This window comes from Gymnogyps californianus, chromosome 4, assembly GCF_018139145.2.
Source record: "Gymnogyps californianus isolate 813 chromosome 4, ASM1813914v2, whole genome shotgun sequence".
NCBI lineage: Eukaryota > Metazoa > Chordata > Aves > Accipitriformes > Cathartidae > Gymnogyps > Gymnogyps californianus.
This window is the reverse complement of record NC_059474.1, coordinates 60,872,836-60,944,924: the sequence shown is the minus strand read 5'-3', so window position 1 is coordinate 60,944,924 and position 72,089 is coordinate 60,872,836. Positions and strand designations below refer to the sequence as shown.

The 72,089-nt window shown below is 42.6% G+C and overlaps 1 protein-coding gene across 3 annotated transcripts; it reads right to left on the bottom strand.

Annotated features, from left to right (window-relative positions):
• Positions 1–38,348: 38,348 nt before the first annotated feature.
• On the bottom strand, positions 38,349–70,966 carry CENPC (centromere protein C). 3 transcript variants are annotated; one of them, XM_050895855.1, is made up of 20 exons: positions 70,934–70,966; positions 69,136–69,182; positions 67,882–67,943; positions 67,456–67,553; positions 66,278–66,368; positions 65,955–66,174; positions 61,665–61,868; positions 60,445–60,824; positions 58,926–59,775; positions 58,264–58,302; positions 56,946–57,019; positions 55,960–56,028; positions 54,617–54,721; positions 53,705–53,803; positions 50,924–51,019; positions 50,454–50,608; positions 49,258–49,348; positions 48,032–48,104; positions 42,791–42,844; positions 38,532–38,596 (listed from the first exon to the last, which is right to left on the bottom strand). In XM_050895855.1, exons 1-19 carry the CDS (start codon positions 70,946–70,948, stop codon positions 42,832–42,834), a joined length of 2,781 nt encoding a protein of 926 aa, XP_050751812.1. In that variant the 5' UTR covers positions 70,949–70,966; the 3' UTR covers positions 38,532–38,596; positions 42,791–42,831. The 3 variants fall into 3 exon arrangements, with proteins under 3 accessions (XP_050751811.1, XP_050751813.1, XP_050751812.1); XM_050895854.1 differs by lacking the exon at positions 42,791–42,844 and having other exon boundaries at positions 38,349–38,596; XM_050895856.1 differs by lacking the exons at positions 42,791–42,844; positions 61,665–61,868 and having other exon boundaries at positions 38,349–38,596.
• Positions 70,967–72,089: the final 1,123 nt, after the last annotated feature.

Below are 72,089 nucleotides of genomic sequence, written 5' to 3'. Positions count from 1 at the left end.
AGCAGCCATAATCATCTTCTATCTTGCTAAGTCCCTGAGTAGGCAGTTTGCTACCTGCTGTTGGGAGATAAGATAGATGCCTACATAGCTGTAAGAAACATCCTATTTTCTAGATACACACAATCCATTTCAAAGGCAATAAATGCCCAACAGTGTGCTATTCCACCCTTTCCCATAACCTTTCTTTCTCTGCAACCTGATTATCACAGAGACTCTGCCTTCCTCCCGGCAGCAGCCCTGTTTATACACTTGCCCGTCATTTCTCCAAGTGTGGGCATGCAGTAGGAGATATGGAAGTGCCTGTCTGCACTTGGAGAAATCACGCACCAACATATTAATGTATCCCTCGCAGGGGTGCCCATCATGATTAATCAGCAGAGGCAAGAAAGCGTAAAGCAGGAGAGTCTCCAGTGCACAAAAAGCAACCTTAGCACAAAAGAGTGCCTCCCTGCCTCAGTGCACCTACACTTACACCACCACAAGCCAAAAGTCTCTAAACATATCAGATTTCCTTCAGTGCAGTCTTGCGCCTCTCCCTACCTTGGCTGTCATCTGGCTTTGGGAGATCAGAGCTGCTGAAATCAAAACATTTATAACCAACCTATAGCACAACTCCCACCAACAGCCAGTCAGCCCAGTGTCATCCTTCCACTACTCATAAACAGCCCCAATGAGAGCAAAAATAAAAGCTAACAAATGGTAAACTTTTATAAATACTTTTGATCATTACTCACTGGCCTCATAAATCTCTCACACATTAGACAGTCAGACTAACAGGACACAGAAATTTTGCTCTTAGTGCCATAAATCTTTCTCATGCTCTTTCTATGGTTGTAATAATAGAAATTTATTGTTGCTTTCGTTTCCTCCCATATTCTGTGTAATTAATCTCGATGTGTTGCTGTGTACATTTAGAGACAGTACATTTTGTGCCTGCCCATTTGTATTTTTTTCAACAGCAAGTCCCATCTGAGTTAATATATTGTGTTATATTATATATAACCACTGACCATAACTCAGATAGAACACAACACATTTTAATTTTGTTGCCCCATTATTTTTGCAGTAAGTCAATACAATATGAGGTGAAGCGTGCCTTGCTCAGCACTTATTGATCTGTCTGTTTGCTCATTGCTTACATCAAAACGCCACTTGTCAGCTCTGACTCTGTTATGATTATCTTATCATGCAGGAAGCGACAGCCTCAAAGACTAACCGCTAGTCAACATCCAAGGTCAGGTGATACCGAGAACCAGCCCAAAAGGTTTTCAGGAAGGCAGAGATGAGTACCTAACACTTCAGGACCAAGTCTCCTTTTTATTAAGGGCACTTCTACATTGCAATCAGGAAAAGCAACTATGGCAGATAGAGGAATGCTTCAACCAGCTCTTGCAGCAGTGAGGCTCAACATAGGGATGGTGGTAGAGTCACAGCACTCCAAAACAAGAGGAACCCTATGGACCACAAATGACAGCCAAGCTGTCTTAATTTTTTGGTAGAAAAAGGAGTTTAGAGTATACCAAAAGCTTGTCCATCTTGCTATAAGGAACGCTGACCTTATGGGAGATTCCAGTCGAGGAGAGATGTTATGCATTGGTTTAGACTTTTTACCTCCTCAACAAGTGCCTTGCACACTGCAAAACCATAACCCTGCTTGTTGTCGAGGACATTTAGCCAGTTGTGTGTCAATGCGGCATATCAATATCACTTTGGACCAAGACCAAATGTCCAACATGTCACCTCTCTGCATATTCAATGCACCAAGATCGTGTATGGTGTTCATCCATCTTGCCCTGACCTCATATGATGCCACTTAAGCAACAAAAATCACTGTACCATCTTTCCTCCATGTTTCTAAATGATAGACACACCCTCCCTCCCCTGCAGACCGCTGCTCTTAAGATGTTAAAGAGCTTTGAAAAATACATTTGGAAAGGCAGCTCTGCTCTTTCAGAGCATGCAGTAGGGCAGTGCCTGAATAAATAAATATGATTAGTGAACCCCTGCTTAAAGGATCAATCACTTTGCCTTTGTAAAGAAGAGTTGTGGAGAGACAGATGCCATCAGCACATTCCTGATGCATTTTGGAGTTTGTCGGCGTGGGGGAAGGTAGGGCTGTGAGTGACAGCAGAGCCTCTTTGGGGTTTGGGTCATGCTGTCTTAAAAATCCAGACAGGAAAGGATCAAGATTTATGGCTGGATTACCGATTGACAGAAATACTCTACCCGCCTACCCGGAAAATGGCAAAGGCCCACTAGCAACCTCCAGTGTACAGTTGTCCTACTACATGGGGGTCACAGTTTTAAGCGAGCAGGTTTCTGGTGCTTGGGCATGTACATAGGGGTGAGCCCTCAGTGCTCTGGAGGAACCTTGTCTCTCGAGGCTTTAAAGCCTCTGCAGAGAGAGGAACTTACAAGGTGGTTCAGAGCAAGAAAGAAACCCAAGTATCCCCTGACCCAGAGGCACTCTAGGGTGCTGTGCAATGGTAGTGTGCAGGAAAGCTGAAAACCCCTCCACAGTACATGGGCATTACCCATTACCAAATTATCATTTGTCTCGATCCCATGCTTTGGAGGCACTAGGTGAGATCAAGTGATGATGTCAAGCACCATAAGCACTGAAGGAGGCTCCCAAGGAGCACAACATAGGACTCGCAAACCCTTGCGCACTCCACCAAGCACCCACTCTTTTTTGCCATCTCTCCTCTCTGGAACAACAGCTAGAGGATTTTCTGGGATAACAGCAAAGGTTGGCACTGGACCCCCAAGCTACGTGACGGCTTGGGGGACACAAGGAGAGCTCAATCACCATTTCAGCCTCCATGCACCAGGTCAGGGAGCTATCTGGAGCACATAATTTCTTCTGCTTCTTTCAGCGTAAGGCTGAAAAATAGGTTTGGACTAACTCATTTACGGCTGTACAACGCCAGCACCCAGGAACTCAACAGTCCACGTAAATACAGATCCAAATTATTTCTTGTAACACGCTCATAAAGAGGAACTGAAGAGCATTTCCATGCTCTGCATGGTTTCCATTACCGGTGATTTTTTTTTTTAATGTAATCCAATACATTACAGCTAAATCTGATGAGGAAACAGCTCACTAGAGTCCCCAAAGGATTGTTTTCATGTGTTCCCTGATTTATGACTGTTTGATTTCACTTTCATGTGCTGGATTTCTAATTGCAACCTACCCATATCCAAGTTTCAGCCCATATGCCACGCACTGCTAGTTACAGACCAAGGGGGACTCATACCCCTTCTCTCACCTGCTCTGCGGCCTGATCCTGCCCTTATAGCAAAGCCCACTTGTGGTCTATAGAACCCTATGCTTTATGCTTTGATGCATACAGTTTTCCTACCATGTCTCTCCCTGAAACTTCGCAGCTTCAGTTTTTGAGTTTCTCATTTTCCAGAGTCCTTTTTCTCTGTCAGATGGTCTCTGGCTTCAAGGCTCATGAGAGTCACCTTACAGGTACAAGCAGCATTTCCTACCGCAGTTTGCAGAAAGCATGGGCGGCATCCTTTAAAACTACTTCTCTTTTGTTATCCAGAAAGAGTCTCTTCTCCACCAAAACCACGAGGCAGTGAGCTGCTCCCATTGCCTGGTGTTCCCATTGCCTGGTGTTTCCATCCCCTGGGACAATGGAAGGGAAAGGTGCTAATGATATGATATCCATTTTGCAGCTGGAGTATGCTTCTAGAGGGAGATAATCTAATTGGTACCTTATTACTGGAGCACTTTAACAGCAAAATCAGTGACAGGAATATGCGTGCTGAAGCACTCGGTCATTTCGGGAGAGTTGATATGAGCTGTGGCGGCTGGGCTCATCGCCATGAACTCTGAGAAAATTAGACAGAAGTGAGCTAAGAAAGAGAAATTCCTGAACTAAGCTGAACTCTGTTTGGATCCCAGAAAAGACCAATTAATTTCCTCTCTTATTCCTCATCTTTTGGGATGTTTTGCTTCCAAAACCTGCAGCTCAGGACCTCTGATCCCAACACTTCTCAAAATCCTGGGGAGCTGGCATGGTTTGGGGAGCCTCCACTAAAACAGAACTTGCGTGTAAATCAGTGCAAGGCACTGCCAGGGTGCACCAGCCACTGAGGGTCTGCTGACATCCTTTGTGGCTTTATCCCTTGGCCTCATCTGTGCGATGGGGCACCTCCAGCCTCCTGGCACTGCTGACACCGAGGTGGTCAGAAATCACAGCTCAGCTGACAGAGTGCAGCTGAGTCTTCATTTGAATACTCACAAGGGGAAAAAAAGCTCTTTTATTCAGTTCATTCCTCCTATTATTCTTCTTTGCACATGCTGCGTTTGTTTTTGTCATTAGGTTTCCAGTGTCCCTAATAAGATATTAATGAGATGCTAATTCAACATGCAAATTACAGGAGACTGGCATGGAAAGGTAGCTATATTTAGAGCCAGGGCAGGATTTTAATGGCTGTCTTCACCCATCTTGTGCCTTTTGTCAATTGCTTCCTTATTCCGCTGAGCAGCCTCGCATCCCTGAAGTGTCTAGGTGACCTCGGAGGTTAGGAGAAATGACAAAAATTCTGGACTATGTTACCATAGTAGTAAAGAAAAAAACCCCACTATGTTCCAAAGACACTGTCAAAAGGAAGCCCTCTTCTTTAAAAAAAAAACCAAACAAACCTTGGACCCTTGCCCATTCAGGAGCAATAGCAAGGGGAGGGGATGACCTGAGAAATGAGATGCTCGTTGCCACACTGCAGAGTTCAGGAGTGATGCCAGGATCAAGATGTGCCCCCATTACACAACCTGGTCTGGAGAGGCAAAGAGAGAGGAGAGGGGTGCATATATATCCTGTGGTCCAGCACAGGCAGCACAACCTGTCCCACGGCCTGACACACAGACAGGGGCTCTGCTCCTCCATCCGTATTCACAGTGAGGCTGTGTCTGCCTTGAGTTCATTGCAAGCATACCAATAGTTTGCTCTCTTAAAACAAATGCTGTTGGAAATGTTACCCTAAGAAAGCAAGCAAGCTGAGTGCTCAGGTATTGAGGGATGCTAAATACTGAGGATGGGACCCTCCATTCCCACCACCTTCGCATTCCCATGACATGCATCTCTCCCCACAGCCAGTGCAAAAGAGCACCTTCTTGCATCGAACTTGAGGGCCAGCTCTGCGAGTCACACCAGAGCTCAAGGCTTCTATTTTGTCACCTGGAAACTGAAAATAAGGATGCAGCCTTCTATTTATAAATGTTGTAGCACCACTGACTACAAATAGAGATTTTTAACCACAGTGCCTTTAAAGGTGCTCAAGCCCGAGAGAAGACCTAGGTACTGAAAGCAACGTGTCCTTTTTTGCCAGAAGCTGTTATCGAGTACCCTGCCCTGGAGGTTGTCATGACAGGCTTGAATCATGAGAAGCTTGATAACCATGTCCCATTGCATTTTTAGGGTCAGCTTTCAGAGTGCTGGGACACCCTGCCCTGAAGCAACAGAATTATGTTTCCCATCACATCAAGGGCCAAGCCCTTCAAACTGCCAACTTTGGGATGCTTTTGAGAAGAAATAGATTTTTTTATTTATTTATTCTTATTACTGAAAGGTGCCAGCAGCAAGCTCACTATCTCATTTGCTGTCACCATGTTTTCATGTGCACATCAGATGCCCCCAACTTCATTACAGTGCACCCCCAACCTCTGCCGACAGTCATTCCCACAGTTACTCACAGTGAGGCATTTTTGTGACTTGCAAAAGCCTGAAACATCCTTTTTCAGTCTGTAAGGAGACACGTACCTAAAGGGACTGGTTTACAAAGTAACCGAGTCCCCTAAACCGGACTCTCAGGTTGTGGAAAGCAGTTGCGGCCCTTGAACCACGTGTTTGCTTGGGCAGGCATTGTCTCATTCAGTGTTTGCAGACTGCCTCGACTTATCAGGCTTCTGGCCCACAAACAGCATTTTTAGTATTACTCTATTTTTAGATATTACCCTGAATTTCTGGCCAGACCTTTACTTGCAGACAGATGGCCCCGTGGCTCTGATGCTTCTTACATGTTTCGATCATTTGCATCAGCTGAGAAACTGGCTCCTATTTTATGGATTTATTTTTTTTCCTCTGAATCACAGTCTCTAGACTAAAATGCTACCAAAGTCTCTGCAGATTTCTCCCTCCCCCAGTGCTTTCAGCTGTTTTTATTGCTGTGAGGCACCAGACAGTTTTGTTAATAATGGTAAATCCTTTTAGCCTCTGGTTAGCGCAGGTTGTGCTGTGATTGACAAGGTAATAAAAGTGTTAATGAGAGAAACTGGCACAGCCAGAGATCAATAGTTGCCAATAAGAAAAACAATTCTGATACTTAATTTTGTAGAATTCCCCCAAAGCGGTTGAAAATACATCACAATCGGTCTATTTTATTGTTTAATAGATGTTCTCTCCCTGGTGCTCTCAGATAGAGATCAAATTAAGTAGAGATTGGGCGAAATGGCAAAGAAGGAAAGAGGATCCTTGTTCCTCCCAAGTTTGCAGGACTGTTGGGACATGGAGCTCTGGGGCGAAGCCATTTCTGAAATAAATGTGTTTGGGGCTACCTTTCCCAGCCAGATGATTTCCCCAAATCGCTCCTTCTTTGTGCACATTTTTCCTGCAGTATAAATATAGGGGGGAAGAAAACACACAAGGCCAGCAGTAGTGCCAGTGGTCACATCTAGGTTATGGCCATAAGATCAAGTATAAGCAAAAATTCTGTGTCAACTGTGCTGCCCCAAAGGGCAAAGCTACAGAGACGCTGAAGGAGCTAGGGAAAATGCCCTTTCAAAAAAACAATTTTAAGATTAGTGCCAATCTGGGTTTCTGAGAGCTAATCAGAGTGGTAAAAGCAGATGAAGCGCATACAACTTGTAGCACCGATTAACATCAGTTGCTTGCTAAAAGACTCCTGTACACGGCACAACCCTGTGTGGCCCTAAACACCCTGTAATACCCTAAATCTCCTCTCACAAATCTGTCTGAGGCCAGATGTATATAAAAGCCTAATCTCATTTCAAGGGCAGCTGTTAAACGTAGGAGAACGTGTGCTGGTAGTAGGAAGGACTGCCAAACTGGGAATGCAATGAGAGGAGGGAAACAATTTCAAGAGGGGCACAGAAAGGCTGTAAGTCAAATGGAAGAGAGACTGCTATGCATTCATGAAAATATGGAGAAGGGGAGAAGGACCAATGCTTTACAACACAAAAATGACTGCGAATACTTTTTCCAGAGGCTGGTTGGATTATGCATGGATGGTAAGACTATTTGGACACCTAACAGACGACAGCTTGTGCAGTCCCCCTGGTTGTGCACAGGGTGCCCTAGCAAAGTCAAAGTGAAACATTAAAGGAGGCCTCTCCGTGTGGGCTGTGCTTATGGAGGACACTGCTGTGAAACCCTTTCCCAAGCAGGACAAAGGAATCTCCAGCTCCAGTTTTGACAGCAATAATTTTTGATACATTATTATCTGACAGAAAATTTCCATTTCTACCCCTGCATTATGAGAGGTTCAAGGCATTTTGTTGAACTAGGGAACACAGAGGGACAGCAGAGGATACTGGTACAGGGCTGACTTTGGGCTCTAAGCCCAGCAGTCACCAAAATTGGTGGCAAAACTTCACCTGACTTGAGAAACATCAGAGCTTGGGCAATGATGAAGGCTTTTAGACACCCCTCCACCCATTATTTTTATGCCTAGGAATAATACACAGGCTCTAATGTAGACTCTTCTAGTATCACACCTCACAGGTATCTGTGGGCTTTAGGGCAGGCCCGGGAAGGCTGGGGAATGCAGATACTCTCACTTTACATCAGGAAAGTTCTGCACAGTGATAAAGCCAGGCTAATTTTTCAGCTACCCAAGTATGCAGATAGCAGCATACCAGAGGGCTGCTTTTCTCTGAAAGCTTTGGCGTGAGCTCAGAGGTCCTGTGAGCTCGCTCTCAGTTGGCAGGAGAGGAGTTGTGCCTGAATTTTCCAGCATGGGCCCTTCAGCTTGCAACTAAAGCTATATGGAGCCGATCTGCAGGTCCAGTCGGGCACGTAAGGTCTCCAAATGCAGGCTCTGCCAAGGCAACTACTGATTTCTGCTGAGCAAATACAACTACTGAAGGGCCAAAAAAGGGTAGCTGTTCTTCCTTCCAAATCTGTTCTTCCTTCCCCCTCCCATCCCACAGCATAAGTAAGCAAATATTCCTGCCTGTAAAAAGAAGAGAATAATTGGAATCAAAGAGCATGAAGGGAGAGATCAGCATGAAAGGATACCCAGATGACACCAAGGGGTTTGGCTTATCCCTTTGGCTTTATCTCCCTTTTCTCCTCCTGTCTGTATTAATGTGGTTCTAAAATCTTGTATTGTCTGACTGCATTATTATTAATGGCACCTGGTACCCCAGAGGTCAGGGTGGCACTGCAGCTTGCCATTCACTTTAATTATCGACGCACATCATCAGCTTGAGAAATAAGAAGAGATAAGGTGAGGATTATTGAATCCCATCTTATACTGTGTGTTATCGTACACTCTACATCCAGATAGGTTCCTATCAGCCTTTCTCAGCTCACTGCGGGAGGGGAGGGGGAAGCAAGAAGGTCTCCCCTTTACATTTTAATTTTGCCCACATCTTTACACATTTGGCCAAAACAAATTCTGACCATCACATTAATGGCTATATCTGTCCAGGGGCTCAGCTTGTAGCCACAATATTTAGATATTTAACTCTTTAGATAGCCAAATATTGAGGTATTTAGCTCTTTAGAAACCCAAATATTTAGATGTGTCTGCAGGAGCTGTTGTTGTACTTCAGGACTTTCACTGAGACAGGTCATGTTACAAGTACATGGCTTAGTCTCGTTTGGTAGGACCAGATCAGACTAAAGAGAACTTAAAGATATAGATAAAATTCACCATTCTCTGATAAAACTCACCATTCACTGTCATTTTACCCAGTCTCAACACTGAACTAAGCAAGCTGAAGCAAAACAGGGGAAGCGATGGATTTTCCAATCAATGAAAAAGATTAATAAGATCTCAAGTGCAGTAAATATTTTCCCAGCAGAGTCCTCCCAACCCGAAGAGCAAGCTCTTATGTGGCATATTCAAAGAGAGAGAGGGAATTGCTGGGTGGAAAAAAATGAACAGATTCCTTGCATCTGCAGAGAGTCCCCTCCACATAGTGGGCATTGCCACTAAAATAATATTAACGTATTATTTATGGAAATGTATGCAAAAGCTAAACAAGAGAAGCTATCCATATGCGCTAAGCACCCATGCTAATTTTGAAAGGCAGCTCAGAAAAAACGGCAGCATTTTATCTGTCCTGTCATTTACAAGCCACATAACTCAGCTTTTGAGTTCCAACAGATTGCACGCTCCCACATGTAACTCGTCGTGTTTGTTGGTGATAAAACAAGATAGGAGAAAGAGGGGTTTGAATAAAGCTTTCTGTGGGGAACACTGCCCAAGCCACTATACAGCTTTACAACATTTTTATGTAAGGTACACATACCTTGTTAGCATTTCTTTTAATACTTCCAATTACAATCAAGAGGCAGATAGGCCCGCTACATGAGTTAAAGAAAAGGTCTTTGACAACTCCCTTTCTGTACTGAAGCAATGAAATATATATACGCACGGCTCCAAACACATTGCTCCCTTTCAAAGCATGACGATTACCTCTTACAGACGCAATGACAAGAGGCACCTTTGGCAATCCCGCGGTCCCCTTCTCCTGAGAACTGGCAGAATGAGGGGGAAGAAAAGCCCAGAAGCCTTTTTTAGCCTCCTTATTTTTCTTTGTCACATCATTAAGGGTTCAATGAATCTCCAATTAAATTTCCCTGACTGCTGTCACCATTTTGATTGATAGGTGTCCTTGGATCAACCTCAGTAGGGCATGTTGTTGCACCAAGCCCCCCTTTCCCCTCGCCATCCATTATCAGCCCCTTGTCACCATTACCTTCACATGTCAGTTCATTTACCACAGAAACGGTGTCACCAACTAATAGGGGCAATAGAAAAACATTTGTTACAAATAAGGAAAAACTCTAATAAATCAGGTTATGCTTCTGTCTGAAACTCATGGAGAAACAGTGTTTCTCCAGCATGCTTGTTCACAAGTCGCCCTCTAAAATATTTTTTCCTGTCCTTATATAAAACCTTAAACAAAACACACACACACAAAAAATACACTTATTCTTAGAAGGAACAAACAAACAGGGCAGAGCCATGTGCAGATAAAACAGCTTTTACAGCTTTAGATTTTCTTCACTTTGAACCAAAAAAAAAATCTGAATACTTGAGTTAACTTCAAGTCCCTGATACACTAACAATATTTAAGCTGCAGAAGCTGAGAGTCCTTGCTACTGACACTATCTGGAGATTTTCTGCCAAAATGGTTTTTCATCAGAAAGCAAATACTTTGTCAAAATTAAAGCCATTTGTATGAAAGGGTCATTTGTGATGAATTTCTGATTGCAAAAAAGAAATCAGGAAGAAGGGAGCAAGATATTTTAAGCCTCTTGAAATGTCATATTTTTGAATTTCATCTGTTTTGAAACTTGAATTTATAATAAAAAATGATTGTTAAAAAATGAAATGTCCAAAGCACAATGTAAAATTTTAAATTGATTTAATTTGATTTAGAAGAAACATAAAAGTTTCCTTTTGACTTTTGCAGTCTCGGGACAGAATTTGGCTCTGTTTGGGAACTTCTCTGAAACGCAGAAAATCTACATGGGGTGGGAAAACTGTTCTGTGTTTGGCACCAGCGCAAGGAGCAGCGCATACAGACTTCAGGTGACATACGTACCATCCCAGTGACCTGGCTAGGACAACAACTGGGTTTTTGCTCCCTGTTTGCTCAGCATCTTGTGGAGTAGGAATCTGTCTGTGACAGACGTGCCTGTCCCTGCAGTGATTTATCATATAAAAAGGTCTTTATACATTACACACCAAGGACTGTATCCCCAAGGACTGACACACAACCATTGCTGCAATCCCTCTTCTCTTTTTTTCCTCTGATCACCATTAAAGCATGGAAACACCCCTAGATGCCTGCCAACTGACAACCCAGCAGGGAAGATCTGCCCTTCAAGAATAAACAAGAAAAACCAGAACAGCCTTGGCTAAATTATTTGCAAATGAAACCTAACTGCAAGTGTGCTGCAACACACCATCATCCCCATCCCAGCAACAGCTCCTGATAAGGGACAAGGTCAGCACATAAACCATTAGAGCTGTTCGAGCTCTGAAGCCGTTAGGGCTCGGGGAGCCACAGCTGCCATTCATATGAATGAGTTTCATCCTTTGCTAGAGGTTTTTCCACCACAGTAAGGGGTAGAGGTATCATTGTAACATATTGGACAATTTTACTCAAGCTCCAATCCAGTCCTTACCTCTAGTTCCTACGAGCTCCATCTATTCCAAGGGAGACAGCCAACCTCACAATGGGGGAAGACTAGCTTTTTCCTTAGGGGATGTTTGGAAGACCATTTAAGCAATTAAAAAGCTTCGCTGCTATTGAAATCAAGAGGATTAATGCTCTTAAACCCCAGGGATCCTTGGTTATCAATCCACCAGCACACACTTTTTCCTATCTGCTTATAACTGGTATTAGCTGATGCGTCCAGGAGCAGCAGGACAGTGGGTTCACACGGGGCAGCGGCTGCTTGGTGAGTAGAGGATGCAGGTTTGCAAAGGCCACTCCGGAGCACCACAACACTCTGCAATTTGCACTGATTTATTATGCAATTAGCGGTGGGTGCAGCTCTGTTCACTGTCTAAAAGAAACAACACTGGCAAAGCTCAGTGCTTAAAGCTGACTTCGTACTCAGGCACCTAAATAACCACCCTGGTTTTCTTCACTAATTTAATAAGAATTTTGTCTGAAAATGAAGGTAACTTCTACAGATTCTCAGTGCTGAAAATCTTGATCAAAGACCACAAAACTAGGAACCATGATTTTAAATGGATGACTTTCACGTAGCCTTTCTGTACTGGATGCTACATAGACACAGAGCAGAGACTTAGCTTACTGTAAAGCCACAGTGCAAATGCTTACTATGAAATGAAGATGCATAGACACATCAGAGATGAGGGATTCCTGTGTGAAATCAAGTCATATTGTAGCTATAAAAAACAGACGCACAGGGGGAAGATTTTCAACATGTATGCATGGACCATGATAAACACTAGGCATGCGAGGGCTGGGTGGATCACGTATGGCTCTTTCCCATACCCAGACCACACCATCAGGTGGCAAAATATGGGGTGAACATCACCTTGCAAAAGGCAATGCGATTTCAACTGCCTGATTTTCTCTGCAACTTGCTTTTGTTCAGTTGAAATCCTCTGTTTGCAGCAAAACTCTCAACTCCTGGGCCCCTCACAACATGGATCAGAAAAATGACAGTCACCCACTGTGTTTCTATTGAATATTTGTTCCAGTGGCTGCTGCTGGATATAGGGAGTCAGGGCAAGACAATTACTGGGGTTTTTTTCAGATGGCTATTCCGAGGTCTCCGAGCATGCCCCAGCTCCCATAGCCTATTGAATGTGCCCTCAAGGCAGCTTCCCTTCCCTCTGCCATTCACAGCAGTACACCTGTTTTAATTCTTCTATGCACTATTGAAAGTCTCTAACTGAGCAAATAATTTTGTGGGGTAGAATCGTTCCCCTTCAACTAAAAAAACTTCTCCCAGCCCTTATAGAAACATGGGTAAAACACAGGCACAGAGAAAGGAAAAACTGAAGTTACTCCTGGAGGAGAGTGTCCAGAGATGAACGAGAGCCCTTCACTGTCAAGGATGGGACATGGTGCTGCTCTTCCTATCACAGGGAAAAACTCTGCTGCCATAATGTGTCTTTTTCCAGTATTTGTACATTTCTTTCTTTCCTTGCTAGCAAACTGACAAGATTAAGATACAGAAATACAAACCAGACATCAGAGAAATAAAACTGAAATAAAACCTGACTCCACGTAGCTTTTAGTGATACTGTTTGTAGGAGATGCCTGAATTGCAGTTATAAAACTAGTAAAAGGAGCTGAAGGGATAGCCCTCCCCAGCACTGCAGGCCTTGAATAAATCCCAGGTTGTCCTTGGGCATCAGGTGCTGCACACCTTTTTTTTTTTTTTTCCCTTAAACCACCAGTTTGAACACATGAAGAAGAGTTTACTTAAAAACAAACCGACAAATAATTAAGTTGTCTTTTAAAAAAAAATAATTTTTTTTTTAAAAATCAGTGATAACTCACGGTCTGAAGTCCGACTTTGGCAAGAAAGATCAATGAACGCTTCCCTCCTCTAAAGCCAGGCTGCCGCCTCAGGTGAACTGGCTCCCCAGCCTCCACATGATGGCTGTGCACGGGTCTCAGGGACAAGGAACCTGAAACAAGGCGTCTTGAAGGAGAAGCTTGGCTCCCGGAGGACATCTTTGGCCAAAACTATCTGGAAAAGCGCTGCATTTGCGCTGCCCTCGCACCGCCATGTGTGTGGCGAGGTGTTGGTGACAGGCGCCCATGTGAGGAGAGGCGCTGCCCGCCAAGTTCCAGATGGTTCCGCAGCAGCCCCACAGCCGGGCACTGCACAGCCCCTTGGCAGTGCCTCTGGGAAAAATGCATTCAAGAAAGGGCAAAAAGCCGCAACCAGCGAGGAGTGAGGGAAAAAAGTGTGAAAAACAGCCCTGCAAACACCGAGGTGAGAGAAAAAGGAGGAAGGGGAGGAGGTGCTCCAGGCACCAGAGCAGAGATCCCCCTGCAGCCTGTGGAGGAGAGGCCCCATGCCTGAGCTGAGGGGTATTTCCTGAAGGTGTGACTTATTTAAATTAATAATCATTACATTAATCATTTTTGAGAGATGGGAAACAATCAAAAGATTATTCCTGACGACTAAGCAAGCCTAAGTGCCATGAAAATGAGCTGTTCAGCATCATCACTACCAAAAATGAACTCACTTTGGATGTGAAATATGTCTGATGAACATGGTTAAAAAAAAAAAAGGAGGATTAATTTATCAAAGTGAATAAAATAAGAATTTTCTGACTGTCCAGCAGCTGTTTAATGGGGTATCTGCTATCAACTGGTAATTAAGAAGTGTAAAGGGGAGCAAATCCAGAGAGAGAACAGGAGTTGCTAAGTTCAGCGTAGCTCGGCTTTCCTGGACATCAGTCAGCTCAGCACAGCTCAAATCATGAAGACAAACCATCAGGAACTACACAAAAATAATTAGCAATAGATTGCAAAGGACTTCTGAAAGTATTTTACAGTATTAGATTGAAAGGAAATTTTGCATTTTCTCCTCATACGCATCCCAAACTAAAGCTCAGCTAGGAAGAAATTTAAGGGTCAGAAAGTTACAAACAGTGAGCAGGGAACTTTTTACTCAGCTACGCCTGCAGCTGGGCTGGAAACTTTTAGTCTGAGTCCTAACACACGTTTCAGAGAGAGGCATACAGTTTTGCTATGAAGACTGTGATGGGTTGACCCTGGCTGGATGCCAGGTGCCCACCAAAGCTGCTCTGTCACTCCCCCTCCTCAACCGGACAGGGGAGAGAAAATAAAATGAAAGGCTCGTGGGTCGAGATAAGGACAGGGAGATCACTCACCAATTACCGTCACGGGCAAAACAGACTCGACTTGGGGAAAAATTAATTTAATTTATTACTAGTCAAATCGAGCAGAATAATGAGAAATAAAACCAAATCTTAAAACACCTTCCCCCCACCCCTCCCTTCTTCCTGGGCTTAACTTTACTCCCGATTTTCTCTACCTCCTCCCCCGCAGTGGCACAGGGGGATGGGGAAGGGGGGTTTTGAGTCAGTTCATCACACATTGTCTCTGCCGCTCCTTCCTCCTCAGGGGAGGACTCCTCACACTCTTCCCCTGCTCCAGCGTGGGGTCCCTTCCACGGGAGATAGTCCTCCACGAACTCCTCCAATGTGAGTCCTTCCCACGGGCTGCAGTTCTTCACGAACTGCTCCAGCATGGGTCCCATCCATGGGGTGCAGTCCTTCAGGAACAGACTGCTCCAGCGTGGGTCCCCCACGGGGTCACAAGTCCTGCCAGCAAACCTGCTCTAGCGTGGGCTCCTCTCTCCACGGGTCCACAGGTCCTGCCAGGGGCCTGCTCCAGCGCGGGCTTCTCACAGTGTCACGGCGTCCTTCGGGCACATCCACCTGCTCCAGCGTGGTGGGGTCCTCCACGGGCTGCAGGTGGATATCTGCTCCACCGTTAACCTCCACGGGCTGCAGGGGGACAGCCTGCCTCACCATGGTCTTCACCACGGGCTGCAGGGGAATCTCCGCTCTGGCGCCTGGAGCACCTCCTCCCCCTCCTTCTTCACTGACCTTGGTGTCTGCGGAGTTGGTCCTCCCTCATATTCTCACTCCGCTCTCTCTGGCTGCAATTGCTACTCCCCTGTAACTTCTTTTGCCTTTCTTAAATATGTTATCACAGAGGCACTACCACTGTTGCTGATTGGCTTGGCCTTGGCCAGCGGTGGGTCTGTCTTGGAACCCGCTGGCATTAACTTTATCAGACATAGGGGAAGCTTCTAGCAGCTTCTCAGAGAAGCCACCCCTGTAGCCCCACCACCACCAAAACCTTACCACGCAAAACCAATACAAGACTTAAGGCAAAAGGACACACACCACATCTCTCAGTGAGCTGTTTCAACAGTTAATTCCCTCATTGTTAAAATCTGCCCTTTGTTTTGTAGCCTTCAGCTTTCAGCCTTCAAATCTCATCGCACCCTTGTGTGCTCGACTGAAGAGCTCTTTAGCTAAAGAAAACATGGCTACATTCAGTCTTTGATCAAATCACTTTTCAGTTTGCTCTTTGTCAAGCTGAATGGGCAGAGCTTCTGGGCAGCTCCCACATCTTTCATTTTGAAGGGCAATCACGGAAAATGCAAGGTGTTATTCCAGGAGCAGCTTCACAGGGGCTCAATACAGACCTTATCCTCTTGGCCCTACCTCTTTTAGAAGACCGCCATTTTTACACAGCAGTATCTTTTTCAGGACAAATAATCACACTAAAAGCAAGAAGCTAGGCATTCCCCCAGATTGGCACAAGATGCCAGCTATTCCCCAGCTCTGCATCTTGCATCCTGCGAATTCAGGGCAGCTCGCGCACTGACCAGAAGGGGATTAACACAGACCAAAAAACATTACCCGGTTACCCCTGCATCTGTCCCGGTGCATGAAAAGAAGAAAAATTATCAAAGACGGGGAAAAAGAAAGAACAGCACGTCAATGTGGGGAAAACAAAGCCACCATATCAACCACTAAAAAAAAACCAAGTAAAAAAGTTTGTCCCCAGGTGTTTGCCTTGCTGCAGGTTTCCATAATCAAGGATTGGTTAGCACTGTTTTTACAGGTGCTGAGAAAAGCAAGAGTTGGGGAAGGCTGCTAAAGTGCCTTTCAGTGACAGAGCAAGCAAGGGCTCGGGCTGGGTGTGCTGAGCACATCCACGTTGCTCCCTGCCTCCTGCACTGGTAGGCAAATAGATAGCAGCACTAGGAAGAAAAGACCAAACAATTAAAAATATTCAAATACACAACACAAAGAACTCCACTCACTTTAAAGCACTGCTTCATTTAGTGTCTGGGGTTTTTTTTCCCTTAATCTTAACCCGCTAACTCACTAATATTTTGCTTCAAAAATAACTAAAATAAAGAGTTCCCTCCTAGCTGTGGATATAAAGGGAGGCACAGACTGGAACTGTTTGATGTCCATTTCACTGCAATAAGTGGGTAAAAATGCAGATAAAAGTAAATGATGCATAATTATTATCACCATTAACACCATCTGTCATCACCCATGTGTGCTGGTGGGTACATTATTTATATTTTTTAATATATATACATATATATATATACATGCACACAAACCTGGATATAACCACCCCCAAACGGCGGATTCTTCAGGACAGAGTGTCTCTCTTTGCTCCGCAAACTGCAGCACCACAGTCCCAACCCTCTTTGAGCTGCTGGCTGCCCTTGTAACATACCTACCAGCACTCAGGGGAGACAACAGATGCAAAGCAACCCGCGGCTCGCAGCCCCTCCGGTCATCCGAGGGGGCAGAAGGGCTCCATAAGGCGACATCAGGCCCAAAGACTTCTCTTTATAAGGGCAAAAATAATGGTTTAAATATATGACATCCAGCTCCTCTAGGGAAAGGCCTCCTGTTTTATTCTACTCCCATGATGTCCCACAGCTGTGCCTTTGAACTAGACCTTTTTTCCATTGTGAAAGAGTTGTGACATTTTCTTTATTTAGCACTTGAGGTTTTATTTAAAAATACGAACCACCGAATTGTAAATCTTAACCAGGAACAAGAACCATCTGTGCATACTTATAAAGTACTCTGGCTGGAGATACATTAATGATGGAATATGGCACACATGCAAATTGCTGTTTGGGATATATTTTTAAAATGCTCTTTTTCTACAGAGGAGGCAAATGACTAATTGCTTCTGTTGCTTAGGTGCTTGAAGTGGAAAACGGGCATTTCTGCTGTTCTGCCTCCATTCCTAGGTGCTAAGCCCACACAGGTACAATAAAGATAAAGCAATCCACAAACGGTCGAGACCTTGGCACAAAATCCCTCCTTCCCCCTTTGCCCCCAGGCTAGATAATATCTGGACTAATTGCTGCCTGCATGTGTATGTCAAACTGTCCCAGATGTTTTATGATTTACTGTTGCAAAATGAAAATCGATCTAAAAACATGTGAATGAATCCAAGGTTAATCACACTTCTGCTACTGACTCCAGCTTCCCCACCGCACACCTTCAAACATAGGGGTTCTGCCCACATTTTGTCCTCATCCAAAACCAAATTTAGGTGCCTAAAGAGTTACCTAGTTGGAATTTAAGCCACCAAAGTCTAACCATGATCCTGAAAAACCATCACGCAGCTGTTGCCTACGCACAGCTCACCTAAACTCATCAGGCACCATGCTGGATTGCCAGCAAGTTTCCAGGTGCTCCAGTCCTGCTCTGCATGCTGGAAAATTGAAGCCAAGCCACTGGGTTTCTGCTCACATGCAATCCTAATAACAGCCTCAAAACAAGGAGTGCCTCACCCATTTCCCTTGGGCTTGCTCCAAGGCCTCCCATCTCCTGGGATTTCATGCCAAATGCAGTGGGAGCTGTTGCTCAGAGGGCAAGATGTGGTTATCGTCCTTGTCCTGTTGCGGTGGATCTGAACTCCTTCACTGAGCAATCCCAACACCAGGGAAGAGCATCGCTGACCCTCCTTCCAAACATTATAGCCATGCTGGAAGAAATTAAAGATGCCTTTGGCCAGGCAGGTAACCGGAAAGATCTTGTGTTCCTCCTTCTATTCCATAAATAAGCATATGCATTGAAAAATAATGCATGGTTGGACTGACCCTTTCCAGCTCATTGGCTGCAGAAAAGTAATTTGAAAATGACTTTAATACATATTTACCCAATGGACCAGAATGATTCACTTTGGCACATGAATATGCCTTATTAAAAGCTGCTTACACACAGGTTACTCAATCCAGCCCTTTTTTTCACCTATCCGAGGCACATATGAAATACTATGTTCATTACATGTAAGTCTGGGGCACCCAAGTTATTTCTCCTATCTCCTGCTAGAGAAAAGGAGGTGCCTTAAAAAGAGCATAATAAAAATAGTTACAATTAGTGTTGCAGATGCTATGAACTGGCCGAAGAAAGTCCATCTGTAACTGAAACCGAGGGATGAGTCAGCCTGGGGTGGCAAGACTTTAGCAGGGCCTGTTGTGATAGGACAAGGGGTAATGGTTTTAAACTAAAAGAGGGTAGATTCAGACTAGATATAAGGAAGACATTTTTTATGATGAGGGTGGTGAAACACTGGGACAGGTTGCCCAGAGAGGTGGTAGATGCCCCATCCCCGGAAACATTCCAGGTCAGGCTGGACAGGGCTCTGAGCAAGATGAAGATGTCCCTGCTCATTGCAGGGGGGTTGGACTAGATGACCTTTAAAGGTCCCTTCCCACCCAAATGATTCTATGATTCTTCCCACCCTCTGTATAAAGCTTCCCACAGAGGGTGCAGCCCCCCAGGGTGCAGAGACCCTTCTGCAACATGTTCGGAAAAGGCTCATTTTTCAGCAGGATAAGAAAACCTTTCCATTATCCTCATCCTCTGCGACAGGTCAGCACACCCGCTACGTGAGCCTGCATCGCTTTACGTGTTGGGGCCAAGTAGCGCCCGAGCAGCCTCGGGGAGAAGTGCCTTAATTGCCGGTAACGCAATAGCTCCACTTAGCACCCGCAAAGCAATTCAAAAATGGAATCAAACACTTTCTGGTTACACATTTAGGGAGCAGCCAGCTGTGTTGGCATGTTACTCCATTACTTAACCACTGGGTCATATATCTGTGACTACAGATGGCTTTTACATCCGCGCCTCTTAAGCAGCATCTGATACCATCACCGAACCCTGGCCCAAAGGGAGGGATGCATCCATTCTGACCAGAAAGACTTTTTTTTTTAAATTAAACACCCTCTCAGCCAAGGCATCAAAAGGTTTTTCTGCAGCCCAATTAGACCCATGGAAGCAGCCTTCCTCATCTCCAGCATGGGAAGCACTACCTGGCTGCAATTCAGCTGCAGCTCTGCCTTGTGAAGGGCAAAAATTGGCAAAGAAAATGACCTTTCCCCATTGATCTGTCACCAGCAGCCCAGGACACCCACACTGCTTCCCATGGAGTACTTCTAGCAATGTTTCTTAATGATATTTTTCCTCCAGCTCCCCTTCACCTGGGTCTTTTCTTCCAGGCATCTCCAAGGCACCCGCAGCCTCCAGCGGTGCCTGCAGAAACATCATCATGCAAGTACTTGCACCGTAAATCTGCTGGCCTTAACGCTGACATGGCTACAGCAGCTCAGCTGTTGGCTGCACAGGGAAGGTAATGCAGAAGATCAGCAAAAAGCGCTTTAGGCTACCTGAGACAACGTACCAGCAAAGTCAGTGACAGTTCAAAATATAAAAGCAGAATGGTCTTACAATCAGATCCATAGGGCATCAGCTTATCAAGTATCAATATGAAAGTATTCACGTTATGGATCCTGCTGTAGGCCAGGCACTCCATAGCACAGAGAAGAAATAGTACAGACCACAAACTCATGGCCTTGGCTTGCTGTACTTATGCAGGCTTCAACAAATGCCTCAGTGGACACTTGCAGTCTCTCATCCCTATCCTCAACCAGAAGCTAAACATCCAAATGTCTCGACTTTATCAGAACTACTCACTTGCTTAAATATTTTGATGCCTATGGTTATATAGTGAGAGATTGTTTTGTTCAAGGAAAACAATGATGGGTGAAAATTGTTTAAACCTCCTCAGGACGTATTTCCTTATTTGCATGCCTCCCACACAAGGGAAGCCACATATGGCAGCAAATCTTTTCCAAAATCTATTCTAATTGTAGAACAATCCTCCAAATTATTCCATGTTATTAAGGACCCATGATGTATAAAATGTGAGCAGTACCATACGACACACTTCAGGTTAACCAAAACAGCTTGTTTAACTCAAAATGAAACTTTTCATTCCATGTTTGAGGACAGGCTTTTCACCTTGCTGAAAGAATTTGCTCCCAAAATTAAAAACTGGGGCATTTCTTCTTAATTTCCCAATTTTCAACTTGTTTCCATACACTTCTTGAAAATATCTGTCCTTCTTTCTTTCACCCAAAACTGCTTCCAAAGCTCAGCACACACTTGCAAATAGAACATCAGCCCAAATCCCACTTTTATAGCAAATATTGCCCTCACCCCAGCAATTCTGCTACAGAAATGACACAGAAGCGAGGAGGGCGGGCTTTGCTTTCTTCCCATATAAATATTTCACTGGCTCAGACCCGATTTGCCTGGACAGTCAAGCCTTCTCTTTTCATTGATTACTCTGCTAACTTCTTACTAGTGCTGAAGATCACCTCCGTATCTTTAGAAAGAAAGTTGGAATAAACTTGGAAATGAAGAATTATTTAGTGGAGAGAAAAAGGAGCAAGGCTTCAATGCCTGGAGCAAAATTGGTTTGAAATCTTCATTCTAAAGCAGGATGGGTAAGGGGGAAGTTCCTGTTTTTTTTTTTTTAAGTTCCCTACCAAACATTTTTTTTCCTATGGTTTCTCGAAGCTATGAAGTGGGCTACCTCTCACTTCAGTAACAGGGCAACAAAAAAAAAGGAAAGGCTAAAGAGGATGCAGGGGAAAGAAAAAACCAGGCCATTTCAGAAAGCCCTCAAAAGAGAGGCAAAGAACAAATATTAATCTTCTCGTCCAACGAGAGCAGGAGGGGAGGATTAGTGTAACGAAGAGGACAGAGAAGAAGGATTTCTTTTTGCAGCCAAAGGGTACAATTACACATCTCTTAGGGGTTTACCTGGCAGGACTGCCCACAGAGTGACTTAATTGACAGAAAAAGCCAGGTTTTCAAAGAAACTCAGCTGCCAGCCCCTCCTATTAGCACCAGTAGCAGGGCCCTCCTTTTGAGTGTACAGCTACTGGATTTAGACGCTGCCTCCAGTCCTCTCTGAAATGAGTCCTAATAAAACACAGATGATGCTAACTGGCTGGAGTTTTCAAGCCTGCTACTCAGTTTGATCAAGGGTACTTATTTCTATTTCAGGATTTCCCAATGTTGTAGCTGAACCAGTTCAGAGTAAAGAATCAGGCAATAATGAAAATTACTCCATTTAGAAGTTAACATTTCTTACAGTTTACCATGATTAGAGATGTATTTAACCTGCCACCAGTGCTGGGGAGTACAGCATCATAGCAAGAAAAGCTGGTTGTTTTAAAACCTTTTGTCTTGAAAACGCATTCTCAAATCCATCAGTTGGAACAATGTTTCTTGCTAAAGAAGGAAAAAAACCCACACCCCAGAAATGAAAGACATGGAATGTAAACTATGGCAAAAAAACCATTCAGGTTAACATTTTGAACCCTGGCATTAGAAAATACAAAGTTATAGTTGCCATAGCGACTACAAATCAATTACTTTACACACAGCTATTACAATATTAAAGTAAACACGTCCGCAGTCAAAACTACTCTGAAACCTCATGGGGACTAAGTTAAAATTGTTGTGGAGCTCAGAGCACAGTGGTAATGTAAATGCATTATTACATGATTTTTTTCTTTAATTTTTTTTTGCTTTGCATTTCAATGTGTTTAAGCCCCTCAGCACTGCAGTGCAGTTGGATGGGGGGAAGTGGGATTTCTCCTCCCTAAAACCTGTCCGATTTGGCCTTACACAGGCCTGAATAGCTACAGGGGACCCCGGCAGTGGAGACTCTGATGGGCAAGGCCAGATCTGCGAGAAGACATCAAGTTTCATCAGGTCCTGCCACTCATCATGAGTCTCTCTACACCGCCTTTAAGGCTTAAGTATCTACACAAGGATGACGAGCACCTCCAAAAAGTCAGCTGCAAGGGTGAGCATGGCTCCCTCTTGCAGTGTGCCTGTTATGGGATGCCATTTACCCAAGCCCCAAATCCACAGGAATATCCACTAAAGCTAACACATTTTCATGCGCGTCCTAATGGCTCTTAGAAGCTGATTTCTACCCATGTTAAGAGTATCACTGTGGTTGCATACTGTGTTACAGCTCTAGCTGCTTTTTCTCTTAATAAGTGTCCTTTGGGGGACAGCAATGATGACAAAAATTCACATTTCTGAGCCAGGTGCACCCCATTCGGTCCAAATGTGGCACTTTGGACTTCCCTGGGGCCAGAGGGGGGTGAGCTCAGACCCATCCATGTAACCTAATCATTTGCGATGACATTCAGAAAGTCTGAAAGCTTATTGATTTGTTTTATAATCATATTGTACTTCCTTAAGAGCTGAACAAGTGCCTGATTTAAATGATTGGCTTGATTTTTTTTTTTCCCCTCCAGTTCATTTTAGCAAACGGTGATAGCACTTACTTATTGCCATTAACAGACATGGAATTTACATTTGGGCTTTCAGGTCTTCTACCCTGATAGAGGCAAATGTCAAAGCAAATGGGGACGATGCCTGAGAACCCACCTGACCTGCTTTTTTCTTAATTTTTAAACTGTTTTAATTTTTTTTTCTTTAATTTTTCTGCCTGCTAGAAGGCAACAGTGCTGTTTGTTTCTGCCCTCCCCCATTTTGCATTACCCTGTGTCTGCACAGGAATAAGCCAGGATGATGAGCATCAGCTACCATTTTGATTTAAAAGCTTATCCAATAAGCTAATGCTATTCTCCCAGTGTAGTTCAACTAGCCATCATTTTCCAAACACCAGGCAAAGTGCTGGGCCATGAACTGACACCCAAAATTATCAGACAGGAAAATATAGTTAAAAAAAAAGCATATGCCATGTGCCACAAAATTGTCTCTGTAAAGCTCCAGGTAGAAACTTATTTTCCCCATTTAATTAAAATGTTTAAAGTATGCTCAGAAAAAAAACCCTATTACCATTTTATTACAAACTTCTGGCTGTGCATCTTCTCCTCCGGCATTGCCTACAAGTGGGAAACAGGGGCCTGGGGGTAGCAAGGGGAATGGGGGCAGCCAGCACCCCAGGGAGAGAACAGTGCGGCCACCCAGCCCTCAGCCCTGAAGGATTGCTCAGGGTACAGGTGGGTGCTCCGGCAAAAAGCTTACCTGTTTTCCAGCATAATGTCATTAAAACCTTTGAGGATATTCGGTTCCAGTTGAGACAAATAAGCATTGCCCTGGGGAGGGGGGGCGGGAAGATGTTTCACTGGAAAATTCACAACCGGCTTTAGTGTTATAATAATACGATACCCTTTTCACCATGGATCCACAATTTTTTTGCTTTTCCAAGCACGACTGTTTTCCCACCTCTTTTCCCTTATATTCTCTCACATTCGTGTTTATCAGTTATGCACAGAAATAAAACTGGTTTATGGTGAATACCCTCATTAATGTGTTTTAAACACTGTTGACTTTAAAATGATCCACTCCAAAGCTCTAAAGGCATTTTCGAGATTAAAAGTATCATTCCTCTTTTAGCGCAAACAATGTGAAGGTGCCAGGTAGAAGGCAGAGATAGGGGAAAGCCATTTCCAAAGCTGAAAGGGATTCAGGAGATTTAGCTACAGCCTATCCAGCTTAAAATAAAGTTACAGCCCTGTCCTTTCCTATGGCTCACGTCTCTGACAGCAAACGTCATTAAAGCCATACAGAGAGGCATCGCTACTTGTTCTGAATCGCTGAAACTTGACGACCGAGAAAATAATGCCAGCTAATGCATCCCTCCAGGGCCAAGTCCTTTAGTGGATTTGGGTTTTTTTCTCCGTTTGGGCAGGGAATACTGCTAAGGGGAAGCAGTGCAGCAGGAGGAGATGTCTCTGGGCACTGGGTACACACCTTGGCGGTGTTGTCACAATTTAGATCTTGCCCTTGCTCTGAGGATTCAGGTAGTTTTCTGAAGGTGCTAAATGTCATTTAAGCTTTCAGATGCTTTAAATCAAGTTCCCAAGACGTACCAGAATGATCTCCTACCTCATTCACCTGCAATGAGCCTTAAACCTACTTCTGCACATGCACAACCGAAACTGCCTTTGCTTTCAAGTTCAGCTTCCCTCTTACTAAAAAAAAAACAAAAAAGCAAATTATTCATTTCGATGTCAGACCACACTAGGCGACTTCCATACTCGGCCCAGCTTTGCTGCATAAAAGTCTCCCTTCTTTTTGTGTTGGCAGAGGAAACCAGTTCGCGGTCCTTTCTGCAAGCCAGAGTGCTCCAGCCTTCCAGTAACTCACCTCTGCTTCTCTACAGCGTAATAATATTGCATTTTTTGGGACTCCATGCATAGTTGCTTCTGATTTTACCCCTGAGCCCATGCAGGTGGGCTGAGGAATCATTCCCAGGACCCGAATCAAAGCCGTCCATTCCTGTGGCTGCTCCCTGCTCCCGGCCCGCAGTGCCTGCCATGCATCTTCAGAGCAGTAACGAAGCTGTCAGTTGCAACCAGCCTTTGTGGATTACCCATATACATTTTGTTCCTGTAAAGCCTCTATTAAGGATGCCATTCCATGATACATATTTAAGTCAGTATCTCGGCACCACGGTTGCCTGCGTGAAAGAAACCAAGAAACTATTACTGTGAAATTGCCTGCAGCTCTCGAGCACAGGAGGTAGCAACTGGCTAATAGTTTCTTAGACAGCCCTGGCAGATGTGTCAGGTTGCTTCGCAACTGCACACCTCGTGGGATAGCAACGCACGCAAAGCTCCCCCCTCCTAGTGTCCCCAGCTGTAATTAATCCATAGCATCATTTCTGTAGTGTCAGCAGCACCATATGGACCAAGCACTATTTTGCAGGACTATCCACAGAGCAGGAAGACTGCAATTATGTGTCTGACTATTCTCCAGGGCAGCCACGGGTTGTTTTATGGAAGGCAGGAGAGTATGAAAGGGGTGTGATTGCCACGGATGTGGCTAAAAGGAGGAGGACGACCAGCGGAAGATGAAACAGTGGATAAAACTACCTCTCATCTTCTGTACTGCTACCGTCTTACACGACACTGCTTCCAGTCTTGCCTACAACATGAATCCAAGAAGGGCAGCTCCAACACAAAACATCTATTTGCCATTCAACTCACCACGTTGTCCACTGCATGGTATGTGTTGAGCGAGCAGTTAAGAAGGGTGCAAGGACATATTACTTTGATACCAACATAACATCCTCCTCTTCCCAAAGCGTATAAAGGGCTCCAGGGAGTTCTCAATCAGAGCTGAGTGCCTCGTTTCCCACAGGTATTTAAGTCAATAGCAGTTATGAACCTTTACAGGTCTAGGCTTAGGTGCAAAACTCCTTTAATTGTCTTTGAAAGCCTACCCTAGAAAGAGAGAAACATTTTTTAAGACAGAACAGCCTCTTTAACCCTGTATTAAAATCATTTTGTTGGCAATGCCATTATTTACCAATTATCTACTTAATTTATACGTCTATATTATATTCATAATCACATTACATATAAGCTGATTTACTCAAGGAGACAGCTAAGATTAAACTGTGTTTCACTGGTGGCATCAGCATTGCAACAGCAAAACTCACTCCAGAACCCTAAAGGAGAGGTCAGTGGGTCCTCGTGCTCCCATCAGCAGCCCCAAACCGCCCCGTTGGCAGGAAGACGCTGCATTAGCTGTGCCCTGGTGCGCTGGGCAATGCATGTCAGCTGCCTCCAAGGCTCCCAGAAAACCCTACCAAAACAAAAAATGAAAGCACTGTTTCCTTCCTTCCTTCCTTCTGCCCTCCCCCCAAATTTGATGTTTACCAGGAACGCTTTTGTCATCAATTCAATGCAGGGAAAAAGAGTTTATACTTAAAAAATAATAACAACTGCTTGTATTTGAATACGCCTTATAGAGACAGTTGAAATAAAGCAGTTATGATCTCTGTGACAGTCGCTACTGCTAATGCCTATCATAAAAGCCAGTAAGGAGGCAGATACGTTGATTTATCATGCATTGCTGCTCCCATATATCTACTTTCGAATAAAAATCTGTGGAATTATTGCTAACACTGAGCTTCATGTGCCCATATTTGTATTGCTAACCTCTCCTGGAAGATTTCAAAGCTTTATTTATGGGAGGCTTTTATCTACCCCTAGGAAAAGCACTCGCAACGGGAGCATGCCTGCCCCTGAGACTCGAACCCGTTAAGAGTACAGATTTATACCACCCAAACTCCCCAGTGAAGAAACATGCTCTTTATCTAAGCTCTCCATTAAAGCATGGCTCCAACTCATGCTTGCTGGCACTGAGGATACTGGTGACCAGGGATTTTTGTATGAGCCCCAGATAAGTCCTCCAGCACCATCTCTTCAGGCAGGACTTCATGTATCACCTAAGATCAAGCCCTCCTTCTAAAGCACTTAAGGTTTGTTTCACAGCCGTGTTTTTTTCCTCCCCAATGCATTGCTTTCTTACCTGCTTTTTAATCTTATCATATAAGGATTTTTTTTAGATTTTAGAATTTTTAATTTTTTTTTTTTTTTTTTTTTTTTTTTTTTAGATTTTCCTACCTACACAGAGCATGTGCTGAGAGGAGCAACGCGTTATTTTGAGCCAAACTATCTTAACTATACTCTTCAGGACAAAGTGGTTCCCTATCTTTTCTCTACAACTCTTGCAGATTATGATGAATTTTGCCAGATTTAAGAACCAAAGAAACATACCACGTGCCACGCTTAAGAGCTACAAGGTTGTGAGATGAAAAAGGTTGATGCTTTGGAGAAAAACACTGGTATTTCCCATGCAAGGCCTGCTTGAGGACGGAGGTGGATGCAGCGAGAAGCGAATTCCTGTTTCCTGCAGCAGTTTGGACCTTTGTCCATCCTACCATGCCCCTCCAAACCCCCGAATTCATGCTGAGAGCACATCACCTATGTCCGTCTTCAACTGGCATGTTGTCACAGCTTTGACTCCAATCACAGGGAAGGATCAGCACGCAGTGCTGAGCCAAAATGCTTCTTTTGGGACAAATATCCTGAGCCAGAGCTGTCTCTTTGGAAATATCTCTACACTGGGATTCTTTTCCAGGTTTGGGACACCATGCCCTGTCCATGGTTTTGCAAAATCTCAGCAAGCAATCGTACAATATGTGATCCCATGGGCACAGCACTGAAGGGGACATGCAAAGGACAACATGCTCGATACGTGGCATTTCTTAAGGGGAGGATTCGTACAGCACCCAGCAAGAGTTATCTTCCAAAAGTTAACTGCTGCTCTGTTTCCTGCCTTGAAACCAAACTGCGGCCCCCTGGTACCTGCTCCATCGCAGCCAAAAAGTAGAGATCACTCTTAGTTGGGGATGAAGCACAACTCTGACCAAAAAGTAATTAGCATTGGCTAATTAATGAGACTACCTGCATGCGTGGATTTTCTAAACCACAGGCAAGGATAGCCCATGGGAAAGCAAAGCCCAGTATGCACATATTGCTCCCCAAAAGGGGAGAGACACTAAGGCAGCAAAGTCAGCCCACCTTCACCATCCTTTCAATTTGCCTTGGGATAGTATCGGTGTTGTAAACTGCTGTGGTTTAACCCCAGTCAGCAACTAAGCACCACGCAGCCGCTTTGCCCTCCCCTCTCCCAGTGGGATGGGGAGGAGGAGGGGAAAAAAAAAAAAGTAAGACTCATGGGTTGAGATAAGAACAGTTTAATAACTAAAGTAAAATAAAATACACTACTAACTAAGATAATAATAATATAATAATAATAATAATAACTCTAATGAAAAGGACTCTAACAAAAAAAAGGAAATAACACCCAAGAAAAGACAAGTGATGCACAATGCAGTTGCTCACCACCGCTGACCAATGCCCAAGCAGCGATCCGCGCCTCCCGGCAAACTCCCCCCTGTTTATATACTGGGCATGAGTTCCATGGTATGGAATACCCCTTTGGCTAGTTCAGGTCAGCTGCCCTGGCTATGCTCCCTCCCAGCTTCTTGCACGCCTGCTTGCTGGCAGAGCATGGGAAACTGGAAAACCCTTGACTTAGGATAAGTGCTACTTAGCAACAACTAAAACATCAGAGTGTTATCAACAGTATTCTCACACTAAATCCAACACACACTGTGCTAGCTACTAAGAAGAAAATTAACTATCCCAGCTGAAACCAGGACAACATGGAAAAGGCAGAACTTGTAATCAACCTCACACAAAAAAATATACACCAGGTAAACCTTGAGGGCATCAGGAATGAGATGTACTTACTCAGTACCAGCAGCATGATGTCCTGGCTTCACTGAACTCAACACACCTTTTGCTATGAGATCCTGAGCTTTCTCGTTATCATTTTAACTGCACTTTGCTGGGGCTGGCTTTGGAGAATCACTTAAAAATTACAGTTAGGTGAAGAGTGAATTCTCGTCTGTCTCCCCTGTAGAAAAAAAAAATATGGAAAGTCTTAAAAGAAGAATAACTTTATTCCACTTCAGCTATCCAAACCAAAATGAAAAACAGTTTAAATTCAGGGGTTTTGTTGTGTACTTGTCAAAAACACTTTATATGGAGGGAAAAAAAAACACACAGAAAGAATCACGAACAGTTTCTCCCAGACAAATTTTCATTTTTGATTAAATCTATTTCTGATGTGCTCGAGGATGAAAGATTCTCAAGTCTAGGAAATAAGTGTGTGAGCAACTTCCAAGAATAATCAGGATTTACAATGACCTTTTATTCTAGGCAAGCAAAGGCAAGTGGTATGATGGATACAGAAAAAAATTACTGAGAAACAAGGAAATTTGCACCCAGCACCAGCAGCAGCGAAGGGGGCACTGAAATGTGCTCGCTTTATACAGAGGGCTACAGTGCCATGTTATTGCAGACAAATGAAGGGCTTGTATTAAAAATGCATAATTTAATCAAGAGAAAAACTACTAATCAGATGGAAATATGCAGACCTGATATTGGTTTTTTAATATTAGTGTTATTAAATTCTGCTATAGTTTCTTACAGAATCACCCAAATGTAAATTAATATAAGGAGAAACAGTTAACAAAATTACAGGACCAGATCAAACATTCCTGCTCATTCGCAAGCATCCCACTGACTTGCGATATTAGGGATGGCATAAAAGGCTTAGTATAAAATACTACACGCGCTGATCTAACAGTATTTTCCCCTGTCAGAGCAGCTTGAAACGAGCCCCGACACAGTTGTTGGCGCCAGGCGAACGGGAGCTGAGGTTTGGTGCCAGCGTAAGTCTCTGCCTTGGCCCAACACAGAGCTGCCGCCTCCGTGTTCCATAACGTGAGCATGGCCAGAGGGCTGCCAGCTCCACCCGAAATTGGCCCATGCTGCGAGGAGCAGGAACTTATTCCCTGGACATATTCAGCCTCCAGAATTGATACCTGCCCTGAGAAAACAGGGCTGAACAATCCTCTAATTTAACACGTTACAAAGCATTAAAAATATCCTCCATTTGTGCATGCACAAATGATGTGACACTCATCGCCTCTTCTCAGCATCTCTTGGGCTTGTGGCGCCTGCCCTTACCCAGGGCTCTTCCACCGCCAGTGCTAACGCGCGAGTTTGCAACTTGCCCATTTTACACGAGGGCAAAACAGCCGGGCAGAAAGGGACTGTCACTTGCCAAGTGAAATGGCGCCTTGGGGTTAAAGCTAGGAAAAGACCCCAAGTCCCTTTTCTCATTTGAGCATTTCTGATGTGGCAAGCCTCAGCAGAGAGAGAGATAGGCTTGTCTTGAAGCTCCGCCAAGGAACTTGGGGCTCACATTTCAGACTACGCGCCTGTTTCGCTCTGCTCGAGTTACAGCAAGAAAGTCACTCTAACACCTTTCTTCCAGAAAATGAGGAATTATTAATATTGACTTGGTTTATAAGAGCGCCTAGAGGCCCTGGCCCCACTGTTTCAAGCAGCGCAGAAACACCAGAAAAATTACACTTACGTAACTTTTTTTCCCCTTGTCAATTAGAACATAAACACTGTACAGCAGAGACTCTTTCTTTTCGTTTGCACAGCACCTTGTACCATAAGGTCCTGATCTTTCAGGCATATCTGAATGCACACAAAGAGGATCAGAACAGGCACTGAGCACTTAACGTTAACACTGATTCCCACCGACACTTTATTTGATATCCACGTATGAGAGAAAGAGAAGATGCACAGCAGGAAAGCAAGGGAAATTAAACAGCATGCGTGACCGGTAATACACAAAATTGCTCATTTTGCAAAAATAGCTGTAGAGTCTTTTAGACCGAAAGCTGATGTGTCAGTCTCACTTCCTACTTCTTTTTCATTTTATGTTATTTACCATATGAGTGTTTGTGACACTACTCGCACCAGCGGATAAATAAAGCCAAGCCAGATTCCCTCTGCTTCCTTTCTTCCCCATTTTTGCCAGCTGGTACCTCCCCCGATCGTAGGTCCTGCATGAGCACAACACCGTAGCACTGCACACACGAGGCCACCAGCAGCATCAGGTAACGGCCAGGAAGCTGCTGCTGCTGCTCTCGATTCCCTGCTACGTTACACCAGTGTTAATGAGGAGTAAATAATAATAATTAATCAGCTTTCTTCAGTTGACAGTAAGGCGTTCAATAATCACTGAAGCCACTGGCAACTCAGGGTTGGTTTCCAGAGGCCCCTGCCTAGCAAACGTTGCAATACTGCAAACACCATATATTCTGGAAGAGCAACTCTATGGTATAAACTTCAAAGCACCCCATCCTGCCGGATTAGGAAATCCTTTGCAGATGGCAGATGAATGAAGCTGGAGGGGACACTCGCCCTCATGGGTTACAGCCTGTCTCATGCAGCGTGTGCCTGGGCTTGACATCACCTGTCTAACCAAAGAAATACTACAGCAGAGCCCTTCTGGCTCGCAGGGTGGGTCAGGAGCTAGCAGATGCAGGTAAATCCTCAGGGGGTCGTGGGCACCCCGGCCGAAAGGGTTGCATTAAGCCGTGCTGCCGCACGATTAGAGCTGGTTCAGGCAACGTCCCTCTGAGCTCCAATCCCGCCTCAGTTTTGCTTCCTACCATAGCAGCATATCCTCCAAAAGGAGGAGCCCAGCTCCCTCTAAAGTCAAGTTCCCTGCAATCCCCAGAGAAATCTCACAGGTTTAGGAGAAGCAGCCAAAGCACAGTGCTATAACCAGGCCCAGCAGCGCGGTGATGGGGGGGGCTTACACATTTGCGCCGCTCACACGAGATCCCTGCTAGGCAGCAACAAAATCCTAAACAATCTTCCAAGCTAATGCACAGAGCAGTGCCTTCGTCTTGCTGTAAACATTTCTGGCTTTAACCAATATGTTAGGCAGAGTTATTCCTCACTGATCTGAGCCAGGAAACATGGGGTAGTTCCCAGGCCAACAAGCGTTGTCCCAGATGGTTTCTCCTGTCTGTGACACAGAGCTGGCACCACCATCCTCATATTTGAGGACTTTTGCTGTCCCGACCCTTCTAATAACTGTGCAATAGAGCAGTGCTATTACCCAGGACTGAGATATGACCCGAGGAGTCAGGAGGCAAAAGCACTCAGGCAGATTGATGACAGAGTGCAGACGGGACCCTGCCCCTCAGCTGGAATCAGATGTCATTGGCTTGGTTGCTGATAAGCACGAAATTTAGGAAGATCCCCAGTAAAATGTAGTAGCTAAAGGCATACCATTTCCTGAAACTCTTAAAAGACCAAAGCACTGGTATTACCCACTCTGTTTCCATTGCCTTTTTGATGTCCCCTTTATTCCATGGAGGCTGCTACAGAGTTAACAGCTAGGAATTGAAAACGTGGAAGGAATACGTATGAGCAAATCAAGAGGACAGTTCTGTAACTTCTTGAAGGTTTTGGAAACAAAACACTGGAAGGAAGACTTCACAACTGAATTCCACTTCATTAGAGGGAGAACCATTTCTAAAAGAAGAAATAATCATCAAGATGGAAATACAACAGCTGAGCAACAGGTCTGGAAGGGAAAAAAAGATGGGGCTTTCTGCTGAAAGCCTTGCAGCAGCCTTGTCCTACACTTTATTGGCCTCTAGTGGAAAACAGAAGCTATGTCTTGCGATCACAAAACTTCACGTACAGAGCATAGGGGAAAATATACCACTCCCCACACAGAGTTTGAATACATACCTGACAAAGGAATGCAAGGCATGCGACTAAAAAGGATGACTATTCTGCATTAGCGACTTACACAGGATTGGTATTGCTATCATTCAGGGAAAACATTGAGTTAAATATTAGTTCTTTTCTACATATGTTCCCATTCAGGTGTGCCTCTTAACTGTCTGCCATAAAAGAAATAAAATTTCACCTGCAGAGGCACTAAGTTTGTCGATATTTGAGCTAGAAGCTCCAAGCCATTGTATGTGCTCCACTGAATGTTAACCCTTGTAGCACTCAGACCGCAGCAGTTTAGTTATAAAGTAGACTCTAAAATCAAGAGTTCAGTTGCTATCTTCTGTAAGCACAGGCTCTCGAAATGAAAACATATGCCTGTATGGAGCAGACAGTGATTCTGACAGCAGTTCTGCCTAGGTATAAATTTAGCAATTCAAAACCCATGGCTCCAGTTTCCATGGATATAAACAAGATGACAACTCTCCTCAATTAATTAAAAATACAAACCAGAATCAAAAGAAAGCACTAAGTAGGATCACAGGAACAAACCTCTGAAAAGGTAAGTCAATGGAGGGCAGTAGGCTCAGCGCAGAGATACCAGATAACATAAAAGAGCAAGTCATCTGTTGGACAGAGCAGAGCTCTCAAAAATAGAGCCAGCTAAAAAGCGAACGCTGCCCCCAGCAGAACTGTGCGCACCAACAACAAACAGACACCTCCTGAGCAGAGAAGGGATGCAGACCGCTGGCGGTTGCTGGCCTCCTTCGGCTGACTCTAACTCTCTGTGCATCCCTCCAACAGCTCTGTAAGCTTGGCTTGGTTTCCTCCCTCCTCCAACGCCTGCCTTCTGGAGCCCAGGACAGCGCGGCAAGGTTTGCTCCCCGGGAAACAGCATCCGTCACGGCAGCCTTGAGGTGGTGGAAGGCGGATGGCAGCACCGTACTCGGCACCGAGCGGGCCGCTTGGCTGGTGTTCAGCAGAGGCACGGCCTTGCATCCCTCTCCAAGGATGTGCCTTCGATCCTCTGCAGAGGCTTGGCACTCGGGAACCTCGGTCCACAGGGAAAGGGAAAAGAGCAACAGGCACTCTCAAACCTGGGAAAAAACTTATTCAAAACATATTTTCAGTGCATTTTGACTACTTTGTGTCCGTTTGCTCCTGCATCCATTTTACCAGCCTCTACGCTAGCCTAGGGTACGGGAGCATGCCCTTAGAAGCTTCTCTGGAGGGTGAACTGCCAAAAAAAAAAAAGGCAAACAAACAAAAAAAACCCGTGCCAAAACAACACAGCATTCATTCATTCAGAGTGAGCTGATGTGAGCTACCTAACAAATCTGAAAAAAACATTTTTGAAAGGCAAGTGCAGTCTTCTGACTTGTTTGTTCTGGTCAAATTGCTTGCGTTCCCTGTTTACCTTCAAGGAGAGAAGGGAAGAGACACCAATGGCCAAAAGCCACCACGTTAATATTTTTTGCCAGTTCAGAAGTGTTCACACCACCCACCCTGTGTGTGTGTAAGTGCAAGAGAGAAATGTAAGCAGCAGCAGGGAAACTCTAGGCAGTAAATACCAGGCTACCTCTTGCTCAAGTTCCCTTGGCTCAGTGCTAGTCCAAGTGTCTTTTTTTCTGCACCATTTAGCAGAGTAACCTAAAGCAGGCTGATTTTTACGCCATAAATGTAAAATAAACCAGCACAGGACTTTGACCCCATGAATCCTCAGGGCTGGCTGAACTCCCATCCGTAAATCCTACAGATTAGTTACATTATGTTTATTTCCTTCATGAGGAAAGGAAAAAAAAAAAAAGAAAAAAGATTAAATACAACCAGTCTGAGCTGGAAATAGGCTTCTCTGTGCCTCTTGCACAGACTGGGATCTCAGAAAGAGCAGTAGAAAGCAGATACGATGGCAGTAGGACTGGTGTGTGGCAGAGCTTCACCAGGCTGGGGCAGCACCAGAAGCAAAGCAAGGTTATTGTGGCACAGGAAAGCTTTGCCCAGCGTCAAGAGAGGCAGCCGGGAGAGCTTTCCACACCTCGTCCTTCGGCTTTCTTTTTGCACAACATAATGAACTCCACTTTACAGTCTTAATTCCTTAGGCTGCAAAACATTTGGCACTGGTTTGATATATATTCTTTTGGCTAAGCATGTGTATGGATAATACCCAGTCCAAAACAGAAAAGGAAAAAAAAATAAAAATAACGCGATCCTTCTTAACAGACAAGTTAAACCTGCTTATCTGCAGAGGAATGAGAGTCTTATTTTAGTAATAGCTGAATCACATGAGAAAGCAGTCACAGTTGTGCACCAGCAGACCACATACCAGTGTGACCAAGTTGCTTCCTACAGGAGAGGAAGATCCTTTTAACTCAATATACTGAAAATACACAAGACATTCACATGGTAAAACCAGCCCTGAGCTGCCAAAGACGTGTAATAAACGTGACTTTCAATGATCTCTTCTACCACCACTGGCCAACATGGAGCTTCTGATGCTGCTCTCAAGTCCCAGGTACAAGCATTCGCCTTTACACCCACCACATCTCAAGGTGTGCACACAAATGAGCACACGAGCTCACAACTGGCTTGGTAATCCCCGAGCAGTGACTCCGTGGCTCGCGGCACATGCCGAGCAAGTAACTGATGTGCCGTGCCTGCAACTGGGCTACAGTATAACCACCGGCACCTTTGCTCGGTCCTGGGCCACTGGATAACCTGCCTCCTCCTGCTGTGCAGCAGAGAAAGCCAGCTGATTGGGATAATTTTTAAGACCAGTACTTTGCTTTTTATCTACTAACATAAAAAAAATTTAAGTTGAATTCTTTTACACGCAAGAGAAATTCAGCCTCAGCTTCTGTTGTGCTCTCTATGAATTGTGCGCCTTACCTGTTTATCACTTCTTACAACTCCTGAAACTTTTTAGACCTTCCAGTGACATGACAAACTTGAAACAGTACATCTACGATCACTGGAGGAACTGAAAAAACACCGCACCACCACCCCCAAAAAAAAGAACCAATACAAAGATACAAGACAAAGAAGCTCCTTGCTTCCTAAGAGTTAATATTGGGTCACCGAACAGGTTTTACTGGAACTGCCCTCCTTCTGTGAAGTTATGACTGAGTCTAATTGGCATAGGAAGGGCACACGTTCTGATTCTTCCAGGTTAAGGCAGGTAAAAGAAAAAGATGTATTAACAATCTTCCTGCTTATCAAAATACAGTACACGATATATGCAGTTATTGCTCTGTTTCAGTCCAATGCATTGATTTGATCCAATTAACAAGAAACTGTGACGGAATGGACTGTCCTGCATGAAAGCATCTCCAAAACACTGCAGTGAAGAAAAGCAGTAACGATTCCTCGTGTCAGACCGCGAGCACAAGAGAGCACAACCCCATCTGAACAGTCAAGATGAGGAAAGAGAGTCCCCAGATCCATGTCCTGCTTGAGGGATCCTACAAAGCAACCTACGCAGCAGCTGACCAGAACAGAACAGCGCTCAAGTGGCATCAGTTCTGGGCCCTCTGCAAGAAGGCAGTGCCACCCTCCCCTTCCCGTTTTGCACAGCCCAGGGGCACAAGTGTAGTGGACGTGTGGGCGCTTACCCAGGCACGCAGAAGAGGCAGCAGACGGCTGAGCGTTAGAGCCAGATTCTCCGCTGCTTTAGTTAATGGTAAAATACTCACCGGAATTGAGACAGGGCTTCAAGAACCACGAGAACTGCAGGTCGAAAGCCTGCATTTCAGCAAGGCTCTCACCAGCAAAATGCTAACAAGTGCTGCTTGGGCGGGGTTGATGGGAATGAATGTTGCAAATGGAGCTTATAGAACCTTCCAGGACTGGAAAACCCCTCCTGCTCCCTTCTCTGCAGCATTTAAATAACTTAATACACTATCATTCATAGCATAGTACGCTGTTGTTCAGGAGAAGATTTTTTTTCCTCACCCTCTCACCTCCCAAAATTGTTTTGGTTTCAAAATTGTTTTAATACCGATTCAGATCCCCAAGTTTTAAATGCTGGACAACTCTACAACACTTAGCTTGTAACAAAAACAGTGGGTTCAGATGAGGCAATGATACTTAAAAAAAACCCCAACCAACCAACCACCACCACCAAAAAGAAACCCAACAACTACCACCCAGCACAGCATACTTGAGTCCAATTTGGATTTTAAATCATTCCTAGGGAGACCTATTTTTACTACCCACAGTAAAGATTTTTGCAAAAATGAGCTCGTTGCTGTGGAATTAATAGTAGATCTATGCAGATTGATATTCCCAGGAGATAAAGGGAAAGGGAAAAATATTAAAAACTGATGCTCCTGGCAAATGAAAAACTAATGGACCACATTTTCCCGAAGGGATGGGAGGTGCTTTCATTTTATTTCACTCTGATGACTATGCGAGACCTGCCATAATAGGTAACTCTCAGGGAGCACCATCTCCAGCTAAACGGAAACACCTTGAAAATTTCATAGAGAATGTGGAGGAGAGTGTAAGTCATCACATACCAAATCTGAAGAGCACTGAATGATCACGACACTGCAGCAGAATGTAGCTCTATTTATGATTTACCTGAAGACCAAAAGAACTCTGCAGCATTTCAACCCGGAGTTTCTGTGTAACTATGGCAGGAACAGCAGGGATTCGAAGTGCAACCAAAGCCACTGTCAACTAGGAACGTTGTTTTTTCAAAGCTAATCCGTATCAGCATCTGAGATTCAACAAGGCTAAGTGCTGGGTCCTGCACTTGGGTCACAACAACTCCATGCAACACTACAGGCTTGGGGAAGAGTGGCTGGAAAGCTGCCCAGCGGAAAAGGACCTGGGGGTGTTGGTCGACAGCCAGCTGAATACAAGCCGGCAGTGTGCCCAGGTGGCCAAGAAGGCCAACAGCATCCTGGCTTGTATCAGAAATAGTGTGGCCAGCAGGACTAGGGAAGCGATTGTCCCCCTGTACTCAGCACTGGTGAGGCCGCACCTCGAATACTGTGTTCAGTTTTGGGCTCCTCACTACAGGAAAGACATTGAGGTGCTGGAGCGTGTCCAAAGGAGAGCAACAAAGCTGGTGAAGGGTCTAGAGCACAAGTCTTATGAGGGGCAGCTGAGGGAACTGGGGTTGTCTAGTCTGGAGAAAAGGAGGCTGAGGGGAGACCTTATTGCTCTCTCCAGCTACCTGAAAGCAGGTTGTAGCGAGGTGGGTGTCGGTCTCTTTTCCCAAGCAACAAGTGATAGGACAAGAGGAAACAGCCTCAAGTGGCACCAGGGGAGGTTTAGATTGGATATTAGGAAAAATTTCATCACCAAAAGGGTTGTCAAGCATTGGAACAGGCTGCCCGGGGAAGTGGTTGAGTGACCATCCCTGGAGGTATTTAGAAGTTGTGTAGATGTGGCGCTTAGGGACATGGTTTAGTGGTGGACTTGGGAGTAGTGTTAGGTTAACAGCTGGACTTGATGATCTTAAGGGTCTTTTCCAACCTAAACGATTCCATGATTCTAGTCTATGAAAAATATTTTACTTTCAAACTCCTTTTAAGAGTTTCAACAACTCCAATGGAACAGTTGAAGGATTTCACTGTTGGTGACATCCTTCAAGCCACTGAAGGTAACTCACATTATTGATAAATATTTACAAGTCAAACTCATGCAATTACCTACATTTTCAAAACCACACGGACTACTAGAAAATTATTTTTTAAATTATTTTGAAATCAAAGAAATCAAAACTGATTTGCATTATTTAATATTTATTGATACAAAAGAAAAAATAATTTGTAACAAACCATGTATTTACAATTTACACTGAAGAAAGATATTTTAAGATCAATGAAACAACATGCCCCTAAAACTGGGGTGTATTTCCAGTTGGACGGTAGTTACAATGTTCTTTAGAACTCCTTTGCATTAGATGATCTTCAATTTGCAGGCAAAGTTATGGGGAAGAGGTCTCCAACAACATGCTTCTTGCTTTTGGTCTAAATTATAAAAAGAATAGAAATTAGTTCAAATTAACACTGTTAAAAAGAAGCCTATCTGACCGTGCCATAGTATTAGGGAGTTACTAGGCAGTAAAGTGGAACAACTGCAAATTGTATTCACAGCAGCAAGGACATTAGAGCATTCACCTACTCCAGTGGCAAATCAATAAAAATAGTATAATTTCAATTATGCTCAAAAGAGCACATTAGCCTAATTCAATTTAACTAACAGTGGTCTCTAACAAATGCGTTCCTCTGTGCAAAGTTTGGAGTTGTCAAACCCACACCTGGTTGTGACACTGACGCTTGTTCTGCACCTATTTTCTTAGGCTGTCTCCAATATGAAATGTTGTATTTTGTGGAGGACCAGAAGGCCTCAGTAGTTAATGTGCGTGTGAGTTTCATGCTATTTATATAAAAATCTTGTGTGTATTTCAATTCACTTAGGCTCACATTTAGACAAATGGTCCATGATCTATGATTTACAGTCCCAAAGGCCACACAAAGCTGCCGACATTAGGGAAGAGTCCAAGAATTAAAGCTGTTGCCAACAGAGAGTAACATCTGATGCAACTCACCACATCAAGTGACAGCTGAGGACTATTACTCCAGATGTAGAGTTACATGGAAAAAGCAGCCACTTGATAGCCTGGACTGCACAAGATGCCAAATTTTCAAGCTGGTTTAAAGCCCGCATAAAGGATGAAGACCGCTGTTAAGACTTGCAAGTGAAAATAACAGCCCACTATCAAAACACCTTATACTAAAATGTTTTGGGGTATATATGCAGAAAATTGTTAGCTAATTCCCCAAAACTGATCAGTGGACTTCTCATCAAACCCAGGTATGTGTCTTCCTTAGAGAGACACCTCAGAGCTAAGACCAGAAGGGGAAAGTTAAAGCTGACGGTTGTGACACAACTTAGTATGCGCATTTCGTCTTTTACGATAGAGAAAGGGAAAACGGTGGCTGTTCACCAGTGGCCAAGCGCTCTGGCACACCCCACACACTTCCGGCTGGCACATTCATGGCCTGCTGCGTGACACGGAAAAGGCCCTCCACTTGAGGTCTACGGCATAAGGGTCCTCCCAACACAAGCGTGAACTAAAGTTACAGAAGAGCAGCTTCCATAGCATGGGAGTCTCCGATTTCACAGGATGGTTGAGGTTGGAAGGGACCTCTGGAGGTCATCTGGTCCAACCCTGCTGCTCAAGCAGGACCACCTAGAGCCGGTTGCCCTGGATTCAGATAAGCTCTCTTTCCCCCCCATATGAGCTTCTGTCTCCTGATCTCTTCTGTACCTCTTGACCTCTCCACAGCAACCACAGTGATAAGAATGAGGATGCCAAGTGTGTACACAAACACTCTAATGGATTTTGCAAATACACACTCCTACCCACGGGCAATAAGTAGGGTAGAACGGAGATGGCAGGTTCTGAACTGTGTGGACAGAGCTGTTCCACATGGAAGGATAAGTCAAATGAGCTTGGTCAGGTCTCAGCTCTCTCTCTAAGACAAATGTATGAAGGTGATCCTGAAGGGCCACCCGGCTCCTTCCAGCTTATTCAGTCCAGGCTCCTCCTTAGACACCGCAGAAACATCAAAAACCAGGAAGATTATTTTCTCTCTATTTACCAGAAAAGTCAGGCAGCAATGGGGTGTGAGAGGGCATATGCGTCCACATCCATATCTGCAGTAGTGGGCACGCACTGCCATGCTAGACCTCTGTGCCAAAACCAGCTGGTGCCAAACGGCTTTCCCACTGGCAAGAGGAATGAAGATGTAAGAGCAGGTAAATGCCCGGACTAGCCTGCCAATACAAAATCAGGGTATGGCGTGGTGCCTAAGTGATGGCAGAGCCATGGCAAGATTGTGCCAAGGCAAAGGAAGTCACCGGCACGCCGAGTTAGTGCTACAAGAAGAGCAAAAGCACAATGCTACGATGCACTGGGATAAGTCTGGCTGGGGGGAATGGTGCTGGGACGGATTCTTTCAGCACTGCAGAGCCAGCCTCAACAGATGGATGAGGCCCAAGGGCAACCATGTGGGCCTGAAGCAGTCTCAGTTCTGCTTCTGCAGTCTGGAAAACGGCAGATGACGACGATAAACGCCTCGCCAGCGACATCCTAAGCTGACCTTCTTGGGATTAAAACTACCCAAAAGTCTTTCAAAGAATGGAGGAAGCCAAAGGAAGCTTTGCATCACTTCTCTGAGCGAGAAAATTGGGAGCTTTGCCAAGCCCTGTACAAAGCTTGAAGGGGAGGTAGCAAAGGAACCTTCAGGCACAAGAACACCTCTGAAATAATTCAAATGCCTGGAACCGAGTTAGAAAAAAACGATACAAGCCTTGCAAGTGGCACAAAGACAAAAAAGAAACCTTTGGTAAGGGAAATGCATTCAAAAAAGGCAAGAAATTAGTTGAGGCAGCAAAACAAAAAATGAAGGAGCAGACTGAAACTTGATACAGCGGCTGAGCTGAAACAGCGGCAGGTGAATGCCTCATCTCACAGCCCGCTCCAAGGGGAAGTAAAAAAAAAGGGGGGGGGGGGGCAAAAGCACACCTTTGACAGCTACTTCAAGGAGAAAACTGCCAACCTGCATAGCAGGACACAGTGCATCACACTGCCAGCATGTGCACACGGAATTTCATGAAGAAAAGGAAATAGCATTCAACGCTATTTTTAATACATGAGGAGACCCTTTCTTTGTAATTTCTGAAATAATTCAAGTTCCAGATAAGTGCACAAAAAAAAAAAAAAAGGTGGACAATTAAGCAAATTCTTAGCCCATGCATGTGTCCAATTAATTGAGACAGGTTTTGTACTTCATCAGCATCACAGTTCCATGGAAATGGGCAAGGAGGGGTGCAGGAGGACTGGGGCATGTACCTCATTTGCAACCCTCCACATCTCACCAGAGATGAGCTTTGCAAGCTTAAGAAGTTCTTCAGAAGAGGAGCTAAGTTATAATAATAATATTGTCTTTACTGAAAATAGTTCCCCCTTCTTTTTTTTCCCATCAAGAAACACAAGTATGTCATGCAGCATGAGTGCAGGATGTACGCAACAGAAGCCATTTCATGACAAGGTAATGATTTCTGTGAACTTAAGTGGGGTTAGCAACTGCACAAAATGAAGCTATTCTAAATTCTGATAATTCACTCAACATAATTTGTTTGAAAGGTTAAACAGGATGCTAAGATGGACTTGGTATGCCAGAAAATGAAGAGGCAAATAAAGCAAACATTTAGGGCTTTTTTGCTAGCTAAAATACTGTTCAAGTCTGGCAGCTGTGTTCTAATTTATTCCTGCAGTGACCTCTGTGCTTTACCTATGAATTACCTTAAGAGTGCACAGTAAAGCTTAGTTGCTCAACAGGCAAATGTCTGCTTCTACTAATATGAACAAAATCAGCCATAATAAAAGTCAGAGAGATCTGCAATTATCACTTAATTGTCCTTCATGGGCCAATACTGGGAGTCTCATACTTTCCCCTTAAGGTTGCTCCCTCCTTCAGCACTTTTTCTTAACTGGCTACTTAATTAGTCTTCCTTCCTGGGCTTAATTGTAAATTTGTTTTGATTAATTAGCCTCAGAGCTGACTTGGCACTAACTGAAATATAGGAGAAGTGCTTAGTTTCTTCAGCGTATAGGCTCCTGCATCCTAGGGGAGCCCCCTCTTTGTCAGCAATAAAATTTCAAGTTCAGATTGTGTTTGAAAAAAACTTCTCCATAATTAACTTTCATTTCTTGTAATTGCCCCCTCCATACTACAACACAAAGGTGATAACATAAAGAAAGGATAAAATTCAGTAAGTTCAGGCCTCTTGTTCAGTGGATTATACGTCGTGTTCATTAGCTGAATCCTGCAGTTTTAGATAAGATGACTTAATGCTCTTAAATGCAAGTGATCATAGCACTACTAGAATCCCAAACCAAGCGTGTAGGTTACCAGCACAGACAGCTGTGTTCTCATGGCACCGACATCGGAAAGGTTTCCCTTACCAATCGGAAGGGTCACGTTCTGCTCTTCCAAAAGTTTCTGAATTTCATTGAAAACCCTTTGCACAACCTAGACAAGCCAGTCTGCAACACCTTTGGACACTACTATAGCTCTTCATTATGTTTACACCTCTCATATCACTCCTTTCCTCTCCCTCTTTACGGCACGTTGATTCCAGAAGACACCCACACAGCGTTACCATGCATCTGCCATCTTGATCAATTCTCATTTCAGCAACTGTTACTGAAAACACAGGAAAAGGCAACTTCAAACACCATGACCATGAAAAAAATGTAATAAGCTAAGTAAAATCATGTGTGTTAACAGCTATTGCACCCATTTAATAAACTTCCTAAACGGTTGACAAGAGTACTGCAATTCTTCAGTTTTCTAATTTAAAAATCCTTACCTATCAAGCTGCAAAGAGAAGTTAAAAATCTTACTCGGGACATGAATATGTTCTTCTGTGAACACTTTTAGATTTGCATCTCAACTGAACAGTCAGACTAACAAAGTAAACACTTTGCTGCTTTCAGCTCCTTGTTTCAACTATTGCCCCTCTTGTGCTCCAAACAAGAAAAGACAACAGAAGTAGTGCAAAGCAGATGTGGTTTTACAACTCGTCTGCACCTTTACTTCGGCACAGGAGTTTAAATGAAGCAAACCAGAACAGGAGGTTTGTGGGTGGGCTTAAGAACACTGAGCAGCTCTGCAGGCACTCCTTTTCATGTCTTTGTTCCTAATAATCTGTAGCCAACTGTTTTGACTGATGATCAGCTACTGTTTTAATCTTAGAACTGGACTATAGGAATCACTCTGGTTGTCAAATCCTAAATGAAGCTTTGCCATGCAACCTGAGCAACTTTTGGCTTCAAGATCTCTTCTGACTACATCTGTGAACATCCATGAAGTGACAGGCTATTCTGAAGAGGAAATGTACCAGCTTGGAAAGACTAAGATATTCAGTTACAACAGCTGTCAATACCATTAAAGAGGCATGTTCCATACTCTTCAGTTAGATGTATTATCTGCAATCAATCACCACTTAAAGTAAATCCTGTATTACAAAAGACATCATGCAACAGAGTCTATACATCAATAGAAATGTAAGAAATATTCCTTCATGCTGAAATGCCTTTTCAGCTGTTATGAAATGAGGAAATAGCTCTTTAGGTTTATTGCATTCCTGAAATGTTAATTTGAAGTCACCTGCAGATAACCAATTCAGCTGCATACTTGAAAAATAGAAGAAACTGTATATGTGCCTCAACAGTTTTTTTTATTGGCGCTGTTTATTTTTCTGTAATTACTCAGCTCATAGTCTCCTATTTTATGTTTACAAAGTTGTACAAATATGGATGTGCACACATCTGACAGTTTTGCAACCATTCTTCTACCACTTTAAACTGCAAAAAAGCTTTGTTTAGTAAAACAGGAACAGCTTTCTAACCAAATGAAACTACAGAAAAATAGATTTCTAAAAGAACCTACTAACCAGTAAAGTCATTTTTTTCAAAGGGAGCCAAAGCCTTCAAAAACCTGACTTTTTACTGTGGTGGGACATTGTCAGTTAAGCTCCTTAAAATAAGCCTCTAGTTGTTACCACAATACCTACCATAGAACACATGTACCTACTAACATGAAGCTGATGAAATATGTGCCTTGGCTTTTGTTTCCAGCTCTCTCAATTACTGTTGACAGAAAGAATGAATTAATATACTAAGCCAGTGATATCCTCCAGGAATAGTACGCGTACCACACAGGCAACAGAAAAGGCCATGTCTCTTTCACGACGATGATCCCAACTTCACTCCACAGCAGGTAACACTGGCTAACCGACTTTGGCCTAGCTTAGCACAAGCCTGGCTCAGATCTCTACTACTATTAGAGGTGATGTTCTGTACTCTAGTGTAACTAAACGGTTGTGCCATCTGAGCTGAATATATAAGCCATTATAGTCTATGAATTAATTTAAAAGCTGTTTTAAAAGCTACAACAGGCAAATAACATTCTAGAAACCCTAAGAATATATATTTTAAGCTACAGACCACAACATGCTCTGTATGGGCTATTACTTTAGCATTTTACCAAGTCTAAATAATTTTGCCACCTATCTATTTGAAACCATCACAGTAGTCGGTGGAAGTTACATTACTCAACAGAGTAGAATATGCTGATAAAAAGAATCACACATATGCAGGAAGAAGAATGCTAACTTCTCACATTTCAGAGAAGGCTTTTTTCTTTCTTTGCAATATCCTATTTGGTAAAGGAAAAAATTAGACCGCCAAAGGTTACCCACGACTACTAGTAGCCTGAGGTACACAAAAATGTAGGAAGCAGGAGCCAAAGCAAGACCAAGTAGAGGTGAAACATCAGCTGGTGCTTCTGACTAATGACCAATTCTTGTTAGTCACACTGCACAACTCAGCACGCATAGGAGTCCTGGAACCCAGAACATTCTCCTGCACTGCCTCACACTATATTCAGGCTAATGACATGGAAGCAAGTTTTTTTACAAATGTCAAGTTGAAGAAAAAAAATTTAAAATGCAATCCAGACAAACGGTGAACAACCTAGCTCAACTCAACTCCTGCTGTGCACTAATGTTTTAAAAAACAACTTTGAGCAAGTGGCTGCAACTAGTATGACATGCATGCTAACAGAATGAACTTAGCAAGGTTCAGTGCCAAGTCCTAATGTTAATGGAAACTGATTTACATCTCCTTGCAACAGAATTCAACTGAATTTATCTCCATCTGTAACATACTCTTCTTCCTCCCTTTCAAAAACCAAATCCTACTGAACACAGATGCCACCCAAGGACAAACAGCTGTGCTTGAAGCCCCATCTAGTGACAAATAGTGGAATTGTTGCTAAACGAAAGCAACATCCTAGATACATCACTACACTTGGCACAATTGATTTTGCTACTTAAAAAAAAAAAACAAACAAACAAATTTTGTAGTCCAACTACAAAATGTTCTCTGCAAACTATACAGGACATTTCTCCCAAGAAACTGACTAGCCAGGAAGCAACAAAACCATCCAGCCTGAAAAGTTACATACTTAACCAAATGCACTCTATTCTGTTGACACTCCCAGCCATAGAATTAGGAAAACACAAACAGGCATTCATGGCATGCTGACCTCGAATCTGCACTTGAACATCTGCCACTTTCCAGCCTGTGCAGGAAAAGGTCTGCACACATGTTACTTCTGCTTAAGAAAATATCCTGAAGGACATATTTCTCATCATTTACTCACGACCCAAAAGAAAATCCACTCAAAACCTTGCTGCCAAGTTGTAGTATAGTGCAGTATGGGAAGACACATTGGTGCCTGATACAACAAGGGCAATGTATCACTTCTTATCTGAGCCCACCAAACTAGAACACGTTGCTGGAAAGCAGGAGGCTGCCTTGAGCTCCGTCACAACATAACATCCACACTTTCCTTTAGGGCCGTAAGCTCCATTGTCCATACATGTTCACTAACCCCTTAAAGTATCCTTCTGCTACCCAATCTGCAGACAGGTAATGCAGAAGAAAATCTGCAGGGTATCTTCCTTCTAAACTCCCTGGCCTTTAACACAACTGAAAAGTGGTCTTGCTCTGACTTTCAGCTGGAACCAAGGAGCTTTTGGGCTCGGAGACCACCACATCAATGCCCCAACCACTGGGAGACATGCTTGGGTGAGGAGCAGAGGATCTTCGGTCTAATGCTAGCCCTGTACTGTTTTCCAAGTGGCAAATTTCCAGACCTCTGCAGGCCTGAGGAGGCGAAAGACTTACAAACTAAATGTTTTAGTGGGTAGGATCCCCTCAAGCAGTGGAGACCATCTGGTAGCTGGTATTGCTCCAACACAGAAGGGACAATACTTGAATCTTGCTGACCTTGAAGAGACCAACCCAAGCCCAAAATTTAGAAAAGCTGCCAACATCAAGTTATTATCAGCTGTAACTAAATAACTTTTTTTTATTTTAACTCTTAAACTGCTTACAAAAGTTGAGGCTGGGAAAAAAAATTTAAAAAAAGGTCCTTCTGTGCAGTCTGAACTTTGGCAGCAAATAGTTCATATCAAGACAGAGGAAGAACTGCATGGCAATAGGCATGTTCCTCTGTTTCATCTTCTCAGAGTTAAGCATGACCTAGCCATGAATGCAAAGATGCCAAAAAACTTCTACAAAGTATTTCCACTGTCAGTCTATATCTGCACTAATCATAGGAACTACTGCTTGAAAGAGAATGATAAAAAAATATATATTATCTCAAATTCCCCAGTCTAAAGGGTCTTTCACAGAGGCAGGGTAATCTTGGTGTCCAAGCCCTTTCACAGACGTACTAAGTTAGCTGGCAGCTGAAAGCTGAAGGGAAGCACTAAAGCCAATTCATCTTTCCTACTTCAATGTATACTCTAGATTTAGCAGAAAGATCATGGCCAAGACTGTTCACAAGGTCAATACTCAATCCTCAAGTCCTTAAAGTTTACGATTCCAGTTCAATTTTCCCTATCTCCTTCTCTTCTAGAATAGCAGTGACCACGGAGAGAAAGCACCCAGCAGAATAGCTGTAGTTTATCCTTATCTTCAGCCAGAAGGAACCTCTGAAGAGCTTGGGAGACAAATGCTATGTATACCATCTGCTGTCTAGACTTGGCTTCTGGAGTATACAGTATAATTACAGTTTTCCCAGAGGTCCTCATTATTATCCAGGAACACAGCAAGCAAAACAAAAGGAGATATTGAAGTAATACATTTGGCAATGACCTATCGCAGAGCTAATCAAGCCATAGCTTCCATACAAAAGATAATACTGATAAGCTCCTACTTAAGAGCTCCCATTTTACAATTCGAATTTGAGGCACTAATCATACATCTGCTAGACAAGGAAGAAACGCCTGTCATTAACATATTAGAAGGCTGGACCCCAGCACTCAAGTATTCCAGCAGCCCATCTCCTAGACAACAATTACTGGAATGCGAACAGCATGGTCCTACATTTAAATAGAGAATATTCTAAGCAGTTTGTACCAGGCAGATGTTAAGACTATCAGATGTTAGTTGAAGATGTCAAAATTTTTTCAAGTGCTAAGCATCTTTAGGGAGATTAAGCATATAAATACAATTTGGAACAACAATGTGCTTTACCCACAAATTTTATACATATATCTTTCTGTCTTTGGATGACACAAGAACAGTAACTGATGCAGAGTGAAGCCCTTCAGTATGTCATTTCATTTTGACAGCAAACTACTGACGTTCTTTTGGTTTTGTTCTTAACTCTTCTTACGTTGATTTCAGCTGCTCTGTATTAATTTGTAATGTTAAGCTGGGCACACTCAAACACTTTTTGTCTGTAAAAAGAACTTCAAAACATACAAAAGCTTGAAAAGTGTTTCAGCAAACTTTTCTGCAGAAAGTTCTTCACCTGTCTTTTTTGAGTTGTGTAAAGAGAAGAACACTTTCTTCATTCAGAAGATTATGTATGTTATATCCATTTCCTACAAATAAAAACAGAGAGTTTTCTTTAGAAGCCACTAGCAATTTTTGAAGTCCTGTCTTCAGCCAGGTGTGTTTTTATTTCATGTATTTTAACAGAAGGAGTATTAGTCCCTAATCTAGGATGCCACTCTTACAGGCACGTCATTGCATTTCAAAAAGATAATAAGGAATACAGCTAGTGTCATTTATTTTAACTTGTGGTAAGAATAACGTGCATCTTTGCTGAGATGATTTTTACTGAAAAGAATGTAACAGGCTTGAGCTCTCAGCTCTTAGAACCCACAAGAAAACTTTAAGGTGACTGAATTTACTTTAATTTATTCCTATAGAAAATCTCAATAAAAACTGCATGTGGAATCTTACCTGCAGATCTCCACTTGGGATTTGCATACTAACATGACCACAAATATAGAAACATCTAAAAGGCACTGAATGTCAGGAATGAGCAACATCCTAACATTCATCCTAACATTGTCATTTTCTAACATAGCCTCTTCACAAGAAAGCTGTACAAAAGCCCTCTACAGCTTCATGGACAGCCTGCTTTACAACTACTACAAACTCTCCTGACTAGTGTCTTACCCACTGAAGGACAGCTTCCCATACGGAATTCATTCTTTTATCTCAGAAGGGCAAAATCAGAGGTGTCTATATTCTCAACAACCCACATGAAGTTACAACCTGTTCAACACGACATTCTGCACCTTCTATATATCAAGCACAAAGCGTAAAATATGGTGAAGTGATCCAAATAGATTTTCATGATTTTACATAAAAAAAACAGCAAACAGACAGTGACCAAAACAATTATATTAACTATCACTATATTAAGCTGTCTGTGAAGTTTCCCCAACATTATAGCTAGGGACAGAACCAGAATACCAAGAAAAATTCACTCTTAGAACTTGGTAATGTCATCAAAAACTTTGAGGCCCGCTCATACAAACAAGCAGTGTTTGTATCACTGTATTCAATGGTTAGGTCATCAACCCATGTCCAGTGTTGGGTCACATTCCTTTCTTCATAACCCTATACTTCCCCACTCTCTACTCAAACTTATCTCTTCCCATCATTCAGCTCGCTTTTGCTTCCTAGCATGCTAATTCAGTCTCATCTGTCTCCAACAAATTGGTTTTAAACACATGAACTTACCTGCTGGAACATAGAAGAAGTCCCCTGTAGTCAGATAATATGATGTCTTATGTAAGGTAACAATAATTTTGCCGTGGATAACATGGAAAGCCTTAATGAAAGCCAAGGGGTTCTAAGATTAGCAATGTTTCCTTTGCAAGCATTAAGAAAGTTATCCAAGAAAACATATTCTTTGTTTTGCATACATGTTGTAACAAAGATTGAAAACCAAATAAGCTAACAGACCTGCAATCCCTTTTTCCCACCCTGCTGAAAAATAAGATGCACAACTTAAAAGGGGGGTGGGGGCCAATTGTATTTATTTGTGTCCTGGTTTCGGCTGGGACAGAGTTAACTTTCTTTTTAGTAGCTGGTACAGTGCTGTGTTTTGGATTTAGTGTGAGAATGATGTTGATAACACTCTGATGTTTTAGCTGTTGCTAAGTAGCGCTTATCTTAAGCCAAGGACTTTTCAGTTTCCCATGCTCTGCCAGCAAGCAGGTGGGCAAGGAGCTGGGAGGGAGCAGAGCCGGGGCAGCTGAGCTGAACTAGCCAAAGAGGTATTCCATGCCATGGAACGTCATGCCCAGTATATAAACAGGGGGGAGCTGGCCGGGAGGCGCGGATCGCGGTTCGGGAACTAACTGAGCATCGGTCAGCGGGTGGTGAGCAATTGCATTGTGCATCACTGGTTTTTTTCTTCCCCCCCCTTCTTTTGTTGCATTCCTTTTCATTACTATTATTATTATATTTCATTATTACTATTGTTAGTATTATATTTTACTTTAGTTATTAAACTGTTCTTATCTCAACCCACGAGTTTTACTTTTTTTTCCTTTGCTTTCCTCCTCCTCACCCCACTGGGAGGGGGAGGTGGAAACGGCTGCGTGGTGCTTAGTTGCTGGCTGGGGTTAAACCACGACAATTTGATACTTCTATCTTGCCTGCAAAATCCAGACAGTAAGTGTATATGGACATACAGATTTAATGTGAAGCAAAGCCGGGCAACGTGCATGCAAAGTAACTCTATCAAGTTTCTTTGGTTATAACTAATTTCACAACTGAAATGATTCATTAATGTTTCCTGTATTTATTTGCATTATAGGGGGAAAAAAAACCCCTGAAAAACCTGTCAACTTCATATGCTATTTCTAACCATTCTAAGATTTTCTGTTTACATAGTCCATTTTATAAAAATAAGAAAAAAGCATACTTACTATTGTATCCATGTGGACAAACTGGTGTCCCTTTTCTTTAAATGGTTTCAAAATCAATCTACCAGTGGCAAAATCAGATGTATTCAAATTTTTATAGATTTCTACCGATTCATCTTTGAAGAAGCATGAGTGACTGCTTTCAGTGTTAACACATTCTACAAAAAAAGTCCAGGAGATTAACATCAGTGCTAACACATAATTAGTCTTGTTACTTGCTCAGTAACTACTTACTAAATCATATGCATTACATATCGTTTCAGTGCAACATCCCCAGGAGCTAGACTCAATGTTTAGCTAAAAAAATCAGGACACTTTTTGTGTCTCCCTCAGAATTTTATCCAGAAGAGCAATGAATATTTCAACAGCTCACCTTTTTATGCCCAATGTGGCATGAACAATTCTTTTTCTTATCAGTCTAAACACTTACTATATAATTCAGAAAGGCCCTTGGTCACGTTCCCTCAACTCACCTAGAAGTACTTCCTTGTTTGTTACTGGGTCCAGAACAACTGTTGGCTTAGAAGTATCAGCTAAGGTGTGATCCAAATTTGCAGGTATCTCACCTCCTGAGGAGACAAAAAAACAAAGCAAAACCAGAAAAATAATCACTCTACATTTAAAAAACTTAATTATTTAACCACAACTTTTCCACAATTTTAGATTTCACACATAAGTACTTAAATTGATTTTATTAAGTGACTGAATACACTTTCTTCAAATAAAAGGAAACCATCCATAACAATTCTTTGAAAATGTAATTTTCATTGGAATTATTTCTGTGTGTAATAGATAAAAGGGTCTCTAAATCCTAAAGAATTTTCCAGGGGAATGCCAACTAGTTATCCTATGCTATTATTGACAGTATTTACTCAAAAGTATCTACGTTTTAAAAGAAGTGCTTTTCTAGCAACAGATGCTGAGAGGATATTAAGAGAGGATATAAAATACATGATGAACTATAAAGAACAAGTTTTTTCCTTTTACCTACTGCTGATGGGCATTAGGAGACTTGAGAGAAAGTGTTCAACAGAATAAGCACATGTTCAATTTTCCTTTTCTCATGAAATACCATTACAGGAATCTCACTGTAAGTTGTAAATCAGAGAACTACTTCTGTAATAAAAAGGATTTTTCCAGAGAAGGAAATAGCCTAAGAGTTGATGACAACCTTACACTTTTCAAGTAGAAAAGAGATGCTGGAGAATGTTCACGACAGAATAAATATCCCAAAGCTCTCTTGCAGAACTCTCTTAAGCAGACAATTCTAGCTCCACAGTGCACAGGAAATTTCTTTAAATGCAGTCAGAACAAGGATGTTAAAGGCAAGCTATAGCACTTCATAGGCACTCATGGCTGCTTAAATACTCTTATGCCAAGACAGTCAGGGGTAGGAAGAAAGTTACTGCATTTGAAATAGCTTTGTTCCAACATAACCATCTCTCTATAAAAAGAAGCAGCAACAGGTGCAACTCTATAGCTATAACCACAGAATTTTTATCATATCAATAAAATTTAGGAATTTGTCCTAGAAATTCTACTCAGCAGATGGTCCTTATATGCATCACTTAAAATTCAAGGATGCTAGCGAAAGATTCTCTCTCAGGATGAATGTCTGTTAAAGAGGAAATCCATCACTTCTGGAAGACAGTTCAAATGCACCAACCAATAATTCTTTTAAGATACAGTATGAACAGTCACTACCAGCTCAGGTTTACATGGACTGCAAATAATTTCTATTAAAACATAAACTGTACTTAGATCAAACGTTGATCTAGGCCAGGATCCTGTCTCCCATCAATGGCCAAAAGCAGGCACCCCTTCCATCCCCCAAAATGCTATAATAGAGTAATGGCACTTCCATGGAATACTTTCCACCTCTAACATGGAGCTCACACACTTTATTTAGAGCTATTAACAGTTAAGTCTTCTGTGAATTTATCTACTTCTCGCCTTGAATCTACATAAATATTTTTATCCACAGTATTCTGGGGCAGGGAGCACACAGTGAGAAGAGCCACCTTATTTTGTTTGAAAAACCCAGCTCCCACTATCTTCCTTCCACACCTTCTAGTTCTTGTGTTTAAAAACAAACAACCAACCAACCCAACAAAACAAACCACAATTTATTTCTATTCCCCTTCTCCATGCCACTCGTGATTTTATAGGTCTCTCTCACACCTCTGCAGTACTCTCTTCAGGGTTGAGGAGCCTTCATCATGTAGTTGCTTCTTGTACAGAAGTCCTTCCATGTTTTTGACAAGCTTGCTCTGAACCTTCTCTAGTCCTACTACTTTCTTTTTGAGGTAAGGAATAAAATTTACATGCAACACTCTAGAAAATCAGGAAATTGTACCAACATTGACTGTTTTCTACGTTATTTCTCTAATGACTATTTCAGCCCTGATTTGTTCTAGAACTGTGTCAAGACTATGTGGCATATTCCATGTTTGTTAGCACTTGTTTTATTTGTTCTATAACTTCACATAGAAATGTTTCAGTCTCAAACAAAAGCTCTAGACAGTCCCCATAAAGAAAGCTTCTTTAGCATCAAAACACCTTCCACAGAGAGCACAGCAAAAATAATTTGGCTTTTGAACTTTGACTCTATCTCCCTTTTCTGAGCACTACCTACATATTTATTATCTACTGGCCACAGAGGCCCTAGCAAAGCTTCCTGTTCCTGTTTGTTTAAACATAGATTTATTGCCCACTTTTAACCATTTTATGCACTGTTCTTAAAGCTCTCTCCTTCACCTACCTTGTTATGGTTTTGTATTTAACCTACAATAGCTTAAAACTCTATTGACACCATATGCTGCCTTTTCAGATGTGATATTACAGGTATCGGTAAAATGATCACAAGTTTTTATACCTTAACTGTGCATTACGAAACTAAACACATTAGCATCATTAATCAATGAGCTGAACAAGGACAGAAGTACAGCTTATTTTCTTCAATCCCTGCTTTAAAGGCACCACAACAATTCTGGATACATCCTGTATCTCTTCCTTTCTAATTCTGAGAAGTTAAAGTTTTTACAACAAGATTATACTGCATTGCTATAGATACAATAAGAACAGGTTTTTCCACATCAGATCACATTAACACATTTCATTATTGAATTATTTTCTCCCAGAGAGAAAATCAAGTTTTTACAGGAGAAAAATCTTACAGCAATAGAGCATTTGATTACAGAATTTTTTTTTTTTTTTTAAGTATCAAAAGAAAAAAAAAAAGTCTGTGTTCATACTTGTTTCATCTCTTTTCTGCTTGTGACCACCCTTCCTCCGTTTAATCTTCCTGTGAGGTTCTGTTTCTGGACACACGATTCCACTAATCACAAGCCCTCCTGAAACAAAAGAAAGTAAGTTAAAGTTCACTAACTCATAATAATTTTACAAGAATGCAGACTTGTACAACCAACAATCATTTCAGTTGAGAATATATTTCCTTGATGCTGAACTTTTCAGATAGCTTTAGAAAGACAGAACAAACCAAAAAGCTTTTCAACATCAAGTATTTTGGAGTGCAATGCAACTTGAGACTTTTTGAAAAGAATTTGATCATATTTCAGTCAAAGAAGATTTCAGAAAGCCATGACATGAGTCAATTTTTAAGACAAAATATCAATTTTAGGGACACAAAGAAATACTATTTTCAAGCAGACTAATTAATCAGGAAAGGACCAAATTAGGCTGAATTGTCAGAAAAAAATCCCTGAGAACAAGATATATTCTATCACTTAGGGAATTTAACACTGAGACTGGATAAAATATTATAGCATCTGCTCTGGAGAACAATCTCCACACAAAGAGAAATGCTCCAATGCATGATCCAGTACATTGTCTCTTTTTCCAGTATCATACAGAATCTGATGTAATAAACCTACTAGTACAGACAAACCATTTTGTTCTTCCCTAAACAGTTAATGCAGGGGTACTTAGCATGCTCTGCTGATACTATTTCTAGCTGACACAGGAGTATCAGGAGAGAAAAAAGACTACACAGAAAGATGACTAAATAGCTGGAGACCATAAATAATATACTTTTTTAAAAAATTACCAAATAGTAAGCGTCTCAAAGCTTTCATGGCACAAGATCAACCCACAGATTTCTCTTTACTACCCTATCAGTAGACAGCAAAGTATTTTGGAACTAATACCTGAAGGCCTCATCGTATAGTTTACGCGCTCGCCTCGCCAATATTCCAGAGGTCTTAGCCGTATCCTTTTTGTCCGACGAACATTAGGTGTGTTGGAAGGCATTACTAATTTAAAGGATGAAATCATTCACATTAAGTATGAAAGGAAAATTCAGAAATGGAGAATGTTAAATATGCTTTCCTGTTGTTCCATATCAGGGGGGGTCAGCACTTCCCAGCTGATATTTATATCACATTGCTATCATGACAGGAAAAGGGAATCAAGTATTGCCAAAAGCCCTCTTTTGCACACATCAGTATTTCACTCTCCTTTTTCTTAAACAGTCACCGTGCTGACTTTACATTAGATTTCATTCTATATGTCTTAGTGAATCACTGAGATAGGAACATTAGGGGCTCAAGCACAAGGAACAGCAAACACGCTACAACTGTGAAGACAAAGCTCTCAACAAAAACTAAGAACCCTGCCTAAATCTGAGGGATTTCATTAGCAACAGTGAAAAGGTACTGCCTTGGTTATGGCAAGAGGAGAGTGACAGAGACTGCATAAGCAGCCCCTCCTCTTCCAGATTCTTAAGTCCCATCTCCAAGGTCAAGACCAGCACTTCTGCCAACAGAAACCCCACGCATTTCTAAGACTTTTCAGATATTTATCTTCAGACTTACTTATTACATAGTCTCAACTTTCAATTTTTCTAAGCTGCCATATATGAATACAGTAAGATTTGATATTTTAGTGTTTGTAAGAAAGAATAAAAGCCCCTTAAGAGTTGAGAGCAAATTAGTCAAGAATAAATGCTAAAAATAAAAATGGTAAATAAAAAAAAACCTTGCTGAAATAGTTTTTGAAGGTAGAGAACTATAGTGTTGTGCATAAAATAATAATGAAGGGAATAAAAACCAGTAAAAACAGACTAGTATGGGACTACAATCAACTGCATGCCCATTGTTCCACCCTGTCCAGACTCAGACCACCACAGAAGGCAGGTTATTTGCACCCTCAGTTACACTGTGTAAACCTAATTCAAACTCTTACTGTTCTTACTGAACTGTAAGCAGTGTCTTGACTCAATATTAAATGAAAAATGAAAATGTGACAGTTAAAAAGATAATTGTTGAATATAGTAATAAAAAAGAAACACTAGATGTTTTTAAAAGTAACTTAAAAATTAGAGGAGGGTTATAGTACCCTGAAGAATTAACAAGCCTTATCTGTAAATACTTATTGACATATGAAGCCAGTTCTACCTGTTTTCCTGTGTCTCCTTCAGCAAAGTTTACATCAATTTGGAAATGCATTTGTATTTATGCACTTACATTAAGATATTTTAAAATAATCTCACCTATTTTATGCCTTGCTATGTGGTCTGACAACAGATCTCTTACTTGACAATTCCAGTCTTCAGAATTATCTGAAAAGACATTAAAAAAATCACCACTATAGGCATTTACTATTCCTGACTTTTATTCAATACACCCACCAGAAGCAACCAAAGGTAATATAAGCAGAAGTCCCAATGTTAGTGTTCCCACTAACGTTTTTTTTCTTTAAACATATATGAAACCCGATGTAGATAAACAGTATATGTAGTTAGTTTTTAAACAGTGTAAGCTTGAAAATTTCATGAAAACTATACATTCAAGTAAATATTCCTCAGACCTATCCCTCTGGTAAAGCAAACATTGGCAAATTATAACTACACATATAATTTTATTGATCAAAGTGCAAGGTCATTCAGCTTCATACTACTCAAGCCTAACTTCAGAACAAACTTCTTACCAGAACACACACAAAACTAGGTCTCTGAAGAAAGCATTGCATGGACTAATAACATTCACAATTGGCTCTAAAACACTAACGAAAAGTCATTCTATCCCCGGGGCTCATATTCATTATGACAATATGTGCAACTTGTGTAGGAGAAAAGATTTGAAAGAAAACCAAAATATTTTTAGGCAAACAGGCCATGATACCATAAGGCTGTAAAACTTGGTCTAGGGTGGCCTGAAGTGATTGTATATAGTTCCATCACATGGCAACACACCGGTACAAACTGAGTCTAAAAAATCTGTTCAAAGTATTTTGGAAGGATAACTTTATCCTGGTAGGCTTGATGCAAAACCATGTAGTGCTTGTCCTTCCAAAGCTCGCACAACGTGAAGCTGGCATACTGTATCACGTACTGGGGCAGAAATGTGACCACAGCCAATACAATCTGCATTTCTTATTCTGGACAAGCAGAATACAACAGAAATTACTGTACCATCAATTACAGCTTATAAGAAGCTTATACATAAAATGCAAGAAAATACCAACTTTAAACATTACCTGAAGATGTATTATCCTGTTCACAAGCCTTAATTCTGGAAGCAAATTTATCACAATGTTCTAGAACAGGCCCACTTCAAAGGAAAAAAAAAAATACACCTGCTTGAATATGTTAAATGTCAAAGGAACATTACAGCGCTACCAACAGCAAATTTAAGGTTTTTTCAGATCATGTGGGGTGGGTTTTTTTTCCTTCTAAACATCTGTCTGTACCAATTAGACACTGAAGCAAATGACTGCTAGTTAGGAATCACAGGTCTGAAATTCATCAATTGCTCCTCTACTTGGTCATGAGGCAGACAAACTAGTGTTCACATCTTCTCTCTAAACAGGTTTCCTAAAAATCTTGTAACTTCTTTTTCTTTTCTCTGCCTTCAAGAAGAAAGAGACCTTCTCCTCTCCTCTGTAGCATTACCTTTCAAACAATTTTCCACAGACCATGATTATAGAAGCGCTTTAAAGAAATGTTTTGCATACTGTAAGGACAGTAAAATAGTTTGTAATTGTAATATGTATTCTGTCATAAAATCTCCCCCATAAAATGACAATAATTAACATGTATGTAACTCCACCAGAGATTCTCCAGCAATCAAATCACTTATAACAGGACTTCTCTTACAGTCTTAGCATTAGTGCCCCTAACCTTTCCTCCTTCCCCCACCTGTGGCTGTGCTTCACTGCTTTTACCGTGACAATGAAGTTCAGCTGTGATCCACCTAAACTCCAAAAGACACATTTCAACACTAGATTAGCAAACCTACACTACAAATTTGTCCAATTAAGTCTGCAGTAGGCTCACTTATAATAAAAAAAAAAAATAAAATTTTCAGTAGAATTACAACATAAGAATTTAATAAATTCACAGACTGCCACTCCTGTTTGCTTTGTTATTAAGTTCCCATCCCATGAAGGAGAAGATGTGTGCATATCTATTGTGCACAAACAAGAGCTTGGATTGTCAATACGCTTCTACACCTTACTTAACAGTAACTTTCTTAGTACAGTTGTTGTTAGTTCTAGGAGCACTGGTATTCAAAAATCACACACTAATGTGGAAGCAAGCCTCAAAGGAAAAAAAATCCCCAAAGGCAAGAAACTTACTATGACCCCTTATTCATGACAGGAAGAAAAATTTTATCAGTTTATTAACTGTATTAGCACAGTATTTAAACACCTCAGGCATGAATCACAATCCCTTTTCTACTAGGTTCTTTGCTAGTAGAACACAGAACACAGTAGTAGTACCAAACAGCTGTTCTGTCTCAGTGGGGCAGAAGCGGGATAAAATGCAAGTTTTACAGACAGCTCAGGAAATTACCTTTCACAACTCGTAGCCTTCTCAGCTGCAAAGGAATCTCTAGAAGAGAAAAAAATATTATTACGCTTACTGTTAAGTCAATTTTACTTACTGAAAGGAACCTGTAGGTCAATAATTTTACGTACTGAACAGAACCATAAAAAAAGACATTTTTAAAAAAAATCTAAAAAGAAATGCAAAGAACAGTGATTAAAAACTCAGACTGGTTACAGAAACTTCCTCTTTTGATTACCAATCATTAGTAAAGTTACTTCCACAAAAATAAATATAGCTGAAGAATTAAACACTGTATTTTCTCAATTTATAAACAAAGTAACAAACCTGACAGTGAAGTTATTCTATGGGGTTGTGTGCACATGTGTGTCTTTTTTTGTCTTTGTCTTTTTTTTTTTGTTTTTAAACTGGATCTGCTACTCAAGTCTCAAAAGAACACTTCAAAAATTCCAGCACAAGTTTCCTTATGTAGAAGACGACACTAGATTTGGCACCCACCTTTGAGAATAGGATGTTGATTACACCACTTGGTTTCTCAATTAGCTATTCAACCAGTCTGGAACTGTCACATAGTTCAATTGGGCCATTACTGCTTAAAAGTTAACAAGATGTGTTTAATTATCTACCAAGTTATACCACACTTGTAAGGAATTACATAAAAAGCTTACTGTAGTCCATGTTGCATGTTATGTTTTCTTTTGTTACTTTTTATTTTCACATCCGATAACTTCTGTTTTTTTCTTGCCATGTCCTGTATAGAAGAGCTGTCAGAATCCATTTGAGACTCAGTGTCCTCAGGGTTTGAGCAAACACCTTTACTGGTTCTGCGATGAATCTTTTTGGGTATCTTCCCTGAAGACTTAGCTGACAATCGTTTCTTTTCAGAATTCTTCACACTGTCTAAGAGATGCTGTAGTGCTTTTACAAGAGTTTTGTTATTTGTACCACCAAGTGACTCCAATGTGTGCAATACACTTTTAGGCTTTTCAGACTTAGCCGACTTCTGAATCACAGAAGTCTGTAATTTCTGATGCAGGGGTGAGGTAAACACTTCATTCAATTTTACAGGCTCTCTTTCAAGCTCTTCTTCACCAGGTTCACTGTCAGAACTCTCCTCTCTTTGTAACTGAGGCTTTTTATTACTACTTTTCTTGCCAGATTTTTTAAGCTTCTTCCTCGGACTTTCTGTCAGTGTCTTAGCTACTGTATTTTTTGGAAGTTTCTGCTTAGCAGTTTGTTTCTTGTGAACTAAATGCTGAGAAGCTTTTGAAGCCGACTGCAGAGACTTGGAAGACTTGAGATTCTTTTTTGGAGACACACTCCGCTCTTGCTGATGCCCAGCTGAGGGCACAGGCGAATCCTCACTTGGCATCACCCTTGTTTTACACTGTTCTGCATCAGATGCTTTTGTTTCCAATCCAGACCGTGACAACATCAGTTCTTTGGCTTCTGGTTTCCAGGATGTGTCCTTTTTCTGGTTTGGAGAGCCTTGCCTAAGTGCATCCTTTTTAGTCTTTCCTATCAATACACAAAACACTTGGACATTAATATCTTTTCCCATTAAACCTGAAGATATATGTTGACATCTGAACGCATAAAAATAAACTAAAGAATCAATTTAAAAAAAAAAGTATCACAAAACCAAATTTTTCCCTGATGGTTAAAAGGCGGCTTTCTCTGAACTGTAGTGTATGAAAAATTCAAAACAGAATTTTTGGTGTACTTCCAGTATTTCCTAGCAGAAAAAAAGGGCAGAAATGTTACATTCAATCTGCTTTCCAGTTTTCAGTGCTTCCTGCTACAAAACCCTTCTCAAATAATTCCTAAAAACCGATCCACTCCAGTTCAAAGCACGTATCTTAACCTCCTTTCTATGGAGAGAGGAGCAAAAGCTTGTGGGTACCTACCTTCTTTGTCTGCTCATGAGGAAAGGCAACACTAACTTAATTTTTAATGTCCTAATAGGAAGGGCTAGAGGGGAAAAAAACGTACCAACCAACCAAAGAGTGAAGACATTCTGTCCCACTGCCTTATATACACCCAAACCTAACTGTGCAACTGAAACATCAATTAGGAATCCATTAATGTCTCTCATCTACTTTATCCTTATTTTCCAATAAACCACCACAAAAAAATCCAGTAATATGACCTGGAAGGAGACATCTGAAGACCTGTTAAATAACTTACCCATATGAGTGCTGTTTTGCCTTTGAGATCTAAGGACCTTTCCTTCACTGTTAGAGACTGGATCTGAATCTGATGTTCCTTTGAAGTTAGGTACTCCGACATCCAAATCATCCATTTTCTGTTTAGTAAGTGCTTCAACCCGTACTTTTCTGTTCTTGCCTTTCTTACTCTCTGTCTTCTCCTTTTCAGAGGGCTGAGATTTAGAAACAGGAGTTGCAGAGCCATCTTTTTTTGATTTTTTGTTCTTATGGGGTATTGAAAACCAAGAATTAAAAGATACAGCTTCTGATTCATCAATTAAAAATTCACATTCATTTTCTATTTCTATATCTTGATCTTTCACAGGAGGAGGTGATGGCGGTGATATTGAGGCTGAATACCTAAAGAAAGGAGGGTCAAAGTATTCACATCATTTGGGGGAAAAAAATTGACTTTCAATCTTGCAAATCTAGTGGTGACTCTAGAACACCTAAACATGCTACAGGACATTCCTCAGACGAATTACTATAAAGTTCATCATTCACTGCCGTTTAGCTTTCAAAAAGAGCACAAGGCGTGCTTCTCCTTGCTTTGCCTCATATTCACACCTCATTATTTCTCAGATGCTGGATAGTCAACTTCCTAGCTAACCGGTCAGATCCATATTGGCTCTGAAAAAGACTGCTTGATCGCTGCTAACTTCAGAATCACATAAGGTTTTCCTGAATCCTCCAACCTACCTATCAAAACATCTCAGGCTCAATCTGAAACACTATTCAACAGCTACATACTATTTTAGTGGCAGACAAAAGCAACAGCACTGTTAAATCCTAACAGCACAAAACTTTGAAACAGCTTTGTCCCAGCTGAGTCCCCTCCCAACTTCTTGTGCTCCCCCAGCCCACTGGCTGGTGGGGCGGTGTGAGAAGCAGAAAAGGCCTTGACTCTGTGTAAGCACTGCTCAGCAATAACAAAAACATCTGTGTATTATCAACACTGTTTTCAACACAAATCCGAAACATAGCCCCATACTAGCTACTGTGAAGAAAATTAATTCTACTCCAGCCAAAACCAGCACACAACTATTCAAACCCTTTCTCAAGTGGCATTTTTCAGTAATATTGGACTATCCCAAAACATTCTCCCAGACCATGTTTATAGATAAAAGGATGTTGCTCCAGTACTCAGGACTGGGTTATTTTACCAGCAAATTATGTTCCATATTAAGCCTCAAAACAAACCTTTTTCCAAGCGTTCCTGTTGCTACAGCTGCTAAGACAGCTGAAGAGAAAGACTTTTCTTTCTGTACAGAAGACGTAGCAATATGTTCTGTTCCTTGCATAAGAAGAACCTGCTCATCTCTCCCAGTCTGAGGTGCTTCCAAATTTTCAACTTCCACGTGGCTCTTCACTGCAGCAGGAGTATTTTGATCATCAGAATGTAATCTATGTATGAGAAACAGCAATCAAATATGATGCTTTAAATCCTGAGTGCACATTAAAGTATCATGTGGATGGACAGATGCTATCATTTTCTCCTGCTGACAGTGTCTCACTTCTTATAAATGAGCTTCCATTTGGTAATTTGCTGGAACACAGGTTAGCAGTATTACTTCCCAGCATAGTAGCAAGCATCTAAATCAATGAGGCAACATGGGGTCAGCTTGTGACTCTTGATCAAAGTGAGGGCTGCTCAGCAAGACAAATTCCTAATTTTAGGAGAATGTGCTTCAGAAATTGTCAGGTTTCCTAGACCCTAGGTGCACTCTCTTCCCAATCTCACTCCATCAATTGGAGTCAATGGGATCAGTGTCAGCCCTCTCTATGATCTATCCCAGAGATTCAGTCCTCCAGGAAAGCAGAACTGCAGGATGGGATGGGATGACTGGCCGCTATTGCAGCCGGGCTTCAAATTTTCCAGAGAGGAGATAATGATCACAACTGAAGTTGTTCTACTTTGTATAAAACATTTGTATATTCAGAGCAAGAGGAAAAATGACTGCTCATTTCTGCTTTAACAAATATTTTGTTAACTCAACGCTGTCAACAGGATTCACTGAAAAAGTCTAGACTATCCAAGAAGCTGATAATCTGGGGCACTTCCCTGCAAAAAAGGAGTTCAAATCTATTCTGACGGGCTTCCTGCACTTGGGTACTGCACTTCTGGGAATTAACCCTTATCACCAGAGTCACAGAATGGATGACAGAATGGTTTGGGTTGGAAGGGACCTTAAAGATCATCCAGTTCCAACCCCCTGCCACAGGACACCTGCCACTATACCAGGTTGCTCACGGCCCCATCCAACCTGGCCTTGAACACTTCCAGGGAGGGGGCATCCACAACTTCTCTCTGGACAACCTGTTCCAGTGCCTCACCATCCTCACAGTGAAGAACTTTGTCCTTACATCTAATATAAATCTACCCTCTTTCAGTTTAAAGCCATTACCCCTTGGCCTATCGCAACAGGCCCTACCAAAAAGTTTGTCCCCATCTTTCTTATACGCCCCCTTTAAGTACTGAAAGGCTGCAATAAGGTCTCCCCGGAGCCTTCTCTTCTCCAGGCTGAACAACCCCAACTCTCTCAGCCTGTCTTCATAGGAGAGGTGCTCCAGCCCTCTGATCCTCTTTGTGGCCCTCCTCTGGACTCGCTCCAACAGGTCCATGTCCTTCCTATGTCGGGGGCCCCAGAGCTGAACGCAGTACTCCAGGTGGGGTCTCACCAGAGCGGAGTAGAGGGGCAGAATCACCCCTCTCGACCTGCTGGTCATGCTTCTTTTGATGCAGCCCAGGATACGGTTGGCTTTCTGGGCTGCAAACGCACATTGCCGGGTCATGTTGAGCTTCTCATCAACCAACACCTCCAAGTCCTTCTCCGCAGGGGTGCTCTCAATCCACTCATCACCCAGCCTGTATTTGTGCTTGGGATTGCCCCAACCCATGTGCAGGACCTTGCACTTGGCCTTGTTGAACTTCATGAGGTTCACATGGGCCCACCTCTCAAGCCTGTCAAGGTCCCTCTGGATGGCATCCCTTCCGTCCAGCGTGTCGATGGCACCACCCAGCCTGGCGTTCTCAGCAAACTTGCTAAGGGTGCACTGAATCCCACTGTCCATGTCACCAACAAAGATGTTAAACAGCACTGGTCCCAATACTGACCCCTGAGGAATGCCACTTGTCACTGGTCTCCACTCTGACATTGAGCCATTGACCGCAACTCTTTGAGTGCGACCATCCATCCAATGCCTTACCCACTGAGTGGTCCGTCCATCAAATCCATGTCTCTCTAATTTAGAGACAAGGATGTCGTGCGGGGCAGTGTCAAATGCTTTGCACAAGCCCAGGTAGATGATGTCAGTTGCTCTTCCTTTATCCACCAATGCTGTAGCCCCGTCTTAGAAGGCCACCAAATTTGTCAGGCATGATTTGCCCTTGGTGAAGCCATGTTGGCTGTCACCAATCATGTCCTTACTTTCCATGTGCCCTAGCATAGTTTCCAGGAGGATCTGCTCCATGATCTTGCCAGGCACAGACGCGAGACTGACTGGCCTGTAGTTCCCCAGGTCTTTTTCCCCTTTTTAAAAATGGGGGTTATGTTTCCCTTTTTCCAGCCAGTGGGAACTTCCCCGGACTGCCATGACTTCTCAAATATGATGGATAGTGGCTTAGTCACTTCATCTGCCAGTTCCATCAGGACCCACGAATGCATCTCATCAGGTCCCATGGGCTTGTGCACCTTCAGGTTCCTTAGATGGTCTTGAACCTCATCTTCTCCTACGGTGGGTGGTTCTTCATTCTCCCAGTCCCTGCCTTTGCCTTCTGCGTCTTGGGCGGTGTGGCTGGAGCACTTGCCAGTGAAGACTGAGGCAAAAAAGTCGTTGAGTACCTCAGCCTTCTCCATATCCCAGGTAAGCAGGTCTCCTCTTCCAGAGAGGGCCCACATTTTTCCCTCGTCTTCCTTTTATCACCAACATACCTATAGAAGCTTTTCTCGTTGCCCTTGATGTCCCTGGCCAGATTTAATTCTATCAGGGCTTTGGCTTTCCTAACCTGATCCCTGGCTGCTCAGACAATTTCTCTGTATTCCTCCCAGGCTACCTGTCCTTGCTTCCACCCTCTGTAGGCTTCCTTTTTGTGTTTGAGTTTGTCCAGGAGCTCCTTGTTCATCCATGCAGGCTTCCTGGCAATTTTGCCTGACTTACTCTTTGTTGGGACGCATCGCTCCTGAGCTTGGAGAAGGTGATCCCTGAATATTAACCAGCTTTCTTGGGCCCTTCTTCCCTCCAGGGCTTTATCCCATGGTACTCTACCAAGCAGATCCCTGAAGAGGCCGAAGTCTGCTCTCCTCAAGTCCAGGGTAGCAAGTTTGCTGTGCAACTCTCCTTGCTGTCCTAAGGATCTTGAACTCCACTATTTCATGGTCACTGCAGCCAAGGCTGCCCTTGAGCTTCACATTCCCCACCAGCCCCTCCTTGTTGGTGAGAACAAGGTCCAGCATAGCACCTCTCCTCTTTGGCTCCTCTATCACTCAGAGAAGGAAGTTGTCATCAATGCATTCCAGGAACCTCCTGGATTTCTTATGCCCTGCTGTGTTGTCCCTCCAACAGATATCGGGGTGGTTGAAGTCCCCCATGAGGACCAGGGCTTGTGAACGTGAGGCTGCTCTTATCTGCCTCATCCGCTTGGTCTTCCTGGTCGGATGGCCTGTAGCAGACCCCCACTATAATGTCACCTGTCCCTGCCCTCCCTTTAATCCTGACCCATAGGCTCCCAGGTTGGCTCCTCATCCATCCCCAGGCAGAGCTCCATGCACTCCACCTGGTCATTGACATAGAGGGCGACACCCGCTCCTTGTCTCCCCTGCCTGTCCTTCCTAAAGAGCCTGTATCCTTCCATTCCAACACTCCAGTCATAGGAGCCACCCCACCACGTCTCCGTGATGCCAATAAGATCATAGTCCTGCAGGCGTGTGCACGTCTCTAACTCTTCTTGTTTACTCCCCATGCTATGTGCGTTTGCATAGAGGCATTTAAGTTGGGCCCCTGATGAAGCTGACTTACTGGCTGGAATTCCTTTGTGCTGCTCTTTAGGTGCTCTCCTGCTAACCTGTGATCCCTCTCCAGGCTCTGGGCATCTATTGCTGGTACTGACATCAAACTGGTAGGAGTGGGATGGATTGGGGTTCTCCTTCCCCAGCAATTTTAGTTTAAAGCCCTCTTCACCAGCTTGGCAAGCATATGACCGAACATGCTCTTCCCCTTCTCTGACAGATGGACCCCATCACCCCCCAATAGACAAAGTTTCTCAAAGCGAGTCCCGTGATCTAAGTAGTCTAAGTAGAATATTTAATAAAAAACAATTCTGCCCTTTCTATACCCAGATATGGAAATTTTCTAAAAAGCTTGGAATTATTTTTTATGAGTTCGTAATCCAAACTCATAAATGATTGAAGCCACCGTGTTAATTTACCATAAGGGGTGAGGAGGGACAGGGGATGGGGACACGACACTACCACCACATTCAGCTCTACTTACATATGTACAGGAGAATTTTTCACTTCCTCCACAAGAAGAGGTGATCCAACAGACCCACGATCATCCTCAGGGTCCGAAGACATGGCAGGACTTTTGCATCGTGCTTCAACATCTTTTAATATATTATTTGTTTCTCTTTTAGACACAGGAGACTTTGTTTTTTTAGAATCAGCTACGTAATCATGTACTGCAGGCTTCAGGGGTGATTCATATGACCATCCTGCCATATATATAGAATAGGTTTAATTCTTCTACTCAAAACCTTACAAAATCCCAAGAAATAGTTACGCAAAAAACCTTAATTCAATAATAGTGCTACCAACCTCTGCTGCTGACTGTTTTTAGTGGTGATGCAGGTAAGGACTCTGCAGAATTACAGGCTCTTTTCACAGAGTTAGTTAACCCTGCCTTTGGCTGTCATAGTCGATAACAAATAATGAGACAAAGTAAAATATTTGATAAAGCAACAGTATTCTGACAGGACTATAACTTTCTACAGAACACGACATAATTTCCTTCCCTTAATTCTTACTCATTTGAAGCATAGTTCTATTTTAACTAAACACTTCAATTTTCTATCACATAAGAATTCCGAAAACTAAGTGTAAATTTCAACCAACAGGTAAAACAGCGTGTGCAGTAAAAATCAATTTGCAGCTTTGAACAGACATCCTGCTAGCCTACAGGCAAGCCATTTACTCTTTTTCATTAGAAGGAATTAATTTAAACAATTTAATTCACCTTTATTAAGTCAGGCTGATGTTTTGCAAGAATTACTTTGAGATTATACGGTATTCTAACATCAGACTAAAGTAAACAAACACGATTATAAAGGATGCCTGTTCTCAACACTGCTATTAATAGAATATCCTATTTTTACAAAAGTCTACTAGAATCAACACATTAAAACTAAATATACAAACTAGATTATTGGCATCATTCTCTCAGCACATTAACAAGTCCTTCAACTTGTTTCCACTCTTCAACACAGTTACAGATATACAAAGTTATTGTACAGATAACTGTTTATCAGGAGTTGACAAGCTGCTTTTATACAAGAATCATCTTTCAATTTTACTATCCATCGAATAGCTAAGAACTGTGTCCATATATCTGGCAAAGTGACTGAAACCAACCCCAATGGAGTCCAAGACAGCCATACCCACCAGTTATAAGGCAGCATGCTTCAACCTGAGACCATGAGAAATTTAACTATCCTGGACAAAAAGCTGAAAAAGCTTTCATTAGCAAAAACCCAAGAAAATAAGCTATTAAATAAATCTAGTTATAGAATATTTACTATTAGAGCACAACAAACTAAGAAAAAAACGTTACCAACAACTATTACAGAAGGTTAAATTATAGCCTATATACTAATACAAGTAACATATGGAGCTTATTCATTCAACACTCATACAGAACTAAATGCTACGGAACTAAACTTGTACCCAAGTGAAACTGTACCCAATGCTATGCTGTGACACTGCCATAACTAATTTACCCTTTGGCTCTGTATTGAAGTCCTCTTCTCGTTTCTGACAATAGGAGTTGAGCAACAGGCTGCACTCGGAGAGCTTATTGTAAGATCACTGCCACAACCTATAAAGAAAAAACTATAAATAAGGGATTCTTGGAATTGTCCAGGTTTCATTTATTTTAACAAGTTGCTAAGGCTTGTTAAGGTCACGTAAATCGAAACAAGAAAGAAACCAGCTATTGGGGAAAAAATTACCTTTATAAGACAGCTAAGACACAGTTTTAAGCGGCTGCGAAGGTGGAGCTTCTAAAGACTATGAGAAAGACTTTATTTTTATCCACTTTATCTTTATTTTTTATTTCTATTTATTTACCACTAAATATAATACAAGGAAGAAATTCGTTTTTTCTTTAACCAGCAAATTAAGCAAAACACCAAATAAAAGCTTACTTTCAAAACAATCCTGGATGACTTTCAGTACGTTTTGACCTGGCTGTATATCAATCTTATTTCTAGAAAGAAGAGGGGAAAAAAAATATTTTGAATCAAAAATACTAAGTGTTCCTATCCCAGCAATATAAAAGCAGTAAAGTTCTTACTACTTAATACTTTAGATTATTATTTCCACTAGCCCCAACTTCAATATATTTTTACCTACCATTTCCATGCACAGATATCTGCAAAGAAACTTGTCTAAATAAGGGTTCCAGGAGAAAAAGCCCCACTGTCACAGAATATGATGAGGTTAAAGAAATCGCTCTATGTGAAAGAAAACATACAACTACTGCGACAGCCCTCAGGTAAGAGAGCTTTGGGATGAATAGAGATTCTCACTTGAAATAAATAAATTTTTTAAAAAATCAGTGCTCAAGTAATGTTGCCTGCGCAGTGATCCAGTCTCAGCAGACCCAGAAACGAAATGTGTAGGCTGCACATCTATCCCTTCATACAAGGAGTCACCCTCTGCTTCTCTTTCTACCACTTCTCCACAGTTACTCTGTGCTTCAACAAAAGTTTCAGCAACAAGAATTGGCTAGAGCTATCAAATCCATAAGCAAGCAAACAGCTCAGCTGCTTGGATTACTATTTCAAACCTCCCCAGGACAAATGAAAATGGCAGAAATGATCCACTAGCCAGACCACGTTGATCAAAACTAAAATAATAAAAGCCACGCAGTATTTCTCCCATAATGATTATTATACGCCTTTAAAAATAGGTAATTTGGTAAGCTCATGAAATGCATGTCTGAAAATGGATTTCAGTAACAAAAAGCTCATGGACTTCTGACATGCCTTTAAAGAAAGCTACAGCACCGCAAATACTCAAACTCACCTCTAACATTTACCAGCAAGGGCCAAATAAGCTAGAACTCTGTGTGGGCTTCATTTCTCTACCTCTTGAAAGGCAAAATGTTTGCACAGACTACTGCTTCCGCGCTCAGGCAGCCTAGTTAGGGGTAGCTTAGGTATAGCTACACCACAGTCTGCTGCCTCAGCAGAGGAATACAAAGGAAATCCTTGGTGCTTTGTCCCCCAGCACAATTTGCTCCTCCCACTGCTAATGAATGCAAGAAGTTTGGGAAACATCATATGATCAGTTCAATAAGACACACCCAACAGTTTTGACATTAAGCTCTCCAACAAAAATCAACATAAGTTTTCCAAACAATCGTATCTAAGAATAAAATTTTAAATGTACATTACCCTCCTCCATGGCAGAATCTTGCTCTGTAATCTTTTTTAAAATGATTCTGTGAAGAAATAAGAACCTTTTTTTACTAAGCATGGTGACACTCGACAGAAAAACAAATAAGCGACCAACCTCCTGTTTCTTGTGTAAGCAAGTCTTGAGGATTCTCGATCCATCTGAAACTGGTGGGAGTTACTGCAACCCTGTTTTAGAACGCTACAGTAGCTACAACCCATGTGACAACTGCCAGAAATTCAGCTTTCCTCAAGAACCATCAAGCATCTGTTGCATTTAAAGTCAGAGAGACTTACAGGAGACTTACATGATAGAAATCACAGAGAATCTAAGGATTTGGTTAACACTTCTGTGATGACTACAGAAATAATCTTTTAAGTAAGGAAAAGGAATGAACTACCACAAAGCAAGCTAGGACATAACCTTACAACATATCCTCTGCTCTGTGAGAACTGCTCACATGGAGATTCTGACCCTGTGTTTATCACAGGCAAGAGCACATTGACAGGCAGTGAGAGCACATCAGCTGTTTCATGGTAAAACTAAAGTCTCAATTAACTACCAGCACTTCTTCATATACTTGAACCCCGAGTATAATCAATGTTATTCAAATAGCAGACATGACTCCAGTCATTATCACCACAACTACAGTAATAATAATTCAAACAACAGTATATTATCAGCGTTACTTTCTATGCCAACAAATGAAATAAAGCCTACTGAGCTGGGAACAAGCAAAGACTGTAGAGGATAAAAACAGGAAGGAAGGGCAAGTCAAGAAAAATTAAAGAGCTAAGCAGACCGCAGTTTTTCACCAATGTGCCAAGAAAATGTCTCAAAAAAATTCTAAATGTTTAGCTGAAAACCAATTATGACCTCTTCACTTGTGTAAACTGGAATAGAGTATATGTGCAGTGTGGAGATCACCTAGTCCTAATACAACAGAATTCAGCACGTTTTTCCTACGTTTGCCATACTGACATTACTTCGCACTTCTTTGTGATTCCTCTTTGGATATTACTTCTCATAATAAAAATAACCAAAACCACATAAGGATCTATTCCATTGCAAATTTTCAACATCAGCTTAAAATGGCAGGAAGAAACTCTAGGTCACACAGGAAAACGACTGATGAAAAGTCATCACTTCAGAAACAGTGCAGAACCACAGCAAATCAGTCACTCAGGCTCAAACTTCTTCCCCTTGCAGGAGAGTGCAGTATAATCAACTGGCAAGCAACCTTTCATGAAAGAAAATGAAAAATTCCTGTAACGGATCTAAAAGAGCTTTTAATAGTTTATTTATTGTTATGTTCATACCCTGCTACACATAAAGAGCTTCTGAAACCTAAGTTCCCCGTGTGCCTCTGACAGAGGACGATCGGAGGAAGATGAGTACGTCTCTAGCGTGTCTAGGGAAGAGTCACTGGTTCTTTACACGCTAACCTGTGAAAGGAGTAGATCCAGAGACGAGCGACAGGCGCAGCTGCAGGCAGCCTAAGGGAAACGGGGCTCCCAACAGAAAAGCCCTCAGAGCAGAAGTGTTTGTGCCAGCAACTGGGGCCAAGAGAGAGGACAGAGCACTAACACCCGCCCCGCTTTTCTCAGAGGGAAGCGGGGGACCCCTAGAGCCTCACCGCGCCGGCAGGGGCGGAAGGACGGCCCCGCGGGCCCGCCCGCCCCTCAGGAGCGCGCTGAGGAGAGGGCCGCGCCCCGACTGTCACGGAAGGGAACGGCTGCTGCCCCCAACACACCTCCCCCTCCTCCCGCCGCTTCCCCCACGCCCGCGCTCTCTCACCAAGGCCTCCGCCATCCCGGGCCGCCGCGACGAGGACGAAGACACCCCGGCCGCGGGACCCGGCCACGCCGTCGCCGTCGCCCCCGCGCCCCCCTCGCCGTTTTCAAACCTCGGCCGCCTTTCCGCTGCGCGCGCGTACCGGCGACAGGCAGCGCACCGGCCACGCCCCCTTCCCTCCGCCCCATTGGTCGGCGGCCGCCGCGCGCCGAGGGCTGTTCTTTTGCGCGCGCGCCCCCCCGCGGACCGTTGTCGCGCCTGCGCAGGAGGCAGCGGCTCCCCACCCCACCCCCCGGCCTCTTTACCGGCTCAGAGCCGCTTTCCTTCCGTGAGGAGAGGCGGCAGGCGGCGGTACCCGTTCTTTTTTTCCCTCATGGGAAACGCCAGTTCAAATCCCCGGGCTTCTAAGCGCTACAAAACATCTGCAGTCACCACAGGGGGTAGCAATTTTTTCTTTAAAAATTAGTGAAAAACTCAACAATGAGCGAAAACAACTGCTTGGGAACATAACACCACAATATCTTACAGCATCTGCAAAAGACAGCCCAAAAATATAATTTTAAAGGATGCTTTTTATCACACACTGGCAAGCAGTGGACTAAGTGCTGGCTCAGCAGCAGCAGCCTTGCCAAGCAAAGGTGCAGGTACACATGTTCATTAGCTTTTCTGCAACATCCAACAGCAAAGTCAAATTCTGCCAAACACAATCAATAGAGAACATGTACAAAAATCTGCAATTTAGCGAAAATCTGATAACATGTACCTGTCCCCAGCCACGTTTAGAGATGACACGGAGAATTTACTTCTGCATGTAGGGCTGAACTCTTCTGCTAGAGCTGGTTGGCAGCTACCTGATCTATCACAGATCACCTTACCAGCTAATTATGTACTCATCTCACACCTACACACAGCTGAGAAACAGAAAAGGCCATGAAGATGTTCAACAAAAAACAAGCCTTTTTTGTTTGTTTGTTTTTTATCATGTTTGCTTTGCAACCAGCAACCAAACACCAAGTCTTGTCATCCCTATTCTTTCTGACTGCTAAGGGGAAAGCCAGAAACTAAGATCACAGGCCAGATCACAGGTCTGTGGAATTGATGGAAATTTCACCCCCCATTTCATCAGGACCAACATTTCATTCCTGAACTACCATCTTCC

Excerpts from the sequence above, each read along its gene's own strand:
- CENPC (XM_050895854.1), bottom strand. Across the intron at positions 54,722-55,959 it reads CATAGCAAGGCATAAAATAG|TAATGCCTTCCAACACACCT; the intron begins GTGAGATTATTT and ends CCTTTAAATTAG. Across the intron at positions 38,597-48,031 it reads ACACAACTCAAAAAAGACAG|ACCAAAAGCAAGAAGCATGT; the intron begins GTGAAGAACTTT and ends TTTATAATTTAG.